The 64,188-nt window shown below is 44.1% G+C and overlaps 3 protein-coding genes across 6 annotated transcripts; 2 read left to right on the top strand and 1 right to left on the bottom strand.

The window, feature by feature from the left end:
* Positions 1-14,388: 14,388 nt before the first annotated feature.
* Positions 14,389-17,817, top strand: LOC132073531 (dynein axonemal intermediate chain 7-like). Its single transcript, XM_059472624.1, has 6 exons — positions 14,389-14,598; positions 15,257-15,401; positions 15,682-15,890; positions 16,467-16,634; positions 16,810-16,923; positions 17,469-17,817. The coding sequence occupies exons 1-6, from the start codon at positions 14,389-14,391 to the stop codon at positions 17,811-17,813; spliced, it is 1,191 nt and encodes a 396-aa protein (XP_059328607.1). The 3' UTR covers positions 17,814-17,817.
* On the bottom strand, positions 17,754-53,293 carry IRAG2 (inositol 1,4,5-triphosphate receptor associated 2). 4 transcript variants are annotated; one of them, XM_059473110.1, is made up of 40 exons: positions 53,214-53,293; positions 51,208-51,811; positions 50,313-50,423; positions 49,521-49,701; positions 49,247-49,323; positions 49,089-49,167; positions 48,003-48,161; positions 47,454-47,571; positions 47,120-47,170; positions 45,947-46,024; positions 45,320-45,376; positions 43,429-43,488; positions 43,284-43,348; positions 43,095-43,194; positions 41,052-41,165; positions 40,685-40,786; positions 37,904-38,067; positions 36,345-36,465; positions 35,739-35,901; positions 33,890-33,951; positions 32,915-32,980; positions 32,036-32,144; positions 30,797-30,944; positions 29,904-29,985; positions 26,419-26,465; positions 26,271-26,335; positions 26,068-26,172; positions 24,537-24,619; positions 24,340-24,412; positions 23,578-23,632; positions 23,465-23,492; positions 22,793-22,933; positions 22,268-22,402; positions 21,394-21,541; positions 20,473-20,516; positions 19,770-19,847; positions 19,597-19,661; positions 19,062-19,163; positions 18,820-18,924; positions 17,754-18,431 (listed from the first exon to the last, which is right to left on the bottom strand). In XM_059473110.1, exons 2-40 carry the CDS (start codon positions 51,785-51,787, stop codon positions 18,188-18,190), a joined length of 4,365 nt encoding a protein of 1,454 aa, XP_059329093.1. In that variant the 5' UTR covers positions 51,788-51,811; positions 53,214-53,293; the 3' UTR covers positions 17,754-18,187. The 4 variants fall into 4 exon arrangements, with proteins under 4 accessions (XP_059329093.1, XP_059329092.1, XP_059329094.1 ...); XM_059473109.1 differs by lacking the exon at positions 53,214-53,293 and adding an exon at positions 52,545-52,609; XM_059473111.1 differs by lacking the exon at positions 53,214-53,293 and adding an exon at positions 52,545-52,609 and having other exon boundaries at positions 32,036-32,141.
* Positions 53,294-55,508: 2,215 nt separating this feature from the next.
* On the top strand, positions 55,509-62,942 carry SPX (spexin hormone). Its single transcript, XM_059472623.1, has 6 exons — positions 55,509-55,523; positions 59,539-59,619; positions 59,759-59,816; positions 60,723-60,785; positions 61,426-61,509; positions 62,884-62,942. The coding sequence occupies exons 1-6, from the start codon at positions 55,509-55,511 to the stop codon at positions 62,940-62,942; spliced, it is 360 nt and encodes a 119-aa protein (XP_059328606.1).
* Positions 62,943-64,188: the final 1,246 nt, after the last annotated feature.

The raw sequence follows: 64,188 nt of genomic DNA, 5'->3' as shown, positions 1-64,188 counted from the left end.
CCTTGGAGCATCCTGCTTGGATGCCATTCCTTGCCTGGTCCCTGGGTGGGAGCAGCCCTCGGATGCAGAGGGAGGCAGGATGGGGTTTGTGAAGCCCATGGGAGCGTTCAGGAGCCGGCAGATGGATCGAGGGGGCTCGTAGGGCAAGCACAGTATCTGCAGCACTGCCACACACAGACACCCCGAGGGAAGGTGACAAAGGAGGGAAGGAGGGTCTGGAGGCTAGATCTCTCTCCATAAGAGTTCCAGAGCCAGCATTTGTGTCCCCTAGGGTTACAACAGCAGGGAAGGTAAAAGTTTCTGGACATGGCGATGTACCCAACCAGCAGAATTCAGACCACCCGTGTGCCTCAGGGCTGTTTCACCAGCAGTTCCTGAAGCTTGAAGCAGGGCAGTACTCCAAGGATGCCATCCACACCACTCACAGGTCTGGGCTGGATTATGCGGGGTCTCAGGGAACCAAGTCGGGGCGTGGGAAGCAAATAATCTACCCCAAATCTCCGTGGAGAGCATAACAAGGTGTAAATCACTCTCCCAAAGCAGAGCAGTAGCATCATCACCTCTGAGCTAGCTCGACAGCTGCAAATCGCCGGCATGAAATAGTTTCCAAGCTTTGGGTCCGGCTTTGGTTTGATGAGCAGTTCCTATGTCATCTCTCAGCCGCTGAGGCGACTCCCGTGTGACCCGGGAGGGGACAGCCGCTGCGGAGGGGTTGCTGTGACAATACAGGCGGCTCGTCCTCGTCCCTGCTCAAGTCAGCCAGCGAGCTGCTGGCCAGGGCTGAGCCCGCGGCTGGAAAGAGCTCCCACAGGATTCAGTGCTGTGAAAGCAGCGAAGGCACGGCTCGGCTCCCCCAGGCCGGCACGAGGGAGGGCTCGGGAAGGCGGGAAGGGGAAGGGGAAGGTCGCGGCACCCAGCGATCCTGCCACGGGAGAGAGGGACACGGCAGGGCAGGGCGGACATGCCACGGGCTGCCGGCACACCGCCCAGGGGATGGAAGGCAGGCAGGCAGCCAGCAGGGTCTCCCAGATGTTACACGTGCTCAGCCCTCGCAGGATCAGTCTCCCAGATGTTTTACATACCATTTCCTTGGAGGACAGGTTGAGCCCAGAGGGTCACAGAGCTGCGCATTTGCCGGTGTGGTAAATGGGGATAAGCAAGGGCACGATCTTGCCCTTGGGGCTGTTTGCTCCTGCCTGAGGGCAGTAGTCTCCTGCAGGCACAGCGGGTCTGGTGCAGCCCTGCTCCTGCCTTTCCATCCAGCAGCTCATCCTGGGGTGCTGCAGGTGGTGACTGTGGCTGGCTGAAGGACACTCACACCTCCTCTCCTCCCTCATGCTCTTCAGCCTCAGCTGTTGTCTTGCGGTCTCTTGTGACTTTGCTTTTAGCCAAACAGAAATTTTTCCTTTGGAAAAGCAGATCAAACCCTCTTGTGATGCTGCCAGCAGCCCTTGTCTGGCCAGGAGCCAGATTGCAGACTGAGACCCTTAAAACACCTGCATTTTTTGTGCCATGGTATTCCCAATCAGCCTCAATGGGATTGACACTGGAGTGTGTTCCCATTCCCAGGTTTTTTTGATCAAGTTTCTGTGAGAGGAAAGAAGAATAAAACTACTGAGTGGCTTTGCTCACAGACACTCACACCTTGGAATGAAGTTCCTGAGCCTCTAATAAGAGTTTTTTGTCTTTTTTTTTTTTTTTTTTAATGAAGCTGGCAGAAACAGAGAAATCCTTTTAGAGGCATTAGGACATTATAATATTTATTGATCAGTGTGCACCAACCCTGGTTTATGCACTCTGATACATTTTGCCAGTTGAGTCAAGAATGATAATAAACATCATGTCCAGCAAGTGGATTAATAATGGAGATGTGATGTGAGAGTCATTGGAGCACTGAGAGAAATTGGAATGGCGTGGAACCTTTGGAGAGAAGGCAGGATGACTGTTACATAATTTAAACCCAAAGTGAGGTGTTCTACCACAGACAAAAGGCCAGCAGCCCCCTGCTCTGCACAATAATGGCATAGCAGGTCTCTGCTTCAGCTTTCTCCCCATTCCAAGAATCCCTAAGGGCAGCTCCCCTGTAACTACAGCCGGCAGCAGGGAGACCTGGAAACATTTGAGTACATGGAAATGAAGTACTTGTTTGTCCCTTTCTGTAGGAACCTGAGATTGCAAAAGCTTTCCCTGGCCCAAGCCCAAAGTTAGAGAGTACTGAATTAATCATCACTGCCAAATTGGTTGGATCATATTGTAATGTGTCATGCTGATTGTACAAAATAATTTTAATTTCTATCACATTTAAATAGATTTAGCCATATTCAGAATTCAAATGCCATTTCAAAATGAGTGTTTGTTTTTGAGTCGGAGGGAAAATATTTACATAGAAAATGTCGATTTTGTAAAATTTTTGTGTATTTTTAATTCACCTCACCATATTTCCTTTTAGTTTCAATACTAATTAAAAGTCACTTCCTCCTGCCAGAACCCCAGTTTGAAAGAAATACCCGAAAGCCCCGAATCACTGGAAAAACCCCAAAGTAACTCCACCAATTACAGCAATGGACAAATTTTATAGCTACTAATAAGAACCCAGACCTGTAACGCTGTGCTCAGCCAGAGCTGCCAGTTCCCATCACTCAGGTGGTTCTGATGCCGGTACTGAGATCAAGTTACAAACACCCAGCGTTTGACTGCCCCCACCCCTCTGCTTACATTCACTCGCAAACATTTGTTTCTTGTCAGCCTGATGTTACCATTCACGGCTACAAAGTGAAGTTTCCCTGAAGAAAGGGAAGCATCTGCAGCATTTCCCAGATCTGGTGCAGCATGAGACAAAATCCTCTGTGCTCCACACTTAAACCCACTGTGGGGTGTGGAGGTAAATAAGGCAGCAAGGACACCCCAAACCCAACTGGACACTGTATTCTATGTAAATAAAGGTCATTTTAAGCCTTTCTTTCTTCCCTTGGTCCTTAAGGATATTTGCTATATTACAGCACTTCATGACTCTTCAGATGTGAATCACTCTTTAGTCAGAGGCCATTTGGAAGTAAAATACTTTTTTAGGAGTATAAACAGATGTAAAAGTCCATTTTCAGAAAACATGCCTGGCTCATTATTGCTGCAGGGTTGCTCTTCCATGGTACTAATGCAAGATAGAAGATGGTCTAGTCTGCGCGCTGGAGCTTTGTGGAGTTGGACACGTTATGTTTAAAAGTTTCCTCTTGAAGGGGTGAGCCATTTTGATATTAAACCTGTACCAGTCTGAAAGCAGTGTGTGTCCACGAGATTGCAAGGCAATGTGTGTTATCTATTGCAATCTGTTAGAGATGTGGCAGTTATCTTCTGTTAACTGGGCAGTTTTCTTTATCTCTTCCACAAACCAATCCTTCCTCCAGGGAGATATCTTCTGTTAATGGGCCATTGAGTGTCACTGCACAACTGATAAAACTACAGCATCCCATTGGGAGATGCTCTGCCCAAAGAGAAGCGCCAAGCATTCCTAACTGGATATAGTCTGAGATTTTTGGGACATCAGGACATCCACATGAGGACAGCCTTTCCTACTGGATTCTCAGAGGAAAACCAGGCCCATCTACATCACCACTGGATCTTCAGAGGAAAATGACACACTTCTACAGGATCCCTGCTCCAACAGAACCACACCTGTCACTGCAGGAGCCACCAATTAATGGGACTGCTACCATCACCCTGACCCACAGGGTGACAGGTTTTATTCTGACTCTGTTAGTGTTGTTTTGTATTGCTGCATTATTTATTTTATTTTAATTTTCTTCCCTAATAAAGAACTGTTATCCCTGCTCCCATATCTTTACCTGAGAGCCCCTTTAATTTCAAATTTATAACAATTCAGAGGAAGAGGTTTGCATTTTCCAGTTCAGGGGAGGCTCCTGCCTTCCCTAGCATTCACCTGTCTTTTCAAACCAAGACAGTGTGTCTGTCTGAGATTTCTGAGCCACCAAAACTAGTTTGTGAAACAGGCAGAAATCCTCAGGTAGAGGAATAGGCCTGGGTACATTGTGTGCTCGTCAGCCGCATCACAGCAATCATTTAACAGAGGTTTTTTTCTTACTTTGTGTGTTGCAAGAGGTTTTGTGTTTGTCTGCCTGAATTCCAGACCTGTCTGGTTTTCCTGCTGGTGGCGTCCCTCCTTAGTCCTGCTTAGGTCTGCACTGGTCTGGCTGGGCAGAGCTCCAGACTGCGGAGCCAGAGGCCAGAGCCCAAATCTCAAGGATTAGCAGATGCTTAAGCACTGACTTTGCCTGGTGCTAGAGGTGCTTTATGAGCCAAAAATCCCACAACACTTATGCAAAGCAGAAACTACTCATCCCCAGGGAAATTTATTCTGCTCTGGGATGGGGCGTGAGAGCAGGATCAACAAACCCACCAAAACACCAGGGAAAAACAGGTCCACGGAAGATTTTCACTCCCCCTGAGACAACCAATGCCAGCACACAGCACTTACCGAGTTTAGAGTGAGTATTTAAATGTGAAATAGAGTTCTTTTGTTCATACTCAGAACTGCCGATGTTTACTGAGGTTTTCCGGGTTTCCACCAGGCTGTGGGTGGCTGAGTTAGTTACGGAACATTTTCTGCAGCTCATCCTCTCCCTAAGCTTAATGGTCTTTCAACAACACCAACGTCCTTCCCGGGCATTGTGTCAGGTTAAATGTTGTTTGATTTCCATTTGAAAAGCAGAATTAGTACCACGGGTGTAATATTTGCCGTTACCTCTAATCATTCATCCTTAGCCACCCCTGGACTGATAAGGAAGGAGGAGCGGGCAGGGAAACCGGAGCGGTTTTCCGTAGTAGCCATGGAGTCGATAAACACGGCGGGGCTCTCAGCCCTGGCCAGTGTGTAAGGCACTGCTGTGTTCACCTGCCAGCAGGCAGGGCTGCCTTAAGCCCACAGGAGGAGGGAAAACACCTTTGCCTACAGCAGCAGGGTAGGATTAAGGATTAATCCCATTGCCGTTACTGGGAAGTGCAAGCAGTAAAGACAGGCACTTCGTTTTCCCGGCTGAAGAGCCCGGAGCAGGTGCAGCCTTCGGGCTGGCCAGGAGGCTCCTGCTGAGGGGACCCGTGGCTGTGCCCTGCCCTGTGACACTAGTGACCGTGTTCTCCCTGAAGCTGCTCAGGGCTCGCCCACTGCAGGCGGCTCCTCCGAGAGCTGCAGCTGTCGGGAGCCTCCATCAGCGCTGCAGTTGTGCTTTCTCTGGTTCCAGAGAGAAAATAACAGCCAATCTGGAGTAGGTGAACCAAAATAAAATGAAGCTAAAACTAAGTGAAGCTAAAGGCCGCAGAGGTGTGCACAGTGGTAGTGGTGTTTTGGGGGTGGTCAGCGGGACAGGCCACTCCTGTGAGTGTTGTGCACAAGTGAAGTCCAGAGGATCATCCCCAAGCTGCGGTTTCCATTTCCAAGGGAAGCACAGAAACTCACGCCCTCCACAGGTTTCCATCAAATGACTCTAAGGCGGCAAATGCCAGGATGAGCAGGGGCCACAGCTCCAATTTTGTCTCTGATGCAGCACCGGGCCCTGGGAGCAGCGACAGTGGGGACTTCCCTGCAGTGCATCAGCACTGACAGCCCAGATCTCCTGCCTGGAGCCGTCCCTGCTGAGGGCAGAGCCCCTGAGCCAGCCTCTTTCCAGCCCTTGTACTCTGTGAGGAAAGGCACCTACAAAAGGAGCTCCAGCTCCTTCCAAGAGTGGCTGAGCTGGGAATACTCCTGGTGTGGATAGCAGGCAGCTGCAGCATGGCCAGGCTGGTCTCTCTCAGTGCACCCTCTCCCTGTCCTCCCTGCTCCCTAAACACTTCCAGGGCAGCTCTTCTCCAACCACGGACATCACTGGCATGGGCAAAGACCCCCTGTGTTTTACAGCCCTTCTTTGTTCAGCTCCAGGCCCAGTGCTGTGGCCAGGCACTGCTTGCTGCTCAGGGCTGGTGTTCCTGCCCAGGGCACAACCACCCCACTGCTCCCACAGCTGGAAATGGCCCTGCCAGCACCCCTGGGGAGGGAGAACCATCCAAAAATCACGGTGCTGCTGCTGCACAGGTAACCACGGGAGCACTGGGATAAAAAATGGCACAGAGACCTGCAGGGGAGCGAGGCTTTGCTGAGGGCAGGGTGCAGGGTCTGGGAGCTGCCCCCAGCAGCTGCCCTCACACACAGCTTACCTGCTGCCAGCCTCTTCTGTTTGCCCTGCAGGGAGCTGCTCCCAAAAGAGCAGGGAATTAAAGCAAACAGGAGCTGACCTGGGGCAGCCTCTCAACATGCCAGACTGTGAACCATGACAGCTCCAAAGGGGCTTCCCAGTGCTCTCCCTGGAGTGGCTGCCAGCATGTCAGGAGCAGGAGCCGGTGCTCTCAGCTGTCACGGTCACTGAGCCCAGAAGTGCCCTTACATGCTCCACTAATCTGTAAAACTAACAGTGGAGACCCCTCCTGCCCTCCTGGGGCCCTGAGGACACCTGAGACATTTCAGGCATAGGGGCATCTTCAGTTCCCAGCTGTTAGCTTCAAATTTTGGACATTAAGGATTTCTCTCAGGCACCGATGGCTCAGTACTGGATGCAGGTTTTTGTTCCAGCTGGAGGTCAAGAGGTGTGATCTGAGCCACCCAGAGGCATTTATTTGTTTCCCTCTATTGACTCACCTTCTGTTTTTCCCCACAATGAATCAATCAATCAATAGGATTATTACAGTACGAAAGAATATATGTTTGGATTTGCACAATGTATTTGAATAATCTGGCCAGGGTTTGGCCTGTGTGCCCTGAGTTCCTGTGGTTAACACAGAGCTACTGCACACATGCACAGTGCACCTGGCTAATTCTGCTTGTTCTTTTCCACTCCAGAACCCAGCTGTCCTCCCTGCTCCAACACGATTCTGTGGGGTAACATCTCCCACAGGAGTCTGCCTAGGGAGTTGATCCGGTTGCTCTGTACCTGCTGACCCCTGCAAGAGCACCTCCTCAGCGTCCCTGTGTGTCCAGAGGGTATCCCAGGTGCAGGGACAGGACATCTCATTGCACACATCTTGGTCCTGCACAGGACACTGCCCCTCAGCCCTTCCTAGAGCTCCCAGCTGTGCAGCTCCGGCTGTTCCCTCTGTCCCACCCTGCAGGAATGTCACGGGGCTCCTGGGGAACGCAGCCAAGGAGTTCCATGGAACAGCCCAGGTGATCCTGCCTGTCCTGCCACAGCAGGCAGATCACTTCACCTGCACAACTTAATGGCAGCTAATCATGGCATGGTCCACTGGCTACCTGGTCAGGCCGCCCCTTCCAAAGGCCTTGGAAAAACCCCAGGTGTTTGGAACAGCAGTGGTGACTTCAAATGCCTGCCTTGCACAGCTCTTTGTGGTGAAACAGGTGTGAGAAATTAAAAAAAAAAAACAAAAAGAACCCTAACATAATAAGGAACAGCAGCAAAGTTTTCAATTTCTTAATCCTCAAATCCCTCCCCCACTTAAAAGAAAAAACATTTTTTGTGAAGAAAAAGTAAGGAAAGGCTGAGGGGCAAAAAAGCAGAAAAGAAAAGCCACTGATACCTGTGTGCCTGAGAGTTTTTTTGCAAGATGTGGATTTTGAGGGGTGCTGTGTCTCAACCTGAGAATCACAACAGAATGCAGGGAATGGACTCTTCCTGCTTTGTCCTGAGAGCAGAGAGACAGAGAATTATTTTATGGTCGCAATTATGTGTGGGCCTGCAGATCCCATTTTCTTCCCTCTCCAAATGATGCCAGGGGATCACCTCACCCAGGACTATGAGACCGTCTGGAAAATATCATCCAGTGCATTATTTATTCCCTGTGCCAGAGGGATATTTATAGATAAAGTAAATAATGTTGTCACAATCCAAACAAATAAGGGAGGCTGCAAGGCAGTGGAGTGTTTCCTCCCCCATCTCTGTGCTTGTCTTTGCCCAAGGAGGGCCCAGCTGGGATCTTTTAAGTCCCTTCCAACCCAAATCATTATATGATTCCATGATCCTTCCAAATTCAGCCAGTTTTGGAGAGCAGGTGGGAGCAATCGAACCAGGCCCTCACAGGACCAGCTCCCTCTAAGTCCCTTGCCCAAATCTGCTCCATAAAACCATGTAATGCTCAAAAGGCTGTATATTTTTGACACAAAATAGGGTAATTTCAAAGGAGTTTCTCACAAGAAGTGAAACCCTTCCCCTCAGCTGAGCAGTTCAGGTTATTATTCACTGTTTGGATCCAACCCACTGAACAAAATACTGCCTTTGCCTTTAGAAAGGAAAATCCATTGAGCAAGTTCAGGCCAGCTCTCATTACAGGCTTCCTAAATTTATTAATGGAAAATTAAATATTTTCTTTAGGTAGGCAGATAGGTACATATGTATGTCTCCAAAGTGGTTTCAGGCTCTCAGTTTGTAAACTAATGGATAAAATTCCCTTTGCAGCACTACCTAATGTGGCTCCATGTTATTATGGTCATGGAAACGAAATAAAGAGCATGCGGCTGACCTTTCCCATCTCAGTTCTGTCTTCCCAAAGGAAGTGTGTAGAATACCAATCACCTGGTTTAGCCTGTATTTCCTTTCCATTGGAGGTTTATCTCACCATTCCCAGAGGCTGTTTCAACACAGCCTCTTCTTGTCCACTGGACCTGTGCTGGAATCACAGAACAGAATATTCCCAGCTGGAAGGGACCCATATGGATCATCAAGTCCAGTTGAGGGAGGGAGGTATGGGGTTTGGGGCCCTTGGGATGTGGCCCTTTGCAAATGACAGAGAAACAGTGATGATCCCCATGCTGGGGGACATAAAGCAGGTAGCAGAGAGGAGAGGTGGGAGAAATGTTCCCTGACAGTTTTGAAGTTTAAGCAAGCATCAGAGTTCTGTAATATGGATGACCTCATGTTTGTGTTTTGGTTTAGGGTTTTTTATGCCCTGTATTTTGTACTGCTCTTCCAGAGTAGGGCTGTGGCATTCACATTCCCTGAACATGATTCCTTAGACAAGGATTTTTCTCCTGGGAAGCTGAAAGGCAGTGAGAAGCCCCAGAAAAAAGAAAAACAATTCTTATCTCATTTGCTTCTCCTGTGCTGTGCTCATGTGAAATGTGTTTAGAGATTGTTTACCCCAAAGTGATAGCCTGATTAGACTCTGGTGTGAGTTTTGACTCATTGGCCAGTTGGGGCCAAGCTGTGTCAGAACTCTGGAAAGAGTCATGAGTTTTCGTTATTATCTTTTTAGCATTCAGTAAGTATCTTTTCTGTATTCTTTAGTATAGTATAGTATAGTATAGTATGGTATTCTTAAATATAATATAGTATAATAAAGTAATAAATTAGCCTTCTGATAAGATAGAGTCAAATGCATCATTCTCTCCCCTTGCTGGGGTTGCCTGCAATACAGGGCAGTACCTCCAACTGGAGAATAACAAAATAGCTGTTATTACCTCCTCTTCTAAAACCAGGCCTGCATCTTTCATGTGCTTTGGGCTGACTGTTCAGGTGCAGCAGCTTGTGGACTGAAAGAAGGAGGATGTTGGAACTGAGAAGAAAGGATTTACTCCTTGGGGTTCAGCTGTCTGCAGCTAGGGAGAGGAGAAGCAATTATGAGCAATTCCAGTGCCTGACCAGTGCACAAAGCCAGTCCATCTCCCTGGGATCCACATTCCATTCTGCTGTAGTTAGGTGTCAGATTCAAGGAGCTGGAGTCTTTGTTCTGTTTGGCAAAACATTGGACTTTCCATAGGAACATCCAACACCTTGTATTTCTGCTGGGTGACTAAATGACAGAAGATTCTTTCAGCAGGATCTTCTATGAAGTTCCATCTTCTGCTTCTCTGCAAATGAACTTGGTCCAGGCTCAATGTATGGATGCAGGAAGATGCAGGGGAGCAGGGAAGAGCTGTCACCCATTGTGTCCAGTGCTTGTCCTGCTGTTGTCTCCTTCAAAAGAGAGCCTCAAGTCAGATCCCACCACTTCCAGGATGTGCTTGGCACAAATTCAAGCATTTTAATGTCTGCTCAGAATGCCAGCTTTTTCCTCTTCTCTCTCTGAGTCTTGCAGTCCCAGAATGGAGCACCTTCCCTACAACCAGCATGGAACACACCTGTAGCTCCAGTCATCTTTCTCCTAGGGAACCAGGGTGTGATCATGGCATTTGTGTGCTGTGGTCTCACAGCCTTGCCAGCTTTTGGGCCCTGGAGGCTCTTCCCATATTCCCCAAATCGATGGAAAAGCAAAAACTCATGTATGTTGATGATGATTAAACACGGCTTTCTGATACTATGTAAATAATTTTGATACTTATCATTTGTAAAAAACTTCAGCCTTTGTTTCCAGCAATCCTATCCATCTGAAAGCATGTGCATTTCAAAACAGGTCTTCTGTGTGGAAGATACATTAAAAATTAAAAATAGTGTATTCTGCCTTATCTAGCCTGTTTTTTCCCCTACAAGTTCTTCAAACCAGGTAACAAAAATGGTTTAGTTCTGTTCAATCAGGTTTACTCTGATTTTAAAAATCCTATTGCAGAATTTCAGTGTTTCAGGCTGCATGGTATCAAAATATACTTTATTAGACAGGAGTGCTCTTTGGAACTTCAGTCATTGGAATGTTCTTCTCAGTCCTAGCTTTTAACAGCTGGTTTCTATGAAATGTAAACTTCTACCACTGGGATTTAGCATGCTTAATTTGTTCAGCATATAGGTACCATCTCAGTCAATAAACAACTCTTTTTCGCTGTCATTTTTTCCACCTTCTTGAGTCGTACTGCATTTTAGTCTTTAATTCCAGGTAATTTTTCTTTTTAAACAAACAAAAAGCATGCAAAACTGCATTTCCTTGCACATGTAGGGCATATGTAGAATGCATCCATGTTATCAGAGTTGTAGGAGCGTGTCAGTTTCTACAGAAGAAAAGATGCAGCTTTTACCTCAAGATCACATAGATTTACTTGAATGGTGCAGAGTAGATTTTCTTTCTGAATCCCTCTAAAAAAATTAAATGCTGTCCTGTGAAGCTGGGTTAGCCCAGGCTGAGACACCAGGCTGCAGTTCCCAGGATGGCCTGGGATAATACACAGGAATCACCAGGCTGTGTTTCACAGCTGGAGCAGAGAGAGGCTCGCATCTTTATCTTTCCTTCTTCCTTCTCCTCTCTTTTCCTTTGTCCTGCACTGTGATGGTATTTCTTTGTCCATCTCACTGTCCTTTTGCCTGTACCCGTCTGCATCTGCTGCTCAGTCCTTTTCCCTCACTGTACTCTTCTCTTTATAAGCCTCTGTCCTGCTGCCCATCCCTCTCTTTCTCCATCCCTCTGCTGCACCTTCCCCCCACACTCACCTGCTGTGGTCATTTTCTCTCTCTGTCCTTGCTTCCCTCTTCGTCTCTGTATCCCTCTGTCCTTCCTGTGTGTTTACCACTCTGTCTTTTTATTTGTCCTTCTTGTGTTCCTTTTTATTCCCTTGTTAGGAAAATTAATCCACAAACATCAGAGGTTTATGTCCAAAAAGGAGACAGAGGAGTCCTTTTTTGGCTTTATTCGAATAAAGAGAGCAGCCATGGGGCATTCCCCTGGGATCTCTCAAACTTTTGGAAGTCACAGCCTCCTTTTTATCCTAATTTCCTGGCTGCATTTCCCTTCTCTCTTTCCCCATTGGCTGAAGTACTTGAGAGGTACACACTCCCTGATACAGATACCTGATACTGAAGATTTCCCCCTAAGGTATAACCCTCCCTTTTAATTTTTAATTGATATGGAATTTAGGGGTTTTTCTTCCTCATTCTTTCTTTCATCTTTCAAGGTCTTATTTCATTTATCAGCAAACCTAAAGTTTATTTGTAAAACCAAATATCCTTTTCCATTCATCAATCAGTGGAATCCTTCAGATTGTTTCTTTTATCTCCCAGTGCTAGTTTTATCTACCAGCAGACCCACAGCTTGTTAGTAAAGACAAATCTGCCATTCCTCTCACCCTGTTGCTCTGTCCTGCTCCCTGTGCCATTGTTTTTCACTGGATCCTTCTGTCCCGTTCCCCATCCCTATTCTTTTTTAACCCCTCTCCATCCTGCTGCCCATCCCAGTGGTTTTTATTTCATCTCCATTCTGCCCCCTGTTCTTCCTTTTCTTCCTGTGTCCTGTCTGATCTCACTCCTGGTTTGTCTGTCCCCGGTGCTCCCAGGGAGCACCAGACAACAACCAGGCAACAACAGACAGAACAAGAGGACACAGTCTCAAGCTGCGCCAAGGGAGATATAGGCTAGAATTAAGGAGGAAGTTTTTCACAGAAAGAGTGGTCAAATACTGGAATCATCTACCCAGGGAGGTGGTGGAGTTACCATCCCTCGATGTGTTTAAAAAAAGACTGGACGTGGCACTTGGTGCCATGATCTAGTTGAGGTGTTAGAACATGGGCTGGACTCGATGATCTTAAAGCTCTCTTCCAACCTAGAAATTCTGTGATTCTGTGATTGCACTGCTGGATGGGTCCGTTAGTGCAGGTTGGGATCCCGGGGCTCCAGCCCCGGCGGGGTCCTGCAGTGGCAGGGATGGGAGGATGTCACAGACATCTTTTATGAAAAATCCTTTCCTTGGGATTTTTTCTCCTGGGAAGCTGAGAGGCCTCAGGAACAAAATGTAAACAATGGTTATCTGCTGCTGTGGAATGCAACAGGTGCACCTGTGATTGGTCTCATGTGGTTGTTTCTAATTAATGGCCAATCACAGTCAACTGGCTCAGACTCTGTCCAAGCCACAAGCCTTTGTTATCGTTCTTTCTTTTTCTATTCTTAGCTAGCCTTCTGATGAAATCCTTTCTTCTATTCTTTTAGTATATTTTTAATATAATATATATAATAAAATAATAAATCAAGCCTTCTGAAACATGGAGTCAGATCCTCATCTCTTCCCTCATCCTGGGACCCCTGTGAGCACGGTCACAGGAGGAGGCAGCTCCAGCTGCTGCCCGAGCAAGGGAAGGGAGCGGGAGCCGCGGCCCCAGCCCGGGCACGCTGCCCCCGGGCCAGCCACCATCCTGGGACAGTGACACTGCACTCCAAGGTCCTTTCCAACCCAGGCCATTCCACGATCCATGGAAACACTGCAATATCTCCATGTGCATGGAACAAAGTTTATAAATACAGGGATGTTTTGATAACACTTGGGGTTTGTTGACATTTGTATTAATGATTGTTAAATCATGAGGGGAGATAACAGGACAGATAAGAAAATGGACTTTGTCCCTGTACTTATTTTTATTTATTATTTATGCTTATGGACATGTTTATAATGTTCCTATAGGTATGGATATTATTATACATACATTTATGGATGAGACACACAATCTTTATGAATCTACCAGGCTCTGGGAGATTTACTTCTTCAGAAAATGATGATTCTGATGTATATCATGGTAGGCATTGGTGTAGTATGGGGTGGTACTGAGTATTACCTGAATGGATGCTTCAAGTGAGATACCTGCTCTTGCACCTTGTTAAAAGAGGGCCTAATTCTAGGAAATAAAACTGTTTGTCTGTCCCACATGAGTTGCAAATTTCTCCAGTGTTGTGGTGTCATTCTTTGGTTTAATAGAGCGACTTGTAGTACTGACTTAAATAAAACAACTGCAAAATACTGACATAATTTAGCTCCACCTCAAAGCATTTTAGAGCTGCCATTTTTTGATTTGGTCTCATTCTCTCAGAGCAAATTTCATAACAATTACAGTAAATGTTTTTACAGTATTGAACACTTTTTTTTCCTTGATTCCTGTAAACAGTAACTTCTCCTGTACCATCCCTTGTGATGGTTTATGATCTGTTTGGCTTTTTTAAAGGAAATATTTACGGCCATTTTTGTCCACAGTGTTTCTGCCTTTCACTAACATTTTCCAATTCATTAAATCTTAAATTTATAATTTTATATGTATGTATTTACGTTTTTCCCTATGCATTATTATCTTTGTTATCTGAAAATTGTATTTCATGTTTAATCCCTCTTGCTCCTCGTAATTATCATAGGTTTTTCACCTTCAGCCCATGACCTTTTGGTGCCTTATTTTTATTTATTTTGACATATTATGTGATTTGCTTCATTTCTTTTTGTATCAAAAGAATCTTACTAAACCTGCCTAGAATCCACTGTATTATTGTGCTTGTGAAATTCTTCTGTGGGTAGCGATGGACTCATTCTGTCAGTAAAACCTTATTCCCACAGAAAGCATTTGGAACTGCAAATCCAAAAGCTCAGCCCCAGTCCCGAGTGCTTTTCCTTGCCCCGCTCCTGCTGCCCCGGTTCCAGGGATGCTGAGGAGCGCCAGCAGATGGGGCTGGAACGCTGCACAGGGAAGCGCTCCCGGCACGGAGGGAACATCGGCACAGGGCAATGCCGGTGGGTCTGAGCACCGCTGAGCTCCCGCTGTCTGCTGCACTTCCAGAGGAGGAGGCCCCGCTGCAGGAGGAGCCGGCAGGCGGAGAAGAGGCCCCGCGAGTTGTGGATTTGGAACAGCTGGTGCCCGTGGGGGGCGTGTTCCACATCTCTGTCCTGCGGCTGCCGCCCCAGGCCCAGGACGTCGGGGACTGGATCATGGTGGAGGTGAGGGAGGACAGGGAGCAGCCCCTGGGGTTTGTCACTGCTGTCACATGCACTGCACACGAGTTCTGAGAGCAAACTGACCAAGCAAGGTTTGCAAATCATCCGTTTTTCACACGTGAAAGGTGGGAGCACAGTGGTACCAAACCCCACTGCTGGTTCAGCTCCAGGCCCTGCAGGCTGGCTGAGGACTGTGGGCACGGGGTTCTGGTTTCCTCTAGCACCGACCCACCCCACAGAGGGCACTGCGGAGCTGGAAACCTTTAATAAGCACAATTCCCAAAAGGCCAAACCCAGAGGGCAGGGGAAGAGGCCCAGGATGTTCATTCCCAGCCCCTGTGGCCTCCCCTTCCCGCTGGCCCTGTGGGACAGTGCAATCGCAGCTGCCTTTGCCTGCCCTGCTCCCGGGGCCTGGGGCTCTGTGAGGAATGGCCGAGCCCCGCTGGCCCTGCCCTGAGGGCGCCTGCAGCAGCTCAGGAGGGGCCCAGGGCCTCCCAAGGCTGCTCTTCCACTTCCTCCAAAGCTGGGCTTGGACACCTGCAGGGTTAGCAAACCACTCTAAATGGGTGTTAAAAAGCTTTGCAGTGTTAGATGAACTCAAAGGAAAAAACCTGCATTTTCTGATAAACCCCTTATTTGTCCTTTTCCTCTCTTGCCAAAGCTGCTGGATATTGGATTGGAGGTGTATCCATATTCCCCAGGAAAGGCTGAAGATGGCACACAGGAAGCAGTACAGATCACCCTGAGGCTCCCTGATAATGTGATTTATTTTAAAGTGCCTGTGCTAGGCCAATGGCATCCTGCAGGTCTGAACTTAAGGCATAAATTTATTTGAAATTTGAATAGTGGAATTTATACCTGAGTTGTTACAGTCCAGCTGTAAAGATAAGGGCCAGTTTGGAGCCCAGAAATAGTTTGGGGATGGCAATTTTAACAAAAAAAAAAAAAAAAAACAAACAAAACCCAAAACCTAAAACCAAAAACCACTAAAAACCCCCAAATAAATTATTACTTTTTTTGGTTTTGTTTACTTCAGCATTACTGCCAGAAGCCTTCCATGTACATCTTTCCATCCTCTTTGTCCAGGCCAATGGTGGAGAACTGATGGCATCAGCAAGATAACCTATGAAGCAGAAAAAAAGAGCATCACCTTCAGCATGGGTGGCTTTTCTACAGTAGCCCTTCTCCAGGATGCTCACCTGAACCTGCCCTATCAGGCCTGGGAATTGCACCCTACTGGTGTGGATGAAGGCCTCTTCACAGTTACTGCAGTCTTTGCAACCATTCAAATTAAGGTATGTCAAATTTGCAGATAAAATCCCCCATAATTATTGTCCCTGATTAAGAATTTGGGATGCTTCTACAAGAGCAATTTGAATCTCTCTTCCTTTCCAAGCACTGCACTGGTTATTTAATGTCAGTTATTTACTATGAGAAATAGCACATTCACATAGCAGAAATGTGCATTTGCTCTGGAAAGTTTCAGTCAGTGCTTTGCTGCTGGTTTTGCCTTGCTGCATTCAAGCCTGTTCCCCCTCTTAGAGAGCTGAGAAGTTCCTCTCTCCTCCAGCTCTACCAAGAGAAATACAGGGAGTTCTAGCAGCCCACTACCCATGCTCCTTGTTTCTTCCCAAAGTTCAAGCTACTCATGATTATCCATCTGTTCATTGGTGTATAAATCAGTACACCAGTGTCATTTCTGATTCCTACACAAGGCTGGCTTTCTTCAGGATCTGTAAATGAAAGGTCACAGCCCAGAGTAGCAGATGATGTGGGTAATACCCAGCATAGCAAAAATATCAATATTTGAAGCCTAACCCAGAAAGGAGCTTCCATGACCAGTAAGTTGCTTTCACTGGTTTGTACAACAGGATAATCAGTGTATGTTGTCTTCAGTAGTGGTGGAAGAGGAGGAGGTGCTTTCCCACATCACAGGGAAATGGATGAGTCCTCTTGCCCTCAGAGCAGCCTTGAAAAGAGCTGGAGTGAACATTTTCCCAGCAGAGCACTCTCCCAAGTATGTCCCTGTGCCCAGGAAGGTGAGTGCCAGAGGTTCCTGGTGGCTTTTCCCTGTTTTCACTCAGGTCAGCCTTTGCTGCCCTGGGAGCTGCTGTGCTGCCAGCTGAGGCAGGGCAGAGTAAAGCAGGCTCTGGCCCTGCTGGAGCACAGGGAGAGGAGAGAGATGTGTTTGTCTGGTTTGTGTTGTCCCTGCAGGGTGCCCTGGCAGAAGTGAGGGCCTATGAACAGATGGCTCTGCTGGCAGCTGCTTTTGCTTTTGCTCACAGCAAGTGGAACGGAGAAGCAGGGCCAGAGCAAGTCGTGTTCAAGGTTTGTGGAGTCCCAAAGTTCCAGGGCAGGCCAGCATTGAGCCCATCCCCAGCTAAAACAATCAGCTCACGCTGGTGGCTTCAGCCCCTGCCCCAGTTCAGTGTCACAGGCTGCCCCTGAGAGCTCTCAGGGACACAAACCTCAGCAGCAAAGACACTTGCTAAGGAAAATGGAACTGAGAAGTCACCAAGGGAGGCTTTAGCCAGAGCTGGGGTGACAGAGCTTCATGCTCTCCAGAGGCCCCTTGAGAATCAGCTATCTGCTCTGCCAGCTTGTAAAGAACTGCTGGGACTTTGTTCCTGCCTGTAGGGTTTCTTTTGCTCCCTGCTGTTGGTTTGTCTCCACCTGTGAACTAAAACACATGGTTAAAACTTCTGCCAGCCAGACAAACACCCCCAGGTGTGGCTGGAGAAAGGCAGCACACCCCACTGTGAGAGCTGCAGTGGCTGTCTCTCACTCAGGTTAAATGCATGGGACACAAATACTGGAATTTGTGCTCTGACAGTGGCACAGGCTTCACCTCAGTGCATTTCTTCCTGCAATAGGTGAGTGAACATCTGACAGCAGGTTCTGCCAAAGGCAACCACTGGTCTCTTTTGATGTTCGATGGTGAGAAAGTGCAACACCTCAAGCTCACTGAAACCAGTGAAGCTTTTTCAGAAGAGGTGCAAGAAGAGTCTGAATTTCACTCCACACTCTACCATATGGTCAAAGAGTCTGCCAGCAATGAAGCCATGGAAAAAGTGGAAAGAGCTGGCTGTATGTTCATTGATTCTGTGTATCAGCTGCTCCTTGCTACCAGTCTTAGCATACTCTTAGATACTACTGCATGCTTTCCTTCAAAACTTTATTATCAAAAGCTTTCAATAAAGTTACACTTCAAGTCTTAAATACTTTTCTATTCAAAACATTGAAACAGGTTCTGAAATGCAAACATTTTATCTTTGTTCAAGCAAAATAAATTCTTTATTCACTTGTGGCTAGACCACCTAGACATGTTTATTGTTAGCTATGTTCAAAAAATTGCTGTTCTTTTGTAAACCTCAGTAGAGCTGAGATCCTTTTAGCTGCTTTTAAAGATGACTTTTGTCAGAATAGGAAATATTTTTTTTTTCAGTTCAAGTCATGCTTTAAAGAAAAACAACTTCATCTGTCCCCCCAAAAATACCCACAACCCACCAGAACAAACCCAGACAAGTAACCTTAAATAAGGCCAGCTTCAGCTCCTGTCCTGCAGAGCGCAGCCCCGGCGGCAGAGCCGGGGTTACATCGGGGGAGGGCCGAAGTGCCGCAGTCTGACGTAGGGCCACAGCAGCTGCTGCAGCGTCCTCCAGGCATTCCCACTGCACACGGGGGCTGCATCTGCCGGTCTCTGCAGGGACAGCCCCACCAGGAAGCTGGTGAGAGCAGCCAGCAGGACCAGGAGGGACATGGACGCCCAGAGGGTTTTGTTGGCATTGCAGAAGGAAGCCTTGAGGTGGGACGCCTGCGCTGATATCGAATTGTACCTGGGCAGGGCAGGAAAGCACAGAGCCCTTCAGGCTTTCCCCAAAACGAGCAACTCTTCCCACCCCACCCAGCCTTGGAGCAAACTAGATCCCACAAACATCAAGAGTGACAGGTTGTTACTGTTTTGGGAGCTGTGCAGGGGGAGCTAAACTGTTCTGAGTTTAAAATACAGTCAAGGAAGCAAATTCTTGATAAACTGGCCCAGCTCAGCCATCCACCCATGCTTCCTGTTCCTCACACTGTTCTGTGAAGTATTCACAAAAGCTGCCTTGAAAGAGCAGCATGAAATCTTGCTCCTAGAAAGCACTGAAAGTCCTGGCCTTTTGTTTGAACCCTCTTCTCAAGTGCACCTCCCAAACATGCCTTTAACTTGTGAAAGAAACTTACATTGACTCCAGGGTCCATTTGGGTGGGTGTTTTCCTTTTTCAGAGACACTTTCCTTCCTAGTTGGTTGTTCCTGTACTTCAGCAGGTGATTCCAACTGCTCATTCCTGTAAATAAGAATCAACAGCTCCAAAGCTTTGCCAAATTCACAACAGCTTGGCTTTATAGCCCTGACCAGGTGGTGAATTAAAAGCTGATTAAAACTAAACCAGCACACCTGGGAGGAGGCTGCTGCTGAACTTACTTGGTTTCAAAAGGCTCCTCTTCATACTCTGCCCAGGAATAGGTGCTGAGGAACCTCTGCAGCGAAGGGCGCTTCTCGTTCGGCTTCACCCCTAGCCTGCCCCTGCCAGGTGTTAAACACATTTGCCTGATTTTCTCCAGCAGATAGAGAGCAGAAAATCATAAATTTAGCAGCAGCCTACTCATTTGGTTAACCACAAATAACTTATAGATTTATTTGCTTGAAATTAGGACCATTAAAAAAAAAACCCAAATGAAATAAAACAAAACTACAGATCCACCTGCTGTAGATATTTAGATTTCACATTTTAGTTCTAAAGCAAGAAAGTTGTGGGATTTTTTTTTAAAGCTCTCAATGCTCAATAAATAAAAAAGGTGAGCTCATAAGGCTCATTTACCTATTACAGCACATTAAACTAATGTGAAAGGTGTAGCCTAAACAATATTGTACCCCAAGATGCTTCATAAACTGCTTCCTACAGGCACAGAGTTGAAAAGTATTTGCCCCGTTCAAAGACAAGCCCAGGTGACTTTACCAACTGCTTGATCTCCTGCTGAATCTGTCACTCCGTTCATCCCCATCAGGTTCGTGGAACTGGGCCTGGAAGAGAAGTTTGCCACATTTACTGTATTGGCATTCTGATGCTTCATCCCAGCCAGTTTTGGAGAGGTGAAGCACCTCAGCATCCCTCCAGCAGCCCCTACTTACCAGTGGCACCCCAATCCCTGCATTCCCAGCACTCCTGGGCACTGTTGCAATGCTAACTCTCCTCAGGGCTGACGAGGGCTACACAAATAAGAGGCATTACTGGCTCTTAGCAAGGCACAACTGGGTTACCCACTGAGCACACAAAATACCATCTGGTTTGTGCAGGCTATATTAAAAAAAGAGGTGCTGACACCTAGCGTGAAGCGACACACAAAGAATCCAATCTCAAGTGCAGATCAAATCAGCTCTTTCAAGCAGCATCTTTCCACAGTAAGTGCTTTCTGCCCATCTGAGTGAGGCTGCCTGCACAGCTTCCAGCAAAATACCAACACTGAAGGTAACTAAATTCCCCTAACCTGGCTCACAGGAATTCCTACACTCAGCAGTTTGAACTGCTCCCATATTTTTGTGCTAAACCCTCCTTTAATTCCAAGGGAACCATGCATGAACAACATTTCTTAACCAGTGAGTGAGAGCCCAACCACTTCTCCTTCATCTTCTAAGGGGGACCACTTAGAAGGTTGGTGGGGTGCCTGAAAAGGAGATCCTCATGTTTGATGACACCAGCCTATATTTGTGACAGAAAAGCACCAAGTCAAGCATGCAGCAGAACACCAGCACAAAAAAAAAAAAAAAACCAAAAAAAAAAACAAAAAACCACACATACACTTAAAAAATTGAAATTTCATGTAAGGACCATTACCTTAAAGTTAAAAGGACCTGGTAGCTTCTTATTCATAGATTCATCTGTAAAGAGATCAGACATCAGAGCTTTACAGGAGGATCTTGCTGCTTACAGGAGGGCAGAGTTTAATTTGCAGCCTAAGGTTTGACTTTCTGCTGTGTTTAAGCAAAGCACTCTCAGAAAGCAGAAATGAGGTCTCAGGAAAAAGCTTCCTATTTCATTAAATAAGTTCATAACATTCACACATTAACCCATCCTCTGCAAGCATTAACTTCTGTAACTATCATCGAATATATTCCATTATTGAGGTAGTTTCCTGTTACAAGACTGTCTTTCACAGTCAAGACTGCATCCAAAAGGGTCCTGCAAGGATTTCATGGTGTGGAAGACTTCCCTTTTGGCACTTAAAAAACACATCCTATTTTTCAGAACAGTTTAATACTGGCAAAGCAACAAGTGCACAACACTGGCTGCAAGCCTGGCAGCTTAGAAGGGGAAATAGATGCCCCCTGCACTTAAGGGCTTTGTAATTTCCCATGTAGAAAGGGTGCAGGTGTAGAGAGCAGCCAAAGCTCAGCTACCTAGAAATAGCTACTGTGAACAAGCACCTAAACTTACTGCTCACAAGGAAGAAGACTATCACCAGCACATGCCATGCCCTTTGCTGAAAGCCAGGACATAGCTGTGTGCTTGCAGTGGTCCCCCACACACACCCTGAGACCCATGACAGTTTAGGTACAAGTTTAATTTCAGAGAGCTGCTTTTAATAGTGTTAATAGATGGCTGTCCCCCCCCCCCCCCCCTTCATTTTTAGAGGAGGTGACAAAACCACTGTATAATTCTGTCACCTGAGATGTGAAGGGATTATAGGACTATTCTGCAGCTATAAGGGCCTGTCTGGCAGGTGCTAGAGAGGGGAAAGAGGCTTTTCCTGGTTACCTCTGTCTCCAAGGGAGCTGAAGGATCTCTCGTTCTGGAGCAGGACCTGCTTGAGCTCCTCAAGCTCGGCGTGCTCTTTGGCATACATGCGCTTCAGGTTCTCCACGTGCTGGATCATCACCTCCACAGCCTTGCTCACCCGGCTCTCCTGAGGGAGCAGGGAAAGCAGCAGCTCTCAGGAACTGCCTCATGTTTGGAGATTTCCCCCTCAAGCACCTGCTCTCCTCTGCTATCTCACTTTTATCCTCCTTTTCAAAGCTTCAATAAATCCCTGTCCTGACACATGGTACACAGGTTTCATTTCTCTGGAGATCACTCTTCTTGTAAAACCAATCAATCTTCAGTTTGCCAAGCTCTTACAACTCATCATCATCACTTCCTCTGATCTACAGTTGCAGCTGCCACCATGCATTTGCTGGTATTGCCAAGTCATTTTTATGCTGCCCTGGGGTATTATACACAATCACACCTAACATTTGAGCAGGACTTGGTCATTTGGCTGATTAGCTGCCCTTTCCATAAGGCACAGAACCACCTTTGCAGCATCAAGGCCATTGTTACCACACTGCTTGGTATTCTGTACATCTCACTGCTGCAAAGTCTTTATTGTTTATTTTTTTCCAACCAGAACCTTATTTCTGCTGTGGGTTTTTGCACAATTCTAGTGCAGCATGGCTGCTCTCCATGCCTTGGATTCCTTATAAGAACACAGAGAGAAGAGAAGGCCAGGACTAAGGTGTTCTGAGCAGTCTACACTACACACACCAGATTCCCAAATGCAATCTTGGAACCATAAGCCCAGCAAGATGTGGCCATCCCTTTGCAGCTAGAAGCTTTTAGCTTTGTACAAAGTACTTTTGATGGAAAGTGTTACCTGATTAATAGCTCCCAACATCTCTGCTCTGCTGGCAACTCGAGCTGCATATTGGCTAAGGAACTGCAAGCTTTTCTGCAGCTTCTTAATGATCTCCTGTGCCTGGTTATCTTCTTCACACAAAGGAACTAAAGCCTAAGAGTACACATTGGTAAGAAAACTGGTGTGAATTATGAACAGAGAATGAAGTTTGAGCTGATGACACTGAGGAGCTGCATTCAGGCCCACATCAACATCCCTATTCAGTGCAACTTGGATAGAGAGCTCCAGTGGGCAGAGACTGGAGCACAAAAGCAGTTGAAGCAGGGGTCAGATGTTTGTGCAACAGAAAAATTTCCTGCTGCCTGTGCATGAAATACACTTCGATCAGGGTTACCCTTCATAATCTCTCATATTTCAACTGCATTGCTCCAGAACTTAATATTTGCTCATCATGCATCCCATGCACACACCCCACTTTAAAGAGCTGTTTTAAGAGACACTCACATCTACTTATCCCATCCACCCTACCAGCCCTGGCCTTACCTCTAACATATTCACAGCATTTGTGATCTCCTTTTTCAAGTTTTCTTCAGCCAGGTCTCGGGACCTCTCTTCAAGCTTCACTCTTTTGTCCAAGGTAAACAAGTCACACTTAAAACCTAAAGACAGCCTCAGAAATTCAGCCTGTTGTGGGAGAAAAGATTTCAGAGGAATCCAAGTGATGCAGAAGTTTAGGTAGATTTGGACACTGATATGACATTTGGGGCTATACCCTGTGACCAAAGTTTAGGAGAGATACAGAAGAAGAAGTGAACATGACCCACTTCCTTAAAGCAGGTCTTCCCATCTGTAGTGATGGTGGGAACGTTCTGCAGCCAGAAGAGGTGACATCCTGGCAGCACAATGTGCCATCTGTGCCTTTTGACAAAACTGTCTTAAATCAGCACATTCTGCCTGGGAGGAGGTCACAGCTATGCTCCTTCAAGCTTGCAAACAAATGCCACAGTAGTGACAAGTCTTTGTTCAATTTTACAGATCTCCACCTTTCTCCATCCCATCTCCTGCAAAAATTTCCATTAGGCTTGGAAAGAGATTTCAGAAGTTAGACTGCAGGAATACATCCAGTTTAAGCTGGATCATTCTTTTACATACAAGGAGTTTATCTACAAGATCTGATGTCTGAAATACTTCAGGATACAAGCAGTTGAGACTTACCTCCACTTCCTTCTCATTTGGACAGTCACTGTAGGGGAAGAAAAAGAACTATGGAACAGACTGTGGCTTTAAATTCATACCTGCAGGTGATCACTGAAAATCAAAATACTTACGGCTCATTTTGCTTGGTTTTATCTCCTTTAATGCCACCTGCAGTGGGTGAACTCCCTGAGAAGAGACCAAAAAACCCATTTTCAGACCAAAGTGAAAAAATAGTCTCCCCAAACCAACCTGTGAGAGACTTTTAAGCTTCCACAAAACCCCCTGTTCAAGATTTACAGTTTTAAGCTCTCACCACTTAAAAGAACTCATGTGCCTCGGGTTCTGTTTGTTGTGAGGCACCACGGCACTGCCACCTGTACAAGGCCCCAAAAGTCAGTTGTTCAGGGCACTTCAGCTGCTACTTATTATTAGCATAGAAATGGTTAATTGAAGGTTTTTGCTTCAGGATGTGATGCAATTTACTACCTCACCAGCTTCTAATGATCTCCAAAGGCAAAAGAGGAGGTATGCCTAAGGAGAAAAAACATCCTGCTCCTCTATATCATGGATAGCACAGAAATGCTTCTCTTACAAATCTCTGGGGAGAATAAGAGTGCCAAAACTGTTTCAAATATCCCAACTCCTTTGCAGCTAAGAATTTTCCTCCTGTCTAGAGGAATGTGGAGCTGGTTAGATCAGTATCTGCAGAAATCAGAGCAGCACATTCTGCATGACACCACTGTTCTTCTAGTCATTGTGATCTCCAACTGCAGGTACCAAGCCCTAAAACATCACACTTGGTGTGGGACAGGCAACTCCCTGCACCTCTCTACACAGCTCTGGACTCAGCTTGTGCTCTAGAAACATGAAGGTGTCCAGCAAAACCCCCTTACCTTTCCTGCTGGGAGCCACAGCTAGTGCTTCTTCACTCCGCTCTTTGCTATTTCTCTTTTCCTGGTCCGCTTCCTAAGGGCACATCAGAGCAGTCAGAGCAAGGGAGCAGCCACACCACCCCTGGAGGGGCCTCTCCCCTCCTTTGCCACTGCTCAGCCAACCCAGCTGGGCTTTTCACTGTCACCAGCACTCTTACCAGGTCTTGCTTCAAAACATTTTGAAATACAGGCTTGTGTTCTTCCGTGGCCAGGGAGGATTCCCTTGTGATCTGACTTGGTCCTGTGAAAAACATTCCCAAATCCAAATGTAGCAATTCATAAAGCACACCCAGCTTCCAACATCCACCATTTTAGCCATGGGCCAACCGTGCTAAAAAACTGCACCAAATGCCATGAAATACCACTGAGAAAGAGAGGAGGCAGCGAAGAACACTATGAAGACACATAGGAAGAAGTATGATAACTAAGATTGGAAAAAATGGAATAAATCCCCGTAAGAAGTGTTATATGTCTACAGCTGAAAATATAATGTACTTCCTGTAGTTAAAGATGCAGGAGTTACAGTAATATTCCCTTGGATAAATAAATTTTATATTTTGCTACCAGCATGGAGATTGTTTTGTTGGTGGTGTGTTTGCTGTTTAAAGAGGCAGTTTTTAATTAGTATTTATACCTTAAAACAATTAAGAATATTTTGTTTCCTTCTCTGTTTATGCAGTCACACAGCTGTGAGCCAAAGCAATCGCACAGAGAACAACAAAAAAAAGAAAAAAAGCAAAAAATCCAGAAAAACTCCAGCTTCAAGTTGGAAGCCTGCAAGGGGAGATTTATTAGTTCTAGTATTAGGAACACTTTCTTTTCAGAGATGTGCAACAGATAACTGGACTCTCAGACTTTAAAGCTATTGAGACTTCTTTATATCTGTTCTGCATATCTGCTTCCTCTTACTAAAGGCACCTGGATGACATATGAAAATTAACAGTAGAGGGAAATTAGTAGAAAGAAAATGCTTTTAAATGATGAGACAGAATAAGATTTCAGGAAGATAGTACTGAGGAAAGAAACAAAGCCAAACAAGAAACTGTAGTCTTATATTGAGGTAAAGATTAAAAAGATATTATAAACAAACACACACAGGTATTCTGCGCTGCTTATTCAGATCAGCTTCACAAAACCAGCTTAAATACAGTGTGTACAGATGCTCCAGTTTTGGTTTGATTTTATAGTTTTTTAGTGGAAGAAAATCACGAGAGTTGGTAAAAATCTGGTGGGTGTTTATGGCTCTAGCAAAGACAGAACAATATTCAAATGCCTCTACCCTCATCTCGCCTCTTGACCCATCCAGCTTCTTGTGCAACAGCCTTGAACGAGAGGAAAGTGCTTAGTGGCACTGTTGAACTAAATAGCTGTTTAAACCCACAAAAACATGTTTTCTCTTGTCAAAATGGTCTGGGATTTTGTACCCACTCACTGTTTTACCAGCTGAGCAAGCCCCAAGATCTCACCAAGTTGTTTCATGCTCCCTTGCCTGCAGTGCTGCGGTAAGAGGGGTAAAAAACTTCATTCCTACTCAGCTTCACAGAGGCTTGAGAGCACTGGCAGGTGAAAACACTTGCAAAAGTAGAAATTCTCATGTAGCTCTTACTCAGCTTCCTCACTTCAAAGATGTGCTGGAAGCAAACTGTTTCCTCCAAGGGTGAGCAACAGGCAGTGCAGCCACCACCGTACCTGCCACGGGAGCAGCTGGCTCCTTGCTGCTGCTTGGCTCCACTGCCACATCTTCCCCTCTCTCATGTAAGCCCTTGGATGAGCTTTCCTCCATAACAAGGCAGCCTGCAACACCAGACAGCAGAAACACAGCTTTCTTTGTTCAGTAAACACACAGACTTGGGCACATCCAAGACTCCCAGTGCCCCAGGTTAAGGACTCACCTGGTACCGGTGCTGTGCTTTCCACTGAGGATGCAAGAGCTTCTTGGGCTGATGGTAAGTGATCACTGCCAAAACAAAACCCTTTCAGATACTCATCCACATGATTCAGATCTTAATAAAGTCTTTTAAATCTTGCACAAGACCTGACCTGGATGCGATCAGCATGGCTGGTGGTGTTGACTCCTCACAGTCAATCTTCACAGAGAGAGAAAGAAGAGTGAGTATCAGAGGGTTAATGCCAGTATAAAACTTGTATGTCAAAACTTTAACTTTCCCAGCTGTGCCTAAACTATTCCAGCAGTGAAGAACTAGCTGGTAAGTTCACAGAATCACCAACTAGTCTGAAGCCATCTCAGGAATGTTGTATTCAGAGAGGTGTTTTTGTTCCCCACTCTGTGGTTGGCTCCTAACTCACATCTTCAATGACCAACAAACACATTACTGCACCACCACTGCTCCATCTTAACTCTCCATCAGAAGAGATCCATTTTTGTGGTCTGGAGCCCAAAACCTACAGATGAGGTACACAGGGCTTCACCTGGCTGTAGAGATTAGCCTCATTAGGTAAAAGTGTCAATAGTCACAGCATGAGCAAGCAAATGGCTCAGAACACTTGTGTGCTGTGCTGTACAACAATGTTATATATGACAATTACCCAGCCCCTTCAGAGGCCTCAAGCCTCCCTGGTGTGCAAGCAGCAGAGGAACAAAGCAATTAAGAGCTGGCAGTTTTGCTCATGTTCCTCTAGTTGCCACAGTGCGGTTTTGGACCTGAGCCTTATCACATCACAGACAAAACCAATATCCTCTTGAGGCTTTGAATTTCGAGGGAGGTGCTATTTGTGCAATGTCCCTCTTCTGCATTTCACCCTGGAGAGCTCCAGCTCGCTCATTCAGTTGTTGGGTTGGTCTCTCTTTATGGCTGAAGATACAGGGGGGAACTGATGAGGTTCAAAGGGTTAAATTGGTAATGACTTGTGCTGAATTACACCCACTGTTGAAGAGAAGTGCTGAACAGAAAACAAAACCAGCACAAACTCCCCTCCTCTCTCCAAGAGGAGAAGGAAGGAGGGCAAACAGCTCCCTCCACAGCAAGCACCCAAGAGCACTACTGAAGTGTGTGTGGAGAAACAGCAGAAAAACCACATCAGCAAGTGACTGCCTGTGTTCTTTTATCTTTCCTACCCCCTTCAAACACCCTCAGAGGACACAGGAAACCCAGCAAATGAGAGCAGGAGGTATCCAAGGGCCCTGGTCATTCCCAAGAGTGACCAACTGCTCCCAGCATTAGGAAGTGCCTTTTCCCTCCTCCCTGCCCTGGCAGGGCTGCTCTTGCACAGCCCTGGCCCAGCCAGGTGGATGCTTCCCCTAATGCAAATTCAGGCTATTTTTATTATTATTATTTGAATTCTCTCATAAGTTGAGGAAGTGCAGCAATACATATGCCTTGTTCAGGACATTGTGTCTGCAGAAGTATTAGGGAGGGAGAATACCATCATGTTAGAAAGAAAAGAAATCTAAAGGGCTTTTAAAAGTAACACACAGCACTCAAGCAAACAGAAAAGCCCTTGCATCACCTAGAACTGAAGTGACACATTATGCTACATTACCTGTATCTGCCCAGATGGGCACATGCTCAGTGATTTCTGTTTGCAATGAAGGAAAACCCTCAATTCGGTTTTTAAAACCCTAAGCTGGCTGCCAGGATTGCACAGTCCCATGGATTCCACATAAAGGAAAAAAATATCTCCAATTAAAGAGAAACACCACATTCTAGATGTCTTAATAAAATAGAATCACACAATGGTTTGGGTTGGAGGGGACTTTAAAGAGCAAAGTTCCAACACTGATGGCCAAGGGACATCTTCCACTACCCCAGTTTGCTCAGACCAACATCCAACCTGGCCTTAGACACTGCCAGGGATGGGGCAGCTGCAGCTTCTCAGGGCAGCCTGTGCCAGGGCCTCCCCACCCTCACAGTAAAATCTGTTGACAGAGCATTGGAAAATGGCACAGTCCTTTAATGAGGAAAAACAGCCAAAGAATATCCTGAAGCCCATCCCTTATCACTTTTCCCACATCCATCCCTCTAGCATAATAATCCAAGGGTTCTCTATCTCAGCCCATGAATTCTGGCCACAGTCTTGTACAACTCCCCCCAAACAATCATTAACATTTGGAAGACCTGTCAGGTTTTCAGGCTGTGGTACAACTTCCACATTTATAAAGCCAAACAAGAACAAAAAGCCCAAGTTTCACTTGGCTCTCAAGTGCTCCTTTATTAAGTAGCCCCTGAGCTTCTATGGTGACAATGATTTGACACAAAAAATTTGAGTTACTTACAATCTGATCTGCTCAAATACATCTGCAACTGCAGAGTAATAGAACTCCAAAGAAAACTAGGGAAACTTTTTGTACTGAATAAGGATATGCAACTTTTCCTACATGCCAGTGTTTTGAACAGATACTGGGCACAGCCCATTTGCCTTTTCTCTAGGGCAAGCTTAAACATTTACATTTCCCCCCTTCAGAACATTCATGTGCAAAGCTTGTACTAAAAAGTGATAACAAGGATGGAGAGAGACATTTTTGAGCCCAGCTGGAATTACAGAAAGCCCCAGAGCAACAAAGCACAGATGTTTCACACACCTTTGCACAGCTGTGACTTTCCAGGAGGACTGGATAAGTAGGAACCCTTGAGAGGATCCTCTTTAAGGGCACTTAATAGCAGCACAAGCTGGGAGTCCTTCACCTGCTCTGCCCCAGTGTGCTGAAACCACAGAGTCCCCAGCACTCTTACTTTCTACCCACACTGCACTCTTTCTGCTTTGATTTACCACTACAACCAGACCGTCCTGTACTCACAGGTACCACACACCAGGCAGGTTCACCCTGAGGCTGGCTGCTCTGTGGTCCCAAAAGGTTATTTCCAGGTTCATAGAAACCACTGATCAATATTCTTCCACCATCCCCACCAATACAGGAGTTTGTAAGCTCATTAGGAGCCCTGTGTGGTGGAGCTGAGGACTGAGGCACAGCTTAGGTGTGCTGAGCTGCAGCTTCTCTTGCTGCTGCCCCAGGGAAACTGCAGCTCGAGCTCTAGATGCAGGATTCAGGGCAGCAGTGAAGGCATAGCTGAGTACACCAGCTGAAGGAAAGCTCCCCTACAGCAAAGATGGCATTTTTCAGCTGTTACATGGTGCCTGTGGGAGGAAGTGCAAAGAGAGGCAGTACTCCCAACTGAAGCATCTTGTGGCTCCTTGCAGGTGGAGAAAAGGAGTGAAAACACTCCGTTCTTGCCTGGCAGAACCAATTGTCACTGCAGAACCAGCACTATCTCCACCCTTGAAACCACATTTAAAACACTCCATAGCTAAAAGCATGACCCAGTTTTTGGGTTTTGATGTTCAAGACACAAAATATCAAGACATTTCATTTTATAACCTAGGTATTGCAGAAGCATGCCCAAAGAGAAGGGAACATCCCCCACAGCACCCTGCTGACTGGTGCCAGCTCCATCCACTGAGGAGCAGTGCTGATTTATAGCCGAGCCATCTGCACCTGGGTCTGAGCAAGGCATGAAATGCTCAAGCCTGTTCAAAACCACATCTCGGGCATCAGAGCCAGCACTCACCTCAGCAAGTGAAGAGTCCATCATTGTAATGGAAACAGGAAGGTCTGCATCAGTGTAGTCATCAGCAGAGCATATTTTCCACCTGGCAACACAGGCTTTATTTGCATATTGCCCAAACAACAGAGAGATAGAGTGCCCATTTTCCTTAAGCACACAACAACTGAAGTCACCACTCTCTGTGCAGTCAGTCAGCTGGTCTCTTAGGGAAGGAAAAATTCATCACCGACATCAATCCCTCCTCCCCCAAACAGCAAGAACCACCATCAGCCCTTTTCCCAACCTCCTCCACACTGCACTATTCCACAGAAAACCAGTGGCAAAAGCTTTGAGAGCTGCTGAGTCTCTTGCTGCAGACTGCCTGCTTCTGCACCTTCAGGAACATCCTCATCTTTTAAAATATTCACTGCAATTCACTTCAGCTTTCATAATCTCAAGCAGTTCAATCTCTATTTTAAAGACCTAAGGAGGCAGCTTGATAGGCAAGGACCTCAGAATTCCTGCTGTAAGCTCTGCAAAAGAAGAAAAGTGACTCCTCAAAGCCAATAGGATTTTGGCACCTAATGGCAATACCAATTGTTAAATTGGTGTTAATTGTTAAATTAGAGTTAAACATGGAATATAGACATGATTTTGGCATTCTTGTCTCAGTTCTCCAGCATGAAATAGAAACCCCATCAGGGTATTTGGCTGGTTACCAGCAGTTCCAGTAAAGAATTCTGGTAGCTGTGAACAGAAGCAAAGTGCTGCCCTGGATCCCCATGGGCTGATCACCAGGTGTCCAGTATTCCCTCTAAGGGAGGGCCCTGCAGCTGAACCCAGCACATGCAATCTGCTAGACCCTGTTGACTCTTCCCCCCACCTTGCACCCCAAAAGGGTGATTACACCACCTTACCTGCATCCTCCTGAGGTCACATCTGAGCTGGACACGTGTCCCACATCATGCCTCTCCAAGGTGCAGCTGCCAGAGCTCTGCCTGCAAGGCTGATCCCAGCTGTGCCCAGGAGGGTTATTTGGGCAGGAGGTCTCCAAGGTCAGAGCATCTGGTGAGAAGGACAAGCATGAAGAGAGGTGGTTCTTGGCAAAGCTGGATTTAGCTACAAGTTTTTTGTTAACTCTAAAATAATCAAGAAGCAGACCAATCAAGCAGAGATTTATAATGAGGCAATTTCTATCTCGGTAAGAAAGGCTTTGGTTGTGTGGCCTCAACTTGTTCTGTAGATGGAGAGTTCGGCAATGTGTAGCAAAGGAAGATTTGCTTCCACTCCCATCAATAATGCCTGGAATTACACTTGAACATGTATATTCTGTGTGAGAAGAGCCTCTGTGTGGTACCAGCTCACTGCTGGGAGAAACATTTGTGTGTGAAATCCCAAATGCAGCACCCTGCAGCTCTGCAATGCATGGCTGTCAGTGGCTGCTTTTAATCCTCATAAGGCTTGAGAGTTGCAGGGAAGTTCAAACAACTCAGGAGTGCAGAAAAAGGCAACAAGTACAATCTGCTGGGAAAGGTGGGGTGGTCAGCCTGGAGAAGAGAAGGCTGAGTGGACAGTGGCACAGGCTGCCCCAAGCAGATGTGGCTGCCCCTGGATCCCTGGCAGTGTCCAAGGCCAGGCTGGATGGGGCTCTGAGCAAGCTGGGATAGTAGAAGGTGTCCCTGCCCATGGCAGAGGGGTTGGAATTAGCTGATCTTTCTAGTCCCTCCCCAAACCATTCTCTCACTATGATTTTATTCTCAGTAGCTCTGTTACTGCTCAGGTTGCTAAACCAGACTCAGCTCAGTAGCCAAGGAGCAGGACAGTGCAGTCAGAGGGAATGGGAAGAACAGAACTCACACCCTCTGGGCCCAGACTGACAAGCATCCTGTCAGGAATATACTTGGATGTATAATTTATCCCAATAGTTCCTGAAGATTTTGGGAGCAGTCTGCCAGGTTGACAGACAGCCACCTCTTCAGGCCTTTCACTGCAAGCACTGTAATCATGGTTCAGACTCCTGGATTACATGCAGAAATAGGTTAAAGCCCACAACAGATTCTCCACATTCCAGCAGCACACTCAGCACTACTGAGACTGTTCTGCCAACTCTATTTCAGGTGAGAGACAGAGAAATGTCCAACGCTACCAGGTCTTACCTAGCAGAGGGGAGTTGTGCCAGCGTGAAGCACTCAAGGGTAGTGCCCAGGGAAAGTCAGAGTACAAGGTGGGTCCCTCATTCCATGGTCTTTTGGAGCAGTGGAGCTGCTAATTGAAAAAATAAGAAGTGCTTCTGTTCCACTGCACTGAATACATTAATGCCACCAACTCCCCCCACACACAGGCATCTGCATAATGTAACACCAACAGTTACACAAATACATCTTTCTGTGGCTTTTTTGTCAAGAAAAGCAGAAGAGCTCATATCTTTAATGGGCAGAACAGTTACAGGAAGAGGCAGGATAATGAAACTTTGCACTTGCAACAAAACGTGTTGGTTCAAGCTAGGTCTGGAAATAAACCCTACAAAAGCAGGCAAGATGAGCCTGAGAGGAGAACCAAAGTAGCCACTCAAATCCTGTGAAGGGAGTAAAAAGAGAAAACAAAGAAAATAATCCAAAACACACTATTTCAGCCAAGCCAAGAGGTGTCATCTGAAGATGGCATCTGAGAAGACTCCTGAAACAACATGTGCAGAGCTGTTTTTGACCTAAGGTTGCTTCAACAATGAAAAATGGAAAAGAAACTGGAAGAAGTGCCATCTTCAGACTCTGATGCTTCTCAAAAAGCAATTTATCACATGTGTGTTGTGCTTCAGAGGAACCCAGCTTTGCAATATGTTTTTGTACACCTGTAAACACCTGCATGCACATACACAGATATTGATCTCAAATTATTTTTAAAGAATATTTAACTCAAAGTTTCTCATGAGGAACATTATTTATTCCCCTGAGGTAATGAAGGGAAAAACCCCCACCCAAATAAACCCAGCATCCCATTTTAAGAGGCTCAGCAACGATCACAGCAAGCACACTTACCTTCCCTTTTATATGTGCAGCTACCGTGGGCAGCAGAGCGCACTCAGACTCTGACTCTGCACAGCACTGTTGTAATAGAGAGAGTTTAAGGCAGGCAGGTAAGGAAAAAAAAAACCAACAAAAAAAGGAGAAGGAGCACTAGACCACTGATTCTGAGCAAAATGAAACTGTCTTCCCAACTGAACTACTTGCAGCTATCAGTTGCAAAACTGCAACTACAAAATCCTGAAGCTGTTTGCCCTTGCCACCTTCAGCCTTTAATTCTGCAGACCCTCATGTACAAAGTTTTATTCATGTGCAGATGGCCCAGCTTTGACTCTGCTCCTCTGATGCTCCTGTCACAGCCTAGGAGACATTTCAGGACCTTCTGTTTGATGTTAAATACCTTGTTGATCTGTGCTGAATCCAGAGTGCTCAGATCCTGAGCTATAGTGTTCCTTACTAGAGCCAGTTGGGAAAAAAGTCTGTCCACAATGTTCCCCCCCTCCACCCCCTCCCAAAGTTGAGGCAAGTAATTTTATTCAAAGCAAAGCCCTCCAGAGTTATGTAATCTCCAATGTATTTCTCCACAGAGGGCCACAAAGTTAATAACTGTTTCACTGCCTATTCCAGTGTCTGGGTACTGAAAAAAACCTTACATTATGAAATTTTAAACATTTGTTTTCAAGCCTGTCTGCAGAGTGGGACAAAAATCACCAGTGCATCAGGGAAGGTTTCCCTCAGCCCCTTCTGATACAATCACAATTGCTCACAGTGAAGACCAACACCACACCTGTAAGTCCTGACACATTTTTCCCAGAAGGCTGAATAAGGAAAATAACGTGCAGATTTGTACATACAGCTTGTGTACATGTTAGGAAAGAAGATACCAGGTGCTGTCAAACTGTTTGCAGCTGTTCTCAGCTGTGTTGTCCTTCCACCAGAGCCCTTCCTGTGCAAGCCCACCTTTCCTGCTGCCAGCAAAGGGCACCATACCTGGCACACCAATTCACAGAGACGCCTCTGCAGCAGTTCCCATCTCAGGGCATTAGCAGTTGCTATGAAGAGACATTTACAAGTCTAACAGGGCTCCTAACAACTTGATAACAAGCAGTCCAATGTTACAGCATCTCTAACTACTCCTTATCAGAATTTACTAGAGTTTGCATTAGCCTGGTTAAGCCTGCAACAGCGTTTTCAAAGGAAAGAGAAAACACTGGACATCTTCACCCGCAAATCAAGGGCAAAGCTTCCCCACATCATTAGTGTTAGGATGCCACAGTTCCCTGTGGAAACAGATCCTTCACTTACAGCTTGGGGGAAGAGAAATATTTGTCCTTTCCAGCTGACATCCTGTACAGAAGTTTTAAAGTCCACGGGCTTTGTATTTAGAAGCATTTTCCCCTCTTACTGTGCAGGTGGGAGGAAGTAGGGGGTGGAATGGGTAGGTGGGCAGGAGACCACAGCCCAGCCCTTCAGTCAGAAGAGGCACCAGACCTGTCTGCCTTTCTAAAGGAACCAATATAAAGCATTTTTATTATTTTGTTCGGTGCCAGTCTTGTTTGTCAGCCCTGTTCTTCAAAATGCTTTGCAAATTATCTACACACCTGCCAGTTTATCTACAGAAAGATTTCTGTAAAGTAACTGGAGTAATTTAAAGCCAAGGTCCTAATAATTTTCAGGATGGTGGTTCTTTGGGGGTTGACCTTTTTTTAGGGGGGTGGTTGATTTAGTCACAGTGGCACCAGTCTCCCATATCTGGGGTTTTCTCTTGATCTACCCAAGCTCACTTTGCAGGAGAGCATCTATTCAGAGATGGAAAATGACAAACTATTTCCACTGTCATGCCGCTTGCTAAGAACAAAATAAAACAGCTGCATGGTTTGTGGGAAGCATGAAAGCAACATGAGCACACACATGAACACCAAATCACTGGTCAGAGTGGGGCAGGCACGGTTTGGGGCTGTTTCTGCCAATATCAGTGCAAAGTTGTGCCTTAGAGCTAAAGCAAAGGGTCCCAGGGAGTTTTCCTGGTGAGACAAACTGTGGCTTCACACGGAGTTGTTTGCAGTGCACACATATTTGTTGGGCATATATGGTAACTGTGTGCCTGAGGGCAAAACACTCAGAGGGCTTAAATCAGTCAAATCCCTTTTCTCTAGGAAAGTGATCAGATCCAGGGTTAGGGAAGAAAAAGGCCATGTGTTCTGGATTCAGACCTCTGCATTATTTAAATGCCCAGGTTATTGAGGTGCTGATGTCAGGAAGTGAGTCACAAAGAGGCAATATGAAGTTTCCATGGCTCTGTGGCAGAAGTTGCACGTGTACGAGGCAGTGACAGGATTGCTTTCCACTGAAGAGAGCAGCCTAACACCACACAGCTAGTCAAAAACACAGAGCAAGCACAACCAGCAAACAGAGCAGAGAACGTACAAAAATCAAGTCTGTTTGGTTCAGGAAGGTCAAGAAATAGGGATGGCTTTGTTAGGTATAAGGTGGGGAACAGCACTTTTGGTAAAGCAGTACCTGTGCCATATGTGGAATTACTAATCCCCCTTCCTAGGACTGGGGGTTTTGTTGGGAGCTTCTGAAGCTTTGGTGGATCCCAACACCCACTCCTTAGGATCCCACCTGCTTCTCAGCTCAGATGGTGGCAGATCTCTTCAAGGAGAAGGAAAAGTAGAAAAAAAGGGGGGGAAAAAATCCCAAAACAACAAGCAAGACTCCACAGAGCGTTTTACTGTATGACCTGCAGATCAGTCCTATTTTCCCTTGATGTAACTAAACCCTGAAGTACTTGCCCATGCAAAAAGTGAATGCTGGCACATTTCCAGAAGTTACTCACTTTTGTGGTCTTCCACCTTCTCCTGAAGCAGTTGGCAAGTGCTTTCTAAAGCAGCATTCACATCCCTGAGCTTCTGCTGCTCAGAAATGGCTTCCTCCAACTTGCTTTTCAAGGATGCTGCTTCTTCACGAAGAGAGTGAAATGCTTCAGCTTGATCCTCCGCCTAGGCACAAAACAATATTTAGGGAAAAAAGAAAGGAATAAAAAAAATAAAATAAAGCAGCCTGGCTAGCACAAGAAGGCTCTACAGTTCATGTAAATGAAACCAAACTGCATCTGTTCTTTCTCAGGAAGTGATAAAGCTCCCTCTGAACTTCTGCATTTTTACGTTGGGGTGGACTGTGTATGGAAGCTATTTTTGGGTGCTTTTTTTTTCCCCTCTTTTCTCTTTTTTTTTTAAGCCACCACAAATATGCAATGCTGCCTCTTTCATCAGCAAACTGTTGTCACCACCCCCTCAAATTTTACTTCCTCTGCTGGTTCCACTGTTGCAGGGAGGCACAGCATTCGGAACGCACGATTCCCTTCCCCAGGGCAGCCGCGCGTCGGACGTGGCCCTCGGCATCTCCTGCTGCCCCACACAGAGGGAACTGGGCTGCCCCTTACATGCTTGCTGATGTCCTCCAGCTGCTTGTTGGCTTTTTGCAGCTCTAGACACAGGTCTTCTGCCTGGCCACCTGCCAAAGTTTCTTCTAGTAGCTGTTTGGCAGTTTCGACCCTGCGCTGGCTGCGGAGCGAGAGAGAGCACAAAGCACAACCCATTAATGACATTTCAGAGCAGGCTGGCCTGGGAGGTGACACCCTCTGGATGCTGGGACACGTACCAAAAGTCAGCTGTCACACACTGCAGCTCCCCAGGACCCAGCACCAGGGAATCAGACATTTTTCATCTTTTTTTTTATAGCAGGAAGGAGATGAAGGCTTTCTGTAACATTGCTGGGTACCACAGGAGAAGCACCAGAGAACTGGCAAGAAGCAAGAGTTTAGTGGGGCAAGCTTTTGCACTTGGGACAGCAGAATGCATTTTCTCAGGGTTTGGGAGAAATAGTGGTTAGATATAGAGGCAGTAATTCTATAAAAAGATACCCAGGAGCTATTACTGCTTCAATGGATTGATTTCTTCACATTTGAGAGGGAATTTCATTTGACAGCAAGCAGATGCCATCAGAACTGGTGCTAAAGAGGATGGCTTTCAATAAAGCCCTTCTTTTCCATTGCAGAAACCCTTGCCCATTTCCTCTCTAACTCACCTCAGGGGTTTTTTTTGGGTGGGGGAGGGAGGGTTTGGGGTTTGTTGTTATTGCTTTCATCACAATTTTGACACAGAGACAGCTTTAAGAAACCAAGGCATCAGTGTTTTTATCAGCTCTTTTCCAGGTGGAGGGAGAGCATGTAATGGGTGGTTCAGTGGAAGGTAAGTCAGGCAAAAGTATGGTACAACTGCTCTGCATCAGGTCTCAGGGCTGCCAAGCCCTAGGAACATCCCAAACCCAGGGATGGGGCTTGGAGCAACTTGGGATAGTGGAAGGTGTCCCTGCCCATGGCAGGGTCTTTGAACTGGATGATCTTTAAGGTCTTTTTCAGCCTAGGCCATTTTATGATCCTATTTCTAAGATCACAAGCCACAGAAGGAACCATATGCCAAAAAAGTCACATTTTCATATTCAATGACAACTCATTGAAGCTACACCCTTGGGGAATTGAGATAATGTCTTCCCTGAGCCTAGCAACTGTATCCCAAAGCAAAAATACCTGCAGAGAGATATTTAGCAGCTCTCCTGCTTCATACAATCCCAGCAGGTTTTTTAAGGGCTATACCTGCTCAATGGGCAGTGCCCTCGTGCTTTAACTGCTCAGTCTGTGGTCTCCCTGATGTTTTCAAAGGGACTTTCAAGGCTGTACATCAGTTCACTCACAAACCTTAACTCCTACACAGTGCAGACCTTGTGCTAAAACCAGATCTACTCTCCAAAACAGAAGACCATTTCCTCTGTGAAAAAAACCTAAGAATTCAGTAGACTTTGTTCCACTAAAAAACCCACCCCAAAATAAGATACTCAACAGCTATAAAAAAAAACCCCAAAACCAAATCAAACCAAAAGAACCACCAAGCCAAAACCCAACCTCCCCTCCCCAAAAAAGACAGAGATCCTTTGAAGGAGTACCTAGCAGAGAGCTTTTTCCTTAGGTGAAATTCTTCTGTCTTGGTTCTCCTCAGGTTGTCTGCCACTCGAAGAAAATCCTCCTCTAAGGACTCATTGCATTTCTCCAAAAGTTGGAGTTTCTGGGTCCAAAGATGTCTTTTTTCCCCTAGTTCTTGCTTGAGGGCCTGTGGAATTTTGAAGTTGCCATGTGGTTAGAGGAGGAACAGAACCAGAGAATGAGCCAGAGCCTTAATTTACATGGTGAGAATTGAGTTCCCTGCTCCACCAATTAATATCATCACCTACATCTCACACTACCAGAGTAAAGATGAAACTCCACCAGCAAGGTGCCCAGATACAGCAACAAAACCCATAGCTCCTAAGAGGATATTTTAATAAAGATTATCTTGCAGGAAGCTCTCAAACTGATAATTTCAGCTTCTGCAGCCCTTTCCTCAAAGTACAACTGAGTCCACTGAGTCCAAATTGGGTTTGTATTACAGCAAAATTAATTAAATAACCAAGAACCAACAAAACCCGTTTGCTGTATATGTTTAGCAGATGATCTGTGCCAGAGATGACCCCCACCATGAAGGCTTTTAGATTTACCTCTGGTTTGTTGGAGGGAAAAGGGTAAAAATTAAGTGTTAGGTAAGACTGAACTCTCTATTTCTCTGAAGAGTGACTTTCAGTAAAAAGTCCTGAGAAGAATCCAGTGCTCTCTCTCTGACCTTTCTCAACTGAACACATGAAAGAATGTCCTCAGCTTTTAAAGAATGCTTAGTGAGAGTCAAACAGAGGTCAGGAAAGAATGAAGTTTATATTCCTGGGATTCTGCAGCAATTCCAAGGGGAAAACATCAATCTTACAAATACAGGCCACATTATCTGCATGCAAGTTGGAGTCTGATGCTCGTGAGCTCCAAATAAATAAAAAAAAAATAGCACATCATGCTTAAAAAAGGAAGAAAAAAAAGCAGTTTTTGCTGATAGGGCTCCTAGGATGACATGGGATGTGACCATGTGCAACTGCCCACATCCTGAGGGTCTGTTCCTCAGCCAAGGCAGGCAGCACTCACTTGTAGAAATACCACAATTTGACACTTAAACAGTATAGGCTTTTCAGAGCACATGTACCAGTCTTATCTCACAGCAGAAAAGTGAAAAATATTCTGATGTCACTATACACACTTAGATATATATATATATGCACACTTGAGGTTGTCTTTATATCTAATAGCCTTTAAAATATTTTTGAAAACACTAAACCCCAGCAAAACATGTCCATAATAATTTTTATAGGAAACGGTGGGCAAGGCTTCTGGTGACAACTTTTATTAAGCAGCTAATTAAATCTTGGACCATGCACTTTCTCTGAGGTTGGAAGAAGCTACTTTGAATCTCCCTCCCCTTTTTTTTGATCTACTGGTCTTCAGCTGCATGCCAAAATTTCACACATACCTGGCTTGTTCTGTCTAGGTGGAGATAATTTTTGACATGAAGTCACTTCTCATCCCCTATGGGACCTTTTAATTTTAAAGGATTTTTTTTTCCTTTCTTGATCCTCTGTTAACTCAATTTCCAAATACATCACTCTTAGGAGCCAGAGTAGGATTCATTTGCCACAATCAACTCCAACTCCTATACCAAAACATTTTAGCTTCACATGTTTAACAGGAATATGATCCCAATGTGAGTGTAACTTCACAAGCATTTTTCAGCTCTGACAGCTTTGCAGGAGGAGGTTTCCAGTCAAGATCAAAAAGCTACAGCAATTCACAAGCCAGCAGTTTGCTAGAGTCTACCCAAAGTCACATCTGGTTGAAGAGAGGATTGCACCTTCTCTAAGGAGAAGGTTTCAGGATTGAGCTGAAGTTATAAAAACCCTGGCTCCAGGACTGGATGGCTCCCAGTGGTTGCTCCAGCCCTGCCCAGGAAGGCAGAGGAGGCCCAGCTACATCATTGTGTAGCACTAGAGGAAAAAGAAGGGCAGCTTTGTCCCCAAAGAAGCAAAACCTCATGCAGCGCATCCCCTGGTGGCATCAGCTGTCACCCAAGGGAGAGGAATTGTGGGCTTTGACATCCATTAGGGAACTGGGAAACAGCATTAATGTCCAGCTTGGGCTTGTTGGAGCATTCCTAACAACAGATCAGCAGAAAGGAGCAGGTCAGAGAGAAAGTCACATCCAATAAGATGCATGGAAATGTCAGAAATTGTGCTGTTACAGGGGAGAGGAGGAGGGAACAAAAGTGTTTAGTTGTGTCCACAGGCACTTGCCACTACATAGGGAAGATGTTTTTACCAGTACCTTGAGCAAAAGTCTGTGCTTGCAGGCCTCACCAGAGGTATGAGGAGTAGGAGAAATACATTATGCAAGATTAAGTTATAAAACAAGGTTTTGTTGAAATTTTTCCTGCAGAATATACCCAGTAAAACCCGAACTCCTCACCTTTCACAACAAATAAACCCTATGGAGGCTTTGATTTGGAAATTTGATTATAAAGCCTCCTTTGCTTTTTGACCTGGTTTGTCTTCCCTTTCCTTCAAGCAGAGTTTTAACTAAAGGAGCTCTTGCACAAGACAAGCCAGCAAGAGCACAGCATGTAAGTGAACAGAAATAATCCTCTTCCTCCTCAGAAAACCCCAGTAAAGAAGATATTTCTCTCCATACAGCCATCTTTGGCCCACAGATGGATTCTATCTCCAGTAATAAACACACAGCATGCAGCAGCAAGATACCCACCTGAAGTTTTTGCACAGCCCCACTGTTTCACTAAATGCTTCAGAGAAACAGTTACTCACCACAAGTTTTCTTTCCCAGGCCTGTTGCATGTCCTCATCGGGATCTTCTACCCATTCTAATGAAGCCATGACAAGTTCCTCTGCTTCAAAGATTTCCTTTTGCTGAAAAAAAAAAATAAACCCCAAACCAACCTCCCCAAACTCCATGATTTTCAGTGCACATCTACAGCTCTGCCTAGAATTACCCAGGATATAAATTAGTGTTAGAGTAGGTGCCAGGTGATCTTGTTAAACTATGACCCCCTCCAATCTCAAACTATTCTTAGTTTTCCAGAAGGAGCAAACAATCTGATTATCAATGCCTGGAGAATTCCTAATTAAATTGCTGATCAAAGACAGCAATATCCACATAAGCTTTGCTACTGACCAGGTTTTTCATGATGGTCTTGAATTTTTCTCCTGTATATTCAGACCCCTGAAGCAAATGCTGCACTTCACGATCCAGTGTTTCATCCAGGGATGCCTGTTCAGTCCTGATAATCTTTGGAGAGATGGAAGAGCCAGTGAGTTTGTTTTGACATCCCCTTATTGCAAACCAGCAGCAGTGACATTTAGACTTTCCTGAAGTACCCCTGCTCTGTATTTACCAGAAGGTCAGAGCTACCAAAACTTGAGGCTCGGAAAAACTTTTCCAAAACCATCACATCAACAAGGATTTTAAAAAAATGAAAAGAACGCAAGCCAGCTAAGCTGCTGAGTGATCCAGTGTAAATATCCCTGCCAGGGCAGGCAAGAGGAAGTCAGTAATTAGTTATCTTGATCCACAGGAGTCGTTACCAAGTGATGAGTAAGCAGAGCCCTTCCTTACAGGTGACTCCACAGAATCGTGTCTCTGCACCTTTGAAGGGCAAACACAATGACTCACTGGGCTCTGGGGAGCTGCAGTATAGGATGATACCTAACTCCTCAGAGCTGCCTAGCCAAGCCTACATCTCCTTCCTGGGCCTGAAGTTTTTGTGTATTTGTACATTTTTGTTGTTGTTGCTACATGTGCTAACTCTTTGCAAATGCACCTTACACAGAAGTAAGCAGAAATCACTCAGCAGCATCTCTGCTGTCAGCTGTGCTGCACAGCTCATATCTGAAAGGAAAGCAGCACACAGGGAAGGATGAGACTCCATGGATTGTCCAAGGAAATGGGAACAGAATAGCTCACCTTAAGATCAGAACCAAAGCCATAATTGTAGCAGGATGCTCTGCCTAAAGTGGTGTAAAACAGCTTCAGCCATACCCTACCTGCAAAAATCATCAGTGGTGGATTTATAAGGGGGGGGGGATCATGCTGCTGTTGGTGATGGAGAATGCAAAGACCAGCCTGATTCCTTGATCCCAAAATTAAAAATTCTGAGGATGTGAAGAACAACATTTCCTGCCTCCTGGCACCAGTGAGGAAGTGGCAGGAGAAGCTCCTGACAAGGGACCCAACTGAGCTGGCACAGCTGGCCTGGAAAGATCTGACAGTCAATCACTTTCTACCATAAAAACTCAGCCCCACTTTTTAAAGTCAGGGCTTCTGACACACCCCTTCTAGCAGGGTGTGTGGGGAGATCCCTCCCTCAAGTGGGGACACGCCCTCAAAGTTACTCCTCAAAGCTGAACAAAAGATTTGTCCATGATCATCAACATGGGTAAGTAATAACAAACTCTATTTAACAATTATTAGCTTGGAAATTATTGGTTTAATAGCTAGTGCACTGTGTAAGTAGCCATAAGTAAATAATTCTGATTAAGGTATTTTAAGCTATTTATGTAAATAGAAGACCATTATTAGACTACTTTATTCATTTCAATATATTTGGTTTGCCATTAGAGATGTTTATCAGAGTTTCTTAGCAGTACATTAGATTAGGACCCAACGACTTTATTGAGATGCTCACTCTAATGCTGAATTTCCTTTCTCACTACAGTCAACTTCAAAGAAAAAGAAGTCTCCTCTTTCACAAGTGAAAAAGAATCATTGTTCATGTCTGGTGTAGGCAGCACAAGAAGCAGACTGTCATTTACTTTCTGCAGCATAAAAGCCTTCACATACTGGAAAACTGGTATCTTCTCCCATCTATCTGTTCTTCTGCCAGCTAAATGCATGACCCAAGCTCCTCCAGATTTACTGGGTGGAGCGGTGGGGGGGGGGGGGGTGGAACTGGATAATCTTTAAGGTCCCTTCCAACCCAGGCCATTCTAGGATACTATGAGCAAATATTTTATATCTACAAGTGTTTTGTTTGCTATTCTTTGGACTTTCTCCAAGGTGCTTGGAACAATATTGCAACCTTCTCACTCTGTGTTTACATGCTAGGATTAATGGCTTCAAATTCCAGAGTTATCTAATCATTTACAGGCAATGAGCTTTGTTCTGCCTCTGCTGATGCAAGACAACTAGGAAGAGATTAAATTAGGGTTTAATCCATACCTCAGAAGACTCTGCAAGCTCCAGTTCACAGTGCAGTGTGCTCATCCCTTCAGGAATATTGCTGTTAAATTTATACAACAATGGTAAACTCAACCCATGCCTAAAAGAAGCAGGGGAAAAAAAATACATATCAGTCTATTTTGGATTTCTGATGAACTGCCTTTCCTGGGATTTGGCCACAGTACTCACGAGATCAGCTCTTGCTGCATGTGTTGGATGTTCTCCAGCAGTTTATTTTTTTCAGCTCTCAGTGTCTGAAATATCCATGGGCTTTGGTGAGAGGCTGACTTTGCCATGCAGAATCAGCACAGGCCAAACCCAACCCAGCCCATACCTCTATGATTGAGGAATACTCCACAATGGTTAACTTGAGTTCCTTGATGTCCTGCTCCTTCTGCAGAGATTGTTGAGAAAAGAACAACAAAAAATTATATTCCATCCTACATCACAGCAGTAAAATGTACAGTTTAGCTTGAACAGCAACCTGACCATGACACAAAAATAGCTGTGAATTTAAAAGAATACAACAAGTTACCTTGAATTTTAACTAATAGAAAGCACTCAGATGACCTTTCCTACCTAAACTCTGAAATTAAGGAGACAAACACTCTTCTCCAAGTGTTGTACTTTCACATATTACTCAGCTGGTTTCAGGTCCAACAGATTAAACTAGACAGCAATACTCTAGTTTTAACTTAAAATATGACCTATATTACATGCCAGCATGAGTTTTAACCCCAACTGACCCTTCAAGCAAGTTGCAATGTTTCAAGTTCACTTGTTTTTCATTATTAGAGTATGGCACCCCATAGATTAAACACAACCCAACAGAAAGGCTGAGAAAGAGCCAGCTCTCATGGTAGGACTGAAGAATTAGTAGAAGCATCACCTTTCTTAGCAACTAGCAATTAACTCCAGTCAGCTTATGCCACTCCAATAAAAGACACTGCACAGACAGCAGAGAATTTATAAGAGAAAATAGGAAACTAGAGTAGGAGCTGTTGTCCTCTCTCACTTTTATGAGTTCTTCCTACTCTCTCTTTAAAAATCATTGAGGATTTTGAAAGAGATGAAGTGCACAGAAAGCTAAGCAGGAAAAGTGAGGTTATAGAACCAGATTATCTTAATGACAACAAGTTTCCATGCCAGTTTCTTCAAAATTATTCCAACCACTCACATTTATCCACATGTAATCTAGCAGTCTACTTGCAAAATTTCCATTTAGTCAATAGATTAAGAGAATCTTGTTGAAATAAGATTATACTACAGAGCTCACAAAAGCTTTGAGTCATTAAAGTAGGAGAAAGTAAAAGCTACTTAAAAAAAAAAAAGACTTCAATAAATTAGTGTCCTTAAGCTGTGTCTAGAAAAACAGCCAACCAAACCAAAACTATTAAAGCACTCAGTACAAAGTTATCAGCTGGATCACACTCCAGTTCAGTTCTCTTTTTTACTATTTTGATTCACCTGCAGTCACTTTGCAGGGAGCCCAATAGTCAAATATTTTAGCAGAGCATGCTATAAATCTCCTGATAAGTAGAAACTCCACTGGCATAGAAAGCTCTTTGCATAATTCATGAATCCAGAGAATGCCAGCACATTTGTATGGTCTTCTAGCTTTGTTTTCTAGTATAAAATGCATGTTTAAAAACATCTGAAATGTTCACTCCTCAGTAAAGCCTAGATAATTGCACCTCAGCAATAAAATGACAAATTTCCTTTTCCACTGGGCTCCAAGTCACAATTTCTAATTTGACACAAACAATTTCAATAAGACATGAAGGGAAAGGCCTTCTGTAGCTCCCTGCTGAACAAAGTAGCCTTTAGGAGTTTCTGGACATATTGTCTGAAGTTTGCAAGTTTGTTTTAAAAGGTTGTGACTAAAAAAAAAAAAAAAAAAAAGAAGAAAAAGGCAAGCAAAATCCTGAAACCTTTAATTATGCTGACTCATAGGCAGGTCCTAAATAGAGCTCGCCTACTTTGAAGCCATTTATAGGATCAGGTTCTGCAGTGGGAGAAGAGTAGAAATCAAAGAGCCATAGTGAATACTACTGCCTTGCCTTTTTACAAATCTTCCCATCAGTACAGACCAGAAACCTGGGCCAGGGGAAGCTGTCCCTGCCCAGGGCATGGGGCTGGAACAAGGTATCATTAAGGTCTGTTGCAACCCAAATTATTCTCTGATTGTGTGGTTTTCAGTCAGTACTGAAGTAAAAGCAACTAACCTGGATTAGGCTTGCCTCTTTATTTGCCACAGTGGTCTCATAGATACGGGTTTGCATCTGCAGAATGAAAAAATCAAAAGTAAACCCAGCCATCATTACAGACCATAATAAGAGTCTGTTCCTATTTCCTACAACGAAGGGAAAAAGAATATCAATGTTCCTTACTTAGAAAAAACAAATTCTTCTTTAAATACCTTGTGTGGTGTTTGTTTCAAAGTACAGATCTTGTACCCAGCAAAGAGTGAAAGCATTCTTAACTTCCAGTCACTTTTGTTTCCTCTCATCTGTCCAGGCCAATATTTTCAGCAACACCTCTCAAAGCATGACCTTAATGTATTTTCTTGAGTAGTGAGGGAAAGGTATCCAAAAAAGTTTAACTTGGAGGAAATAATGAAACTGTGGATTGTTTCCATCAGCCTAGTTTTTAGCCTCCAGACAGGAACTTCCTTGGTGAAAGCTGTCACACTCTCCAAGCTATTATCTCACTGCAGTCCTTCAACACAGAGGTTCAGGACCGTTTGCCTTCCAGCAGCAGAAACCCCCCCTTTGCTAGACCCAAGTAAAATCCAGGTTGACTTTTTATTCCTCTTGTTTTGAAGTGCTTACTTGAAGCTTTGAAATGCTTACTTGAAGCTCTGCTGCATTTTTAGACAGCTCTGAAATCTTCTTTTGCAGCCCATTGGTGTCCATGCTATTCCTAATAATCTAAACAAGACAGTGTTTAGGCACAGCTGAGTGGATTGACAGCTTATTATTGAAGAAACCAGGCAAAAATGACATCTCCACCCCTAAGCTGCTGCCTACTCTCAAGCAGTACCAGCATTTGTGCACATACATTCCATGTGTTTGCCCCACCAAAACTGCCTCTGCTCCTTTTCCTGCCACCCAGAGCACCAGTAAAAGAGAAAACCCTTCAAAATGTGATTTATACCCACTGCCAGACCCAGAGAGCTAAAGAAAAGTCAGCCCTGCAGCATGAGAATTGTTTTCAGAAAATTGTAGTTTAATAGATATTTGGACTAAGGAAAGACTGATCTGAAGGTGCTGATTTTCTTTACTATCTTTTATTTAACCTGTTTCTCCATTTCCCCCTGAAAAGTCTGAAATACAGTCTGTAAGCAAGCATTAAAAAACTATCACCTGACAAAAACCGGTTTATAAAATAATTGCTCTGATGCAGTTAAAAAAAAAAACAACAACAACAAAACAGAAGGAATGAACAGCTCTTCTCTGAATAAAAAACAAGCTTAGGGATTCTCTGCTTATGGAGCTGCATTCCCTAAAAGCCTCCTGTAGGTCCTTGGCCAGTGTCAATGGATCCATCTGTGATGGAAGATCCCATCCACACCATTTTTAAATTATTTCTGTTACTTATTTTTGGCATTACAGCTCTATACAAAATTACTCCTTTGGATTTAAGGGAGGAAAACAGAAGCGAATATGAAATGATAAAGTGTTGGATGGAGATTGTTTCAATATAGAGTTTGTCTGTTTATAGCTGTGGGAACCAGAAAAACATAGAATTTGCCTATAAATACATTGAATTTGCCTATAAATCTTGGAAAAAAGGTGGTGGGGGAGAAGTAGTTTGTCTGTCCCTATGCTTCCCTAACCCCATATCCTTACTCACCCAGCAAGTGGAAAATAAAAAGCACAATGCAACCTCAAGATAAAGTTTTATGACAAATCAGCCTTTTAAAGTGTTAGATATTTTGATAATCTAATTATCATGCAAGGCTTCAAAGTATGACAAACATTTAATTTCTTAATGGCAAGAACATGTCAAATTATTTGTTTTACCTCTTCCTGGAGAGAAGTAACTTTGATGTTGAGAGACCGATTTTCTTTTTCCTGATCAAGTTTATGGGAAAAAACAAACAAACACAGAAAAAGAGAAAAACAAAAGAATTGGTTTCAGCATGTAAGCAGCAGATCACAAACACATTGTGTGGTGTTGAATCCTTTTGTTTTGGAGAGCACACAAACAGGGGAGAGCTGAGGCTGGTGCAGCTCATGAGCCTTCACCAAGGCACAGAGAAGGTCTTACTTTTGATTTTTAACAGCCTGAGCAGCCACACCACTGTTACAGCAAGGTGTGAGGTGCTGTACAAGGGAAACAAGGAAGAGCACCTACTAGCTGTCTGTTGTGGCAGAGAATCTGCTTTCTTTCCTCTTCTGACACGTTCAGGTTGTTTCTTGCTTCCTCTAGCTCTTCTTCCAGGGATTTGATTTTCAACACAGAGTGCTGGAGGCTGCACAGGGGGAAGCAAATCCACAGAAACTTCAGCCAGGTAATGTTGGTTGTTTAGACAGGCTGCAAACAGTATTTTTAGAAGCCACCAGGGACTTATTTTTTGGCATGACACTTAACAGAAGAGCAACAATCAAGCTTAAGCCCATAATTTCCGTCCAGGAAGCAAATCTCATGGTTTTACTTCCTTTTTATCACCCTCTTCCAGTCTTACAGCAAGGGATGAAACCCCATCCGAGACAGGTGGATGCAAACAAAGCCACGTTAAATATGTTAAAAATTTAGCTCATTACAGTTAAATATAGCAGGTTACCTGGGCACAAATTCATCTTTGCAACACTTCATGGCTTATAGTTGGAGAAACCATTTCAATTCAGTATTCAAGATCACAGCTCTGCCCATGGCAGGCCCGGGGCCATCAGAGTCCCCTACCTTTTTAATTGTTGACATAGATGCTCATTATCTGCCAGGAGCTTGCTGTTGGTCTCATCCAAACCTTCCAGGGTGAGCTTCAGCTTGTTGTTCTCCTCCTGAAGCTTCTGGTTGTTGTACTGCAGGTCCGCAAGGCAGGTTATCAAGTCAGAGGTCTCCCTGTCCCAGTGAAAAAGCCAGGCAAGAGTGAGAAAGGTGATTTCATCTACTTCAGACCTTTAAAGCATCCTAGTGCACTGATTAGAGGTGAGATGAGAGCCCACAGAGGACTTGTGATGCTGCAGTGTCCAGTCATTTGCTCTGCACAGAGATAACAGGGCAGCTCTAAGTCTGTTCTCCAGTTCTATGGGTATCAAGAACTTTTGGTTTTAAGCATTTTTCTGCTCCCTACAACTGGGGTTTGCTGTCAAAAAGTGCCACAGCTGGATGTCTGCATGAGAGTGCTTTAAGATTTTGCTAATCACCTCATGACTAGTGATGCTTCTGTATTCACTCTGCAATTTCTGGATCCTTGCTTTTCCCCCAAGCCATCCCCCACCTTATGCTTTCAACCAAAACTTAAATGAGAATCATTCTTTTGAGATCCTGAAAAATTATAGGAAAGCTTTAGAGAGCAGATGTTGGATTTCTGCCTAGGCATAAGCTACAAATGAAACTTCTGCTCCTTGTTAAGTGCTTTGCCATTAACAGTCCAAATCACAGGCTTCATTGCTACTAGTAAAAAAAAACAAAACCAAAACACCACACAGAAAAACCACTCCAACAACAAAAAAACCCACCTCAACAAGCTCCCTGTCATAAGAAAAACAACCCCAAACAGATAGGGAAGGACATGACAAACATCTGACCACAGATTAAAAAGGCAAATGGACACAGAAGCACCAAGATATAGGTAGGATAAAATACTGGCTGTCTTTCAAGTCTGACCAGAAGAAAATGACAGCATCAAGAGCTCCAGCAGACTGAGGTGAGCATTAAAATCCCCAAGGGCTCCAAGTTTCAAAATAAGGGCTCTTGGAATTTCTGTCAAGTAGTTTAAAGCCAGGAGTACTATATTCTGAGAAAGAATTGCTTAAATGGACTCACATGTCTCCTTTAGACACATCACCTCCAAAGGCCTCCAGGCTTCCTGAGGTAACATTCATCTGAGCAAGTGACTTGTCAGCTGAAAGAGGTGAGGGCTTTGGTTATAGAGCAAGAAAGTGGAACTTTCCTGAACAGAAACAGAGTGAAACATTCTGCACCTTTAGAGATGTTTTTAAGTACTTGAGATTCCGGGTCTTCCGTGCTTGATGATGATTTCTCAGTAGCACCTTCTTCCCTGAAGGGAGGGAGCATCAAGGGTCACAAAATCAGCAGGACACCAGGTTGCTTACCAACTTTGTAACACTTACAAAACTTCAGCCAAACCCAATGTTGTGGACATGGTGTCCAAATACCACTTTCTTTCCAGAGCCACAGGGGAAGCTTATAACATCTTAGTTTCCACAGAAGACTTATTTATCAAAGTGCTGTTACCATTTTCTGTTACGGTCTTCAATCCACTCTCCCATGACGGCATGGTAGGTTTCCAGGTCCATGGAGATATCTTTGTGCTCTGGGTCAAGCTTGTTGCAGAGCTCCTCAAGACCACTGTCCTCTGAGTCCCAGCTGGTCGTATGTCTCAAATAATTGATTATCTCGGACACTGCCACTTTCCCTAAGGCAGAAACAGAGGTCAAATGCCAAAGCCTGGCAAGGCACCATAAAAAAACTGTGAGAGGCCATGCTACTGAACTGCATTGCATCCAACCACCCTCAAGAGCTGCAGACAAGCAACTGATTCCTGAACAGAGTTAGAGATCTAGAAAAAAAAAAAAAAAACCAGTGTAGAGCTCTTCTGTTGGTTGAGATTTTTTTTCCCTGCAGTGGTGGGTTTTTGGTTATCTTCTGTATAAAAATCTAGTTTACTAGTTTTGTGGACTTCAGTTTAAGAGGAACAAAGTTGACACATGATACTGATCCTTGCTCTCAGGGCCAGGTTGGATGGGGCTCTTGGCAACCTGGGATAAAGGAAGGTGTTCCTGCCCATGGCAGGGGGATGGAATTAGATGATCTTTAAGATCCCTTCCAACCCAAACCATTCCATGATTCCATGATCAGGCACCATGCAAAAGAGGCACAGGCATTTACACATTTATTCTACATCTGCCACAACACAGGCACCTACACATCTCATAGCCTGGCATCTCTCAGGGACCAAAACAAGGTCTGAACCTGGGAAATCCATTGAGAGCAGAGCAAAAGAGCAATGAAAAGACCCTGGCAAACCTGTGTGGTGGCTGTCACATGCGCAGAAGATGGTGGTCAGCAGGTTCTCGTCACAGATCAAGCTCACGTTGCACATACTGTCACCTTTGTACCACACAGGCTGCTGCTTTCCTGCGAAGAATAAATCTCTTATTGCCCATCTTTATTTGCTCATAGTAACTTTCATTCCAGATGACTGAAACAACAAAACCAGCTAACCAGCTTCCCTGCCAATAAAAGCAGAGCTTTTAGCACTAAACAACAGGAACTGGTCATAGCCGGGGCCTCTGAGCTGGGAAGTATTCCATGCATCTACTTTTATACATGTACTTTCAGAAAAATTTGGTTATTCTTTCTATGGCATAAACATATGAAACAGGACATTTTAAGAAACCAAGTCTTTCTTCCCTCCCCCTCCAGATGCACTGTAGAGAAATCATTAAGTTATTAAGAAAACAATCCCTAAAACAAACAAAAAACCCCTCAAAACCACAAAAAACCCACTCCAAACTGAGAGCAAAACCCAAACTCCTGTATCTTCAAAAATCAATCTGAGAGACAAAGCATAGACTAAATTAAAAGCCAAATAAAATTTGGCTATAAAAAAAAGTTATAGTACTAGTCAAATAGTAGTCTCAATCTCTTAAACTGTTAAAAATATCTTTATCTCTTAAATCAAAAATGAAATAGCAAATTTGAAAATGTGTTTGCCTTATTAATTACTCACTTTTTACACTCACGCCTTTTTCAGAGAAAATTTAAGATTTGCCTCAGCTCTTTTTGCAGTCTTATAAGATTTGAGTGCTACTAAAATGCATTTTACCACTTGAAGTTGTAAATAAATGTCATCTACATAGACTGAATGTTCAGATGTCTAGAACCCCAAATTAGGGGTGTTTTTCTTCAGTATTTTTACCTCTTTCACTGGAAGGAAATGCCCTTGGCACAGGAAGCTGGACCACAGCACTTCCTGGCTTTTTTTCCGATGTGAAGAAACATAAATTGGGACTTGATGTCAGATACATCTGCTTGGGCCGCACATCCTGGGGCTCAGCGTTTGCTGAGGCGCACGGCCTGCCCTGGGCATTGGCCTCCCTGGCTCCAAAGGGGAACGGAGAAGAGCTGTCCATGGGAGGGGAAGGCACCCAGGAGCTGCTGGATCTCCCGCTGGCCTCCAGCATGGAGTAGGTTCTGTTTGCAGTCTGGTGCCTGGAGCAGGCCCCGAGGCCCGGCGAGGGCGCAGAGAAAACGCTACCAGGGTAGGCCAGGGGCAAGCAAGTGCTCCCACCACTACTGCAGCTTCTCCCTTTCAGTATTTCTTCCAGATTTTTTTTAATATTGCTCTGTGGGCTGTCAAAGTTCTGGGACTGAAATTTTGGTATCTGCAAGGCCGGGTTAGAGATGTGGTCCATCATTTGGATGGATTTGATCTTCCTGCAGATGCTTTCCACTGGGTTGTGGCGCTGTTTCTTAGCTCCACACTTAGAAGACTTCATCACTTCCCTTCTCTTGACAAATATCTGGAAAGAACAGGCACAAGATACGAGAGTCAGGGTGATCAACACACACATATTTATGCCAACTTTTCCATTCAGCATCCAGCTTGGAGCTTTGGCATCCAGGGGTTTGGAAACCCTCATTCCACTTATCAGCTCCAACAGAAGCCTTCAGTCACAACATTTTAGTGTCCAGGGAATAGAAGCTGATTTGGAAATGTTGGGGAAGAAAGACAGAAATACTTCCTGAAATGTCACTGCTTATTCTTAAATACCATAACCATGGCAGGGAGATAAGGGGGAATGTAAATAAAAATTGAAGAACACCCTGCAAATTAGCAGAGGACTTTTAAATTAAAAGAAACATTTTAATTGTAGTGGGGGTGGCAGGGGTGAGGCAGAAAATGTGAGACCAACAAGACTTTCCGTGTTTCTGTGAGCCTATGAGACCAAAAAACCTCCAAAACCCAGTGTTCCTTTTACTAAGCAGCCACAGCTGTCATGGTGCCACACTGGGAATTACACAAGAAATGTGCCCTACAGAGGCACCTCATCCTGTGTGTATTTTTATTATCTAGTCTCCCAGGTAACATTTAAAAGGTATTTCCTACAAGATAAGCATGTTTGCATGTGACTAAGGAATGGGAGGTTCATTTTGCAGGGATAAATCCTCATTCCCAGTGAGGTTCCCATGTCTACATTGCAACCACCTGAACTGATCAGCTGGGAGCTATATTATTAAATAATAATAACATACCAAATGAAGCTAGGTGAAGCTCTCAAGAATCAGATTTTAAGTCATCTTTTAATGTAGAAAAATTAATTCCTTTCTCCCAAAACAGCAGCAGGTTTCACTAGCACTTAACACTTATCTAATCTTTGAAGCAGAGAATAAAACTTATATATAAGTATTTATTAATATAGATTGAAAAAAACAAATATTAAATGTTTAATTTAAGCTAGTTTATTACAGGCTGCCTGCATGGCAGCAACTTAGTTTATATAAGCAAAGACAGGATCTCCAAGTTTATTTTTCTAGTACTTCCACAAGTAGTAGCATTTACTCTAATTAGCATGTCCTTAACCTCAGGAATACTTCAAAAATAAGAATAAAAAGAAGCTCAGAACAATTTTAAAGAGACTACTTTTTAACTATGTCTTGCTTAAAAGATTTACTCCTCAAATAAATGCCAGGAAGCAGAAGCATAGTGCATTATTACAGATATATTATCTCTAAAGAGCTAGATTAATTACCTTGAAATTAAAATTTAAATACCCTGGAATTAGTTTAGGACTTTTTTTAAGCACACAAGAGCCCTCAAGCAGATATAAGTAACACTCTATTAAGGGTATTTGATTTTTTTTCCCCATAATATACCAGTAAAAAAAATAACCAAAACGAACAACAAAAAGCACAGCCCAAGACCTTATACTTTACACTAGCACGTGGAAAAACAACTTCTTTTCCTTCTCTGAAGGAGACAGCACAGCTACTTCAGCTCTTCCTCTGAGGAATAGGAGATGCCTGAACTTCAGCGTTTAAATAAGCAGGAAAATCAGCTTTACAAGGTACAGGTGCTGCCACTCAGCCCTCAGCTGAGAGCGACCACCAGCTGCAACCAGGCTCTAATCAAGCTTCAGGCTCCTGCTTCCTGGCCTTTTTACCTTTTTTCCCCTCACATCTCTCCTGCTGCTGTTAAATTAATTGCCTGTAATTTCAGGGCAACTTGAAGTCTCCCTGCTCTTCTAATTATTGTTCAAAACAGCAAGGAATGTTGTGATACAGGTTATTGCTGTGTCAAAACTCTGGTTCCTGGGGTGTTTCTCACTTCTATTAGCAGTTCTTTCCTGCTTTTCCCACCTACAGCAAAATTTCAAGCAGGAGCAGATCTCTACTAATTTCTGAGAGTTAGAACAGGGAATCTGTATAAATTTCATCACTCTCACCATTTTTGAAAAGAAGAAAGTGTTGAAGTCTCTTGAGCTGATAGTGTATTAAATAGTCTCTCTGTTAACTGTCATCTCTGCCCTTAGTTCTGTGAAAAAAAAAAAAATCATTAAGACCCTTAACTAATTCCTTTTTTTTGTATTAAATTATCAAGACATGCAGTAGAGCCTGCCTGTCTGAAGAGCTCTATGGCTCCTGCTAAATTACCCTGGAAATGCCCATTCTCTGATGGCCATATCTCCTTTCCAGCCTGCAGAATGGAGAAAACTGTTTTTCAGCTGGTCTTTTCACCTGGTGTTTGCCTCAGACTTGTCCATTGCTCAGAAAAAAAAAATATTGTGCCATCCCATCAGTGGTTCCCTGAACTTCAGAAGCAACACCTCTTTCTGAGATGCTTACACCTTTCAAAAATTTGTGGATTTCTACTCTTTCCTGATGCTTTCAAACACCCCTCACCCCACATAATATATTTAAATTCTACTTATAATTATCCCTTGAAGCTGCTTCTCTTTCACAAACACACTTGTGAGAACAGTAGAACCTGGACCTGGCTGCAGCATTGCTCACGCTTTAGTCCTCAGCAAAGTCCCTGTTACCTCTCTTGTGTGAGACATTTACATCATCTCTGACGGACTGGGTTTTGTATACCTTGTTCTCTACTTCAAGAGTTTTTAGCTCAGTTCTTCTCATACAGTCTACAGAAAAAACAAAAAGCTTCTCCAGCAAATCTGCAGTGCTTGAAATGCACCCACAGACACCATGGTGCTGAATGTGCAACAGAATAGTTAAATAAATTTGGGCCAGCAACTGATGGCCTCTAATGATGCACCTGGCTTACACCAGAGAGCATCTCTTCCCTTCAGAGCTGCACCATGAAAATTCACCTTCCCAGAGAAGTTGAAGACATCCCTACTTATTGTAGGAAGGTGGACTAGATGACTTTTAAAGGTCCCAAACTATTTCATGGTTTTGTAAATTAAGGTCTGTTATGGAAATAAATAACACTGAAAGACATGTTTGTGTGGCATAAAATGTATTGATGGACTGCAAATTGGATTGTTTTGGTCAACAGGTTTTACAGGGCAAATATGGACCTTGTACACAAATTTCCCCTTAGTCTGAGTGGGATATATGGGTTAAAAACCAGAATCAGTTTTGAAAGATTACAGAAACACAAAAAAACAGCCCAAAAAGAAGATGTCATATGGTTCATAACCATGTGTCTGGGCAGGATCAGTTGGGCAATGACTCCTAAAAAAGGATTGTCTAATCTATTCTCTGAGTTTCTCAGTGATAACAAATCAACATACTTCCAGGGCAATCTATATTTGACTTTGTTACTGGTAGAAAGCTTGCCTTACTCTGCAACTTACTGCAAATTAAATGCAACATGCTTTGTAATTTCCTACTTTGCAGGCTCTGCCATGAAATTTCACAGCCTTTTATGATGCTGCAGTGGCATTTAGGAGCCAGAAGTACACTGTGCTAGGCGCTGCTCAGCTGCCAGACACAAGTGGGATGGATTTCCCAGAGAGTTACCAAACTAACAGGAAAAAAATCCCAAAGGAAATGAGAATAAGCACAAAGCAAAGGTCATAAGTTCTGGGAAATTTATACCTTGACAGCACCAGTGTTTGCTGATGGCCCCAGTGACCACCTACACCCCAGCTGCACCTTCTCCTCAGGAGCAATCCATGGGTCACTGCTGCCCTTACCAGGATACAACACTATCCTATATTTCCAGGGAAATATTTGGGAAGGTGCATGGTCGTGATGCAAGTCAGTGAGGTAAAATTGGTTAAAACTCCAGCACATGAGAACATTTCCCCCTCACCTCAGCACTGAACTTCAATGCCAGAAATCAGCTTTGTATCACTTACAGCATCAGGATATGCAGCCTGTGCCCTTTAGATCATCTCAAAAAATAAGAATAGGTTATGTTCTTTCTAATAAGGGGTCCTGCTGCTATAGCAAGCTTCCCTCTACTTTTCTCTCTCAGGGTATTGATTACATGCCAGAGGCACTTCCTCCTCCAGGTGAATCAGCTGAGAAATGGCAGCGCTGCCAATGAGTGTTGGGTGCACAGCTCATCATCCCAAAGTGCCACAGCTTTTTGTGTGTTATGATCCATAACCCAATTATAGGCTGCTTCGTCTTTCCAGAGTACGAGCTCACATGTGCCCACACAGAGCCACAGCTCTTCTGTGAGTGCAAACACTCTCAGTACCTGCACAGCTCTTTTGTGAATGCAAAGTGCTTGGATTTCTGGGAAGGGTGAGATGGCCACCTTTTCATGGAATCATGGTAAGAAAAAGCTTTGAAGGGAGAAGCCAATTCTCTTAAATTTTGATCCCTGAAGTAGAATTGACAAACCTGGAGTTCTTTGTTCTGCAAGCAGACTCCTTACAGATTTCCAAGGAGAAATACACTTTTGTTTGAAAACCAAAGCAACTTGGAGTCACTGGTCGTAGAAAAAAAATAAATGGATTTAGAACTATAAGTTATAAAGGCACAGACAATTTAAGGGAAAAATAAAAACCATTGGAAAATAAGAAAAACATCCCAAAGCCCCAAACCATTATGAAAATGCAATTTGAGGTTGGGTTCATTTCATCTGATGTGAAAGGTCAAGTTCAATTGTCTCTAGCTACAGTTTATGACTAAACTCCTGACTTTTAGACACCATGGTGGCACTGAGGCATCGGAAGGTACAACAATAAAACCATTTAATTTAAGGTGATGCTGTCAAGATACTGCTTTTGTTCTTGAGCTGGTGGCCACCTGTCCCCATAACAAGGCAGTTCAGGTTTTGATCGGCTCAGTTCAGCTCTCTGCTGCCCTCCAGGCAGCTCCAAACAAGCCCAAATCTCTACAAGGATTCCCGTGGGACTCAGAATACAGCCAGGTTTGGAAGAGAGACTGAGACTCCAGCAACACCAAGTCAGCGTCACTTAGATTTTGCCAAATGGTCACAAGAAGAACTGAAGCTGTTTTCCTCCAGTGTGGTAACATCTTTCTCCATGCCTCCTGTTCTCCTCCTCTTCTCCCCAGCTGCGACGGGAGGGGCTGAGCTGGTTTGTCCCCCTGTTGCTTTTGTGTTATCTTGTCTCATTCCAGTGGCAGGAAAAGCAGGGTTTCTTTTCAGTGCCAGACACATTTCCTACCATGACGAGAACCCTCCTGAAGAGATCATACTACACACTGCCATCCCCAATGGCAAGGGGTTAATTTTCACAGGCTCAGCTGAAAGTTTTGATTCCAGCCCCGTGGTCTGTGGATAACAGGAAGGTCTGAAGTCACTCCAGAAGGCAATAGGGGAGTAGCTTTACCTTTTCCAAGCCTCTGCATGCTAAATGTCTCCTGGATGAAATGCACAGTCCCCTTCTAAGGCCAGGGGTTAAGCATCGTCAAGAAATGTCTCTGATCTGTCAGAGCACAGGGAAAAGAAACCTCACAAGTGAAGTAGATGCAAGCAGAATCCCTTCTGCTAGGATGCATCAGGGCATGGCCTTTTAAAAAGGGTAACAGGAGCTCCCAGCCACCACAGGAGCTGCTTGAGACCAAAACCTGAACTTCCCCCTGGTTTCTTGCCTCTACACCAGCACGAGCTGCAGCTGATGGCAGTGCTGTATATTCAGTGAGCAATTCTGCTGGCATGGGCAGGGAACAGAGTGATACCCCCCAAAAGCTGGACAGCATTTGCACCTTCACTTAATAATGTGCTTTGGAGCAGTGTTCACAGACACACAGGGAGGAGTTCACAGTGAGCAGCAGCACTGCCTGTCTGCACACTCCTCCTTCAACTCCACATCCATGAGCCAGTGTTTGTCACACGCATGGCCTAACCTGGATTTTTGTCACACCATGGGCTGGCCCTGTTCCTGAGGCTGCTGCAGTAAACTTTCCATTGGCCAATCTTCCAATCAGCAAATTTCTACCTCCTTGTTTTCTTTGCTTCTCCTTCTGCTTCCATCAAGTTTACAAAGGAAAAAGTACAGGAGGAGAGATGAAAACCCTGGCTACAGAGCAAGCAAGGCCAGGCATCCGGTGTGATTAACTCTTTGCCCGAGGACCAAAGCAACTCTCCATGACTGCAATGAGCCCAACAATCATCCAGAAGTAGCTCATGGAAATTACTTCCCTGATCCCTGCCTTTTTTCTGTTCACTGCTCCACTGTTTAACCTATTCAAGCCCATGAGCTGGACTTTTACTCCAGCCAATCCATGGGACAGAAAAGCGTTTCTGACTATTAGGACTTCAGGATTTATAGGGTAATTTGGGTCTTTTTTGTTGTTGCTGTTGTCAAGCTTTATACTTTTACTTGTGTGCAAGAAAACTAGATGCAAAAGATCATCAAAGAATCAAACCACAGACTACATCCTCTGCATGTATGCAAGGAATAACTTCAGGCTAGTGACACTGGGTACGTCACTTCTCTCTTGATGCTGGTGAGTAATTTACCAGCTTTTCCAGCTCCCACAATGGATGCTAATCTGATCTATTGTAGATTATCCTGGGTAAACTCTCAGCATCCATATTAATACCCACTCTGGCTGTGATTATTGATCATCCAGCAGGAAGGTGAGCGGTGCAAACGCTCAGGGCTGGTGCTGATGTATTCAGGAGGTGTTCACCTGTTTAATGGGGTGCATCTCCAAGTGCATCCATCCTTCAATCATTTCAATCAGGACTTCCTGCAAGGCTGCAGGTTTCCCTCAGGAGTCATCAGACCTTCTGCTTCTCCATCTACAGGGCTGACAAGAGATCCCTTCAGACTCCTCCACCCCGCCACAGAAGGGGAGGGCATCTCCACTCTGAAGATTTAAAAAGGGACCCCTGGCCATGTAGGAAGGAGATCTTGTGACACATCATCCCAAGGAAAGAGGACTGAAGGTTTGTCACCAAGATAAGTATGAAGGTAAGTGAGAATTTTTTGGTCTGTAGCAAACATTTAGTTTGCAATTAATGCTTTCTTTTTCATCTGAGTGCAATATTTAAGAACTGCAGGGGGACTTAAGAAATTTTCCTTAAAATTAACCCAAAATGAATACACACATAGATATATTATATGTATTTTAAACAACTGTATTAAAAATACACCAATAGTACAACCTCTCAAACCCAGGATGAAACAAACAGTTAGATTCTCTGGTGCCCATCACTATTACCAATACATGAATAACAACATGGTCTGTGTGAACAAGCAGAGGTGCAACTTGTGCACAGAGGATTCATGCTCAATGCTTCCATTTGCATGTGCTGCATCAGTGAACAACCTCCAAGAATAAAAAAAACCCTGTCTTGTGACTTGTTTTAATCATGGTTGATATTGATAGGATGCTAAATTTAAAACATTTTTTTCCTTTTTTTTTTTAACCTGGGGAAGTAGAGATTTTGTTTCTTGGTTGGTTTGTTTGTTTGGAATGACAAGCCCCCTACATTTGTTTGTTGTCTATGGTTTGGTAAAATCAAGGTAGATTTTATAGCATCTTTACCCATTAGTTTGTACATTATCCTCATTTCTGGAGCATCTGATGTCCTTGTAAATAGGACCACAAAAGGTGCTTGCCTTGATGGCAGCTCTCACCAGGATGGAATAGATTTGAGTAAAAAGAATAAAGTTCAATTTAAGGTTAATCCTCTGATCAGATCAGGGTGCACTGAAACCCCCCCTGAGCAAGAGGAGGTTTGGCAGCAAGACAGGGACAAGGCAGCAGCTGGGAACACTTTAGATGTGAAGCTGGGAGGATGTGCAGATGTGAAAGACTCCTCCTGCACCTTGTGGCTCTCTGTTGTGCACAGGGGCTGCAGAAACCCCCAGTGTCTGCCCTGGCACTGCTCCTGGCCGCGTCCTTCGTCACCTTCTCCTGGAGCGCCCCTCAGGTGAGCCCAGCATGGAGCTCATGAAGCTCAGAGCTTGGTGCCATTAAGTATTTGTATTAATTAGCAGTGGCATGGAATGTTGACATGTCTATTTTCCCTCTTTTTTTTTAATTTTTTTTTTTTTTAATTTGGCATAAAGGCTCATTTCCAAAGGAGAAACTGGACTCCTCAGGCCATGCTCTATTTGAAGGGTGCACGTAAGTCTCGAGCTCTTTTCATTATGAGGAGAAAATTTTCCCCACCCCAGATTATTCCTTGGTTCCACACAAGCAGGAGATGCTGAGGATGCTGTGGGGGTGGAAGTTTTGAGGCTTGCAGGGAGGATGTGCTAATTGCAGGGTGCTAATTATGTCATGGTCACACCTTTGGTCCCTGTACAGGCCATTCACTTCCCAGATGGACTCAATGCCCCTTGTGGGTCCTTCCCATCAGAATATCCTCAGATTTTGTACTTAGTTAGAGATGTTGTCCTTTGATCCAAATAATCAAATATAACAGAAATATTAATATGAAAAATTGTATTCTGAATTGTTGATTTAAAATTAAAAGATATCAGGGAGGGCAGGTATAAAGAGAGGAAGAAAAAAAGCTTCCTGTAAATTGGGGAAAAGAAAAAGAAGGTCATAATCCTGAGTGAAATGCAAAAGGGAGACAATATAAATAACTGCAAAATAAAATAAATACAAGCTATACAAGCTCCAAACAACTGTAAAGATAACTGAAAGTTTTAGTGACATTAATACAATTATTTCTATTAATAAAAGTGAAGATTTTGGCCCTTTTTGTTATTTTTAAAAAATTCTTCCAACGGAATAATGCATTGTGTTACTTCCCTAGTGAGGTTTTTCTCATTCTTATTGATGCACAGGAAGCAGTGTGATTTTATTTTGTTAGTTTGGGATTTGGGATGAGGTTTTTTTTTTTTTCTTTTTCTTTTTTTTTTAAATAAAAATACAATTTAAAAGCCAATACTTCATAATCCAGCAAAGAGATTGAAGATTCTTGACCATATACAAAATTGAAAAGAGTCCTTTAGGGACTATGAAGTAGGAATTACAACAATTTTGGGGGCTGTTTTCACCCTTGTCTCACTGCTTTTGTAGAGGGACGTCGCTTCATCGCAGATGAGAGCCAGAGGAAGGACCTGTATGACAGAGTGCAGCTGGGTGAGTCCATCAGCACAGGGCTGTGGAGCCCACCCACCTCCCCAGCTTATGGGAGAAATCCCTGGAAAGGGAAGGGGATCTGTTTTCCTGGAATCTCAGCCAAGGAAACAACTAAACCCCCTTTTTTCAGTGCCTTCATTCCAGCCAGCACATGACAAAGGCTGACTTCCCTCTCCGGTGCACCTGTGTGATTTCATTTACATAATTTCCAGACTGACCTGGCTGCTAAGTGGGATTTTCATCAGTCCTTTTGACTTTCTTTTTGCACTGGAAAAAAAAAATCAAATCAAGCTATTAATTGTGCTGAAGCAACAAATGACAGAAGCAGATGTCATCAATCCACACTAGGCAAGGTTTCTGGAGGGAACAGGATGCTGTTAAAAAGTTAGGAACCTACAAAAAAGGAAAATGTTCTTTTTACCTTCCAAGGGATTTTGAAATAACCTCCCTTTTAAAAAGATTGCTAATCTCTTGTGTTAATTATCAGGCTGGTTTTGAGCAGACAATGCTATAGAATGAAGGAGAAAATATCTTCTTGTCTTTGACTCTCTAGTTATAGAAATAATAAAAAAGCAAAGAACAAAGTAAGGAAATGTCATAAGACACTAACAAACCATGCATCTCTGATTTTTCATTCTAGAAACACGCAGCCATAACACAAATCCTTTATCCCTTTCTGAAGCTGCTGTGCTGTTCCTTACTTCCTTACAGAAAGCACAGGAAGGTAAATGCATGTTTTGTCTTACTCTGACTTTTTAAAAGTGGTTTTTCAGTATTTCATTTACTAGCAAATTGATCGAGAAGGTCTGTTTTGAACTGAGATATTGTTCAACAGAGAGCCCTGTATTGGAGTGCACATTTACACAGATTACAACATGAGCCACATAATGATAGCAGGTAAATATTTGTGTATTCTGCTTTTAATTTTCTGTTTGGATGTTTTACTGGTTTGGATTCAAGGGAATGGCTATTTTTCAATTGGATTTTTCACCCCAAACCTTTTCTGGGGTAACTTTTTCTATAGCATACTGTTTGCTTGTGAAAATTTTATTCCCTCACTGGATTTGGTGCAAAGGTTTAAAAGAATCCATAAGAACCCCAGGAGAGGAGCTGCTGGTTTCACATCATCAGGCTGAGACCCTAAACCTTTGCTCTCCACGTCCTCTGCCCTTAAATCCCTCACCTCTTCAGCTACCACAGACTTTTTTCTTTTTTTGGGAAATGGAGATGGGGCTCTGTGCTCAGCCCTCTCTTCCCTGCCCTGGCAGAACTCTGAACAAAAAAACAAAAAACAAAAAAAACCCAACCAAACAAAAACCAATCAAACAAAAATCCCACAAAAACAAAACAAAAATCCAAACCAAAACAAAACAAAAAACAAACAACAAAAAACCCCACCACAAACAAAAAAACAACCAACCAAACAAACAAACAAAAAAATCAGTGGCATTTTGGAGTGAGAAAAAGGCAGAATAAAAAAATGAGCGCAGTGCTTTGGACAAAATATGTGAGCACTTCTAAAGTTAAACCAGTGAAAGTGCCATTTACATGCCCACAAAAGCCTCTGCTGAAGGTGGATTTTTCCAAATTTTAGTGGTATTTTCCAGCCTGTTGTTGCTATAGCAGGGGAGATGGACAGCAACAGAGAAAAAAGGGTGAAATATCTGAGAGAGATAAGCAGAACTGGCAGCTTGTTTGAAAAAAAAAACTAGGTGGAGTAACATTTCCATCTGTATGGTAGGAAATAACCAGTCAAACCTGGGTAAGCCATGCACTTTCAGATCAGCTGACTGAGAGCAATGCACAAATGAAGAACAAATCTATTATTTTCTTCAGCATGATTTTTTTTTTGCCATGTGCTAACTTACCCCTCTGGACACAGTTTGTAGTTTTCTTCTTCAGCACACAGAAAAATTCCTACATTTAAAAATTAGAGAATACATGACTGTTTTTAGAGGTGCTCCCTCTGTCTCTCTTAGCTGAGCAGTCACACTGCACTGAATCTGTGCCTAAGGCACATCTGAAAGCTCAAAACTGTGTCTGGTTGAACTTTCCTTCATCTACAACTTATTTCTCCCCATTGTGTTTTGTCTTACAGTGGAAGAAGAAAACAGTGAACACCCTGGCTACCTGACAGACAGTCTATTAAATTGGTGAAATTATTTCAAATGCCTTTAACATTTGTACAGCTTTGAACCTGAAAGCATAACTTGTGTAAGTAAAGTGTTTCATCAAGTCTCACTGAGGTTCCCAAAGGGCGAGGTGTTTTCACATTGCAAAATTTTGGATGCAAAGGGATTAAAAGGTACTAGTTCAGATAAGGAAAGCATCTGTAAAGTTTCTGCTTTCTTTAAAGCACTTTGTATGTCTCATCTGAAATTTAAAATACACGCCATCAGCTCACCTGAAAAGATAATTAAAACTGTCTCTTTGGACAACTTCATTAAGAAGTTTTTCAATTGTCATTGGGAAACCTTTTACCACCTTCCACTCAGCTGAATAGTGAAGCTTTTTGAACCCTGATAAAGACAGATTCCACTACTACTTCACTGATGGCCCTGTAGGCTGCTGATGGTCAGTAAATTCAGTGAGATATAAAAACATTCCAGCTGTCTGTGACTGCAAAACTGGTGATTTGTTTTTCTTTTCAATTTTTATTTGGCAGGTATCAGTCAGCACAGAGAATAGGCAGCAGCACTTATTGCCCCAGTCCACTCCTGCAGAAATACTCTGAAAAATCCTACTGAGCAAGACCCAGCACATAAAGACAGTTTGGGGACAGGTCTTGCATTATCAAGGCCTCATTAAAGACTGCTTTGTGATTGTATTTTTTGTTCTTTCTTTCTGAGTTGCAGAACTGGAATTATGCATAAATCTGTTAATTATCATTCTGTGCTGATAAGGATGTATTATTTATGTAGTTCTGTGGTCTCACTGGAAAGCCTCTGTAGTTCTGATGTAATTAAAGAGTAGCCACATGATTTCTGTGTCCAAGCAACTGTTTTATTTTTTTAACCTTCTAGTCAAGCTCTTCATCTTTTAATGTTAAATTCCCCTGATCTTTCTCATAATACTGCTGATTTACTCACACTAACTATGGTGCTGCTTTACCTCAACACAAAGACACACAGCTGAAGGAATAGAGGAATTTATTTGTTTCATGGGGTTAGATGCACTTTCAGTCATTGTTTATAATCTGCATCACTACACTGATGAGCTGGTGGAAGCTAAGTGTCCTGTTTTGTTCATTTTTAAGCACTGATATATCTTCCAATGGCAGTGTTTGTTGTATGACAGAACATTCATTATGAACTTCACCTCAAGACCAATGGTATGCATTTGAATTCTTTCATTATTTTAGATGCCCTTTGTTTCCAGCATATTTGGAATATCTCAGGTGCAT

The sequence above is a fragment of the Ammospiza nelsoni genome, chromosome 5 (genome assembly GCF_027579445.1).
Source record: "Ammospiza nelsoni isolate bAmmNel1 chromosome 5, bAmmNel1.pri, whole genome shotgun sequence".
Lineage (NCBI taxonomy): Eukaryota > Metazoa > Chordata > Aves > Passeriformes > Passerellidae > Ammospiza > Ammospiza nelsoni.
The sequence above is the reverse complement of the archived record's forward strand: the minus strand, read 5'-3'. Positions and strand labels throughout refer to the sequence as shown.

Excerpts from the sequence above, each read along its gene's own strand:
- LOC132073531 (XM_059472624.1), top strand. The coding sequence starts at position 14,389 with ATGCCGGTGGGTCTGAGCACCGCTGAGCTCCCGCTGTCTGCTGCACTT. Across the intron at positions 14,599-15,256 it reads GGGACTGGATCATGGTGGAG|CTGCTGGATATTGGATTGGA; the intron begins GTGAGGGAGGAC and ends CTCTTGCCAAAG. Across the intron at positions 15,891-16,466 it reads TTGCAACCATTCAAATTAAG|GATAATCAGTGTATGTTGTC; the intron begins GTATGTCAAATT and ends TTTGTACAACAG.
- IRAG2 (XM_059473110.1), bottom strand. The coding sequence starts at position 51,787 with ATGAAGTCTTCTAAGTGTGGAGCTAAGAAACAGCGCCACAACCCAGTG. Across the intron at positions 48,162-49,088 it reads GATGTGTCTAAAGGAGACAT|GGAGACCTCTGACTTGATAA; the intron begins GTGAGTCCATTT and ends TCACTGGGACAG. Across the intron at positions 33,952-35,738 it reads GAAGGTGGAAGACCACAAAA|CAACTGCTAATGCCCTGAGA; the intron begins GTGAGTAACTTC and ends GTCTCTTCATAG.
- SPX (XM_059472623.1), top strand. Across the intron at positions 59,620-59,758 it reads TCTCCTGGAGCGCCCCTCAG|GCTCATTTCCAAAGGAGAAA; the intron begins GTGAGCCCAGCA and ends TTTGGCATAAAG. Across the intron at positions 61,510-62,883 it reads CTTACAGAAAGCACAGGAAG|TGGAAGAAGAAAACAGTGAA; the intron begins GTAAATGCATGT and ends TTTGTCTTACAG.